The sequence below is a fragment of the Centruroides vittatus genome, unplaced genomic scaffold (genome assembly GCF_030686945.1).
Source record: "Centruroides vittatus isolate TY-2023 unplaced genomic scaffold, ASM3068694v2 contig_3170, whole genome shotgun sequence".
Classification (NCBI taxonomy): Eukaryota; Metazoa; Arthropoda; class Arachnida; order Scorpiones; family Buthidae; genus Centruroides; species Centruroides vittatus.
In genome coordinates, this window is record NW_027122039.1 from 152978 (window position 1) to 225066 (window position 72089).

At 30.7% G+C, this 72089-nt stretch overlaps 3 protein-coding genes and 1 non-coding gene across 6 annotated transcripts in view; 3 read left to right on the forward strand and 1 right to left on the reverse strand.

Annotated features, from left to right (window-relative positions):
• Positions 1-2485, forward strand: part of LOC136973419 (QRFP-like peptide receptor) — a 4252-nt gene extending 1767 nt beyond the window's left edge. Inside the window, exons 2-5 of the mRNA XM_067268136.1 lie at positions 408-568; positions 667-877; positions 1712-2246; positions 2319-2485. Of these exons, the coding sequence (XP_067124237.1) occupies positions 408-568; positions 667-877; positions 1712-2246; positions 2319-2411 (1000 nt within the window). The 3' untranslated portion in view covers positions 2412-2485. The remainder of the gene's footprint in view (positions 1-407; positions 569-666; positions 878-1711; positions 2247-2318) is intronic.
• Positions 2486-14824: 12339 nt separating this feature from the next.
• LOC136973429 (uncharacterized) lies at positions 14825-23693 on the forward strand. The gene is made up of 19 exons (XM_067268153.1): positions 14825-14947; positions 15896-16101; positions 16460-16537; positions 16615-16709; positions 16982-17053; positions 17131-17254; positions 17335-17402; positions 17754-17829; positions 17909-18014; positions 18422-18503; positions 18590-18734; positions 18817-18879; positions 19148-19324; positions 19413-19478; positions 19552-19629; positions 19751-19825; positions 19901-19954; positions 20027-20212; positions 23412-23693. Exons 1-19 carry the CDS (start codon positions 14833-14835, stop codon positions 23640-23642), a joined length of 2097 nt encoding a protein of 698 aa, XP_067124254.1. The 5' UTR covers positions 14825-14832; the 3' UTR covers positions 23643-23693.
• A 3182-nt stretch (positions 23694-26875) lies between these two features.
• On the reverse strand, positions 26876-44175 carry LOC136973423 (uncharacterized). 3 transcript variants are annotated; one of them, XM_067268144.1, is made up of 19 exons: positions 43899-44175; positions 35136-35284; positions 33751-33828; positions 33573-33667; positions 33409-33489; positions 31689-31788; positions 31399-31466; positions 31259-31334; positions 31071-31176; positions 30888-30972; positions 30652-30796; positions 30503-30565; positions 30219-30395; positions 30079-30144; positions 29940-30017; positions 29735-29824; positions 29109-29171; positions 28771-28999; positions 26876-27910 (listed from the first exon to the last, which is right to left on the reverse strand). In XM_067268144.1, exons 1-19 carry the CDS (start codon positions 43999-44001, stop codon positions 27678-27680), a joined length of 2085 nt encoding a protein of 694 aa, XP_067124245.1. In that variant the 5' UTR covers positions 44002-44175; the 3' UTR covers positions 26876-27677. The 3 variants fall into 3 exon arrangements, with proteins under 3 accessions (XP_067124245.1, XP_067124244.1, XP_067124246.1); XM_067268143.1 differs by having other exon boundaries at positions 26876-27908; positions 28766-28999; XM_067268145.1 differs by having other exon boundaries at positions 26876-27901; positions 28762-28999.
• Positions 44176-61697: 17522 nt separating this feature from the next.
• On the forward strand, positions 61698-61769 carry TRNAP-AGG (transfer RNA proline (anticodon AGG)). The gene has a single exon. It is a non-coding gene; the product is annotated as a tRNA-Pro (tRNA).
• The last annotated feature ends 10320 nt before the right edge of the window (positions 61770-72089 follow it).

The window sequence follows — 72089 nt, forward strand, 5'->3', positions numbered from 1 at the left end:
GATGGAAAATTTATCTTTATTAAATGAAATTTCTTCATTTTCTTCTTTTAATAACTGTCTGTGAGGAAATTCTCGAAACATGCGAGAAATTTATAGATTATGTATCACGACATAAAGCTATTACAGTGATCACTTCATTATTTTATAGGAAAAATGGCACAATAGCGGAGGAAAGATGGCACAAAGAAAAAACGTTTTCCTCATACCCAAATTTGCCTCTGTTATCAATGAGGAAAGGAATTATCTTTGACATGATTTTTGCTTTCTTATATGATTTTTCCGCTTAATCTGTAACGATTTGTTCTAAATTATAGCTCTTGCTTGGGATAACGGATGACATCACTAGCTATTAATAACCTGTTAATTTGATTCATTAAACAATTTATTTTTTGAATTTTTTCTTTCAGATATCGACGTATGAGACAATTACCGAATACTTTATTGATCACCTTAGCCATTGCCGATTTATTAGTCGCTTTAGTATGCATGCCAATGGCTATCGGAAACTATACTTATAAACTGTGGATTTTCGGCGAATTGATGTGTAAATTATCTAATTATCTCCAAGGTAATGCGTACTTTTTTTAGAGATTTTATGCAGATTTTTTTATATAATAAAATATCAAAAACATTTTATGTGATAGTCTTATGTATCTATACCTAAAGCTGTAGCAGTTACTTCTAGTATATTCACAATGACTGTGATGAGTTTGGATAGATACGTCGTTATATGTCATCCTATAACGTGTAGAAGAATATTTGGACGTCGTCACGTGAGAATGGCAGTTGTTATAGTTTGGTTTCTAGCAGCACTCCTCTTCATCCCCATCCTCGTAGTCAGAACTACGCCTGGAGTGACTTTCTACGATCCTGCTAGGTAAAAATTGTTTAATTGGGACACTTAGATCCAGATCGAGTGTAAATATATTCCATTAAGTTTAAGTAAAAAACATTTCCCCCATTTTTTCTAACCTATATACAACGCTAAACTATAATTATTTCTCAAATTAACCAATGATAGAAATTATAACAAATATATACTTCGGAGTGTAACGCGTCGAGAATGTTAATAATAATTTCATGATAATTGCGTTATCATTTATTTTCTATCTCTCGATAATATCATGATTGATCACCTCGGGGATCACCTGTCTATTATCAGAAATTTGCCATTTAAGCATAGGATGTATGTGTATATACACGCATACAAACACACAAAAAACAAGTTAAAAATATATCAAATATGAACTCGATTTGGGTGGGTCTTTTGTAAATATAGACGTTAGTTTTTATAAGATTTTCCTCCTTTTTTTTAATATATAATTATTAATTATTATGTATTAATGAATGGTTGTAGATGCCAGCCTTTTTATATACAAAATTTCGCTTATCTGGAGGATAAATTCCCCATTTAGGTTCGGTGTATAGGGGGAAAAAACGATGATATGATTTGTTAATATCGTTTGATATAGACCTGTTTTAGCAATTAGTACTCAGTCAAGTTTGATGTCGGTTAGCTTTTGATCCATCAACGTCCCATTAATCTAATCATTAGTCTATAACTCATGATACAATCAATGAAACAAATTTGTAAATATCTACAGAGTTTAACCAATCAAAAGCTAATTTATCTTTCGTTAGAAAAGTATAGAAAAGAATATATTAAAATTTCAAAATAAATTTATTTATACTTCATTTATTTTATTTACAGTTCAGGAACTTACGTCGTATTTTGTGTAGAATATTGGCAATCTCTTGGAAAGAAAAGAGCATTTGGCATCACGGTTTTCGTCATTGTTTTTTTTATTCCCGGTTTAATAATGGGTTTTGCCTATTTTCGGATAGGCATAAGACTTTGTGAGAAACAGAAAATATCGTCCATTCGATCAGTTTCTGGAGAAATGAGCTCGAATAAGAGTGATGTTTCCGTTAGACTTCAAAGTATCTTACAGAAAAGACGTCAAGTAGCCAAAAGATTCGTTATCCTAACGACTGTTTTCGCAGCTTGTTGGGTCCCATACAATTTTATCACATTCCTGTTAGACTGCCAGATGAATACTCAAATGGACGAAGCCCTTTTGGATTTTTTACCATTTGGATTATTACTAGGACATACCAACAGTGCCATCAATCCTATACTCTACTGCTGGCTAAATCGAAGATTTAGGTGGTGTCTGATAGATCAACTAAAGTGCAATAGCTGTAAAAATCCTCCATACAGAAGAGCGGAGTGCTATAGAAACGAAGTAAGAACATCTGTAAAATTTATTACTTCGATTTATTTAAGAATCTAATGTATATTTTCATTATATTTTCAGGAACTTCTCACACAGAGAACGAGCTTCACGCCGTCTTCGCAAGGGAAACAGAAAGCCAATCACATGGAAATTGTGTGTTCCACATCACTTTGATCATTTGCTTAATTTCTAATTCGATGAAAAGCATAATCAGAATTTAAAAAATGGCAAAAATAAAAACAAAATTTATCTTGTTTTTATTCAAAACTCAATTATTGTATCGTTGTTAATTAACATCATTCATTCAACATAAAAGAAGTAAGCATTAAACAACAAAGAACGTAAAGTATAAAATGGCGTAGATATAATTTAGATAAAATAGAAATTATTGGAGAAATATTTAATATTTTTAGTTAAATATCTCTATAAATAATGCGAATAAATACACCTCATTCAAAGAACAGATAGAGCAAGTTATCGTAAGGTACATAAATCATTGTGACGTGAAATGATCACCCTTCAGACAATAATTCATCGGGCGTGGGTTGAACTCTATCACTTCACCCCCCTTTTTTTTATGAGTTAACTCTTACAATTTATTTATTCTTAGAAGTATCTTACACTTTTTTTAATTAGCGAAAAGTGTTTTTACATGTATTAAAGTTAAAATATTCGCTTGATTTATCATATTTAATGAAGAAGAATTTAAAGTTAAATGATGTTTATAAAAACCGTATCTTTTTCTAATTACATTCTTGAGTAATTAATCGCTAAACGTTCATTCAAACGGTTAATTCTTGATAATATTATATTAAAGAGTCGTATAATTTCAATATTTTAATAAGAAATTAAATGTAAAACGTTTGATTATTTATAAAACTTTTCAATTTTATAGAATGTTTTCCATTTTCTTTGTTTTTTTTATATAAATTTATTATTTTTTTTAAATAATATCAAATTTTACCACTAGATGTCGATATACGAAAAAACGTACTTTTTTATTTCTATTGTTAGTTAACGATTCATATTGTTTTAAGAATTCGAATTGACAAATCAGAAAGAACTTTTTAAATTCAAAAAATTCGTAATCTTTTCGTAGTAGATGTTTATTAACGTACGTACGCGAAGGAAAATAGTCCCGTATTCATTATGAAGTACAGTAGAATATAATAGACTTATATGGATGGCCGAGCGGTTAAGGTGTAAGCTACCGCTCTAGAGGACCCGGGATAGAATCTGGATGGGTCGAAAAATTCCCATAATTTTTCGGGTTTGTCCGTACTTCATCGCTTGGCCAAACCCTCAGTGGGTCCTCTTAGAAATTTGCGGTATTTTTACAAAATTATAACAAGAGGAGGGCACATGATGTCGCGGTGTTGGTTCACCTTGACCGAGGTAAAGTATGAAAGCTGGTCATATGGTTTCCAAACGTTGGAAAGACAATGCATCTTTGATAAGTATTGATGCATTTCTTCGTGAGGTTGTCAACTGGATTAAAAAATCCGCTTAATCCGTATCCAAGCAGACAACGAAAATGAATTTGTGGATGTAATTCTCCCATTTTTTGCATCAAATAGCAATTGTGATTATCATCTCGAAATTAACGGTTCCTGCTTCGAAGAATGGTTCGAAACATTTATTATTTGGTTTTTGCTATTGTTGTGGATAATACGGGATATCATGGAGAGTCTGCCCACAAATTCGCGACTGATTAACCGAGAAAGGAGTATCATGACAGCCAGAACAATTGAAGCAGGAACTATTGGAGATTGCGAAAATAGAGAAGCTGAAGCATTTGAGTTGTAGCATCGTCGACGTGGATAACAGGTCACACTATATTACATCTATCACATCACGCAGAACTTACCTCGATTTACTTAGCCTGTAGTCAGGTCAAAGGTTACATTGCACATCACAATATAAAGCTTTCAAGTTAGATAATGTCAGAAGTTTATTCGAAAATGATATAAAGGAAGCTTCATTTGTCAAGCCAATTGAGAAAAAGAAATAATTTTGGAAATTGAAATTTTCTTCTGAAGATATCGTTAATATGGACACATCAGACTCTGAATAGAACCGAACAGAGTTGGAATCGGTATTTAATCGCTGATGACAAGAAAAATCCTATATTTATTAGTGTTGTCAAGTAGTTAAAACCTTGTTAACAACAATTATAAAATACTGGTAATTATAAAAATAACAACAGTCTAACACTTGTTTTCCTATAATTATAATACAATATAATTACAATTACACTTCTTGTTTAGCTACGGTGGCGGAGTGATATACATTCAAGCTAAAGAGCATTGGCTTCATTATTACCCTGAGAAATACTGCAGTAAGCATTTTAAATGCATTTATTAATATCAATATATTTTTTTATAACTGATAAATAATTTAAATTTATTTAATAATTTATTATTTAATTTAAAATATTTGTTTTATATTAATATATTAGAATATATTTTTTAAATTTAAATAATTTTAAAGATAAAATATTTGTGTACTATCGAGTGATAGGGAATTCGCAAATAGCCTAAGGAATATAATAAAATTGTTAAATATTTGTCATTAAAAAATCATTTAATACATTTATAAACATTTACATTTACAAAATATTCACATAAAAATATAAATATTTTAAAATTAAAATAGCTAATAGCATTCACACTTCAATAACACTAAATTTAAATTGTTTTTTTAGTAAGAAAGCAACAATACTTATTGTTAACGTAAGCAATTGAAATTTTTGCAACAGTCTCAATAGACTTCTCGGTGAATATTTCAGTATCGCTTATACAGCGATGTCAGCAAAACATGTTTGTTAATGATGAACAATTTGAAAACTTAAAATGATGTCATGTACAGTACAACGAAGCCAAAGAGTAGCCTGGATAGGCACACTATACACTATATGTACAGTACTGTACACCATCCATTAAGTCAAAAACAAAAAAGTCTGTGGTGGTTTACTACAGATGAATACTCATTTGTTCTGAAGCCAGAAAAGCTCTGTTTCATTCAAATTTTGTATCTTAATGTTCCCTTCTATGATGATAGGAGAAAAAGAACAGGGAGAAAACTGTTTGTTTAAAGTAGGGTATCTCTACGGAGAGATTATTTTAGGTGAAAAAATATATTGATAATTACACCATCCAGAACTGTAAGTAAACACTATTAGAAGAAAGATAAAGAACATACACTTATATAACAAATAAGTATAAAGCATATTAGTCTGGAGGCATTTAAGAATAGGCCTTTATTTACTAAAAAACAAGTCCTTCGGAAACCGATTTATAAGGTGAGGTTATAAACAGGGATTATAGTTTATGATCTGGACTAGAACCATCCATTATTAAGCTCTAATCAATAAAATTTCGGATGTATGACCTTTATGAAACTTTCTTATGTGTTTAAATTATATAATATAGTAAAAAACATAGAGTACTGATATTTTTTATATGAAAAATAAAAATGTGCATAATACATCGATTATTAAAGTGTGTACACGTTTAGAGGCACCTTGTATTAAAAGAAATATATATATAAAAACAACAATAAATTTTAAATATAAAAAATTATACTTTCAAATATAAATAGAAATATTTATATCGATTTTTTTATTTAATAATTTACGAAAATATCACAAAAAAACAGTTTTTTTTCCGGTAAGAATAATACGCTATTAACAACAACGTGAAACAAACGAAAATTGCTATTAAGTCTTCTTAACTTCCGTCAGATTATTATTGATTACTTTCTTCAATAAATGATGAAAATATCGAACCGTAAATATGAATTACACAAAAGAAGGTATCAGAAGCGGTGTTGAAAACTCTCTTTAATCCATTTAGTTCTGCTTTCTGCTCCAATTCGGAATCACTGAAGCGTAGAACCGAACTCTTTCTGGCCGTGTTCTTTTTAATGTCTGGTTAGATTTAAGAAATTTCTTTAACTTTTTATATTGCTCCTTTCCTAAACATAAAAACTGACACGAAAATAAGAACTTATTTACACTATTATTATAGTAGATTCCACTTTACGATCCCTCTATTAACCCTCGTTTTACGACTAGCTCTATAATTATTATAATAATTTTATTATTATGTAAAATCCAGTATTTATAAATGTGGAATTTCATATACTTCACGATTCAAAGTTTATTTTTAAGAACAAAATCTCAATTTATTACACAAATCATAAGGGAAATTAGGTTTCGATTTACGACAGCTCGCTTATATGATATAACAGATACGATATCGTGTTATGTTTTATATTGTCCCGAAAATAATTAGCCTTTAAACAATTGTAAACAATATTTAAAAAATCAAGAGTATATTAATAATAAATTATAAATAACATCAATAAAAAATAGGCAGATGACACTTAAAATTCAACGCTGAATGCGATGGCGCGGGATGACGCTCGCGAACCTACGCGCTCAAGGTCGCGAGTTATTTGACGGGAAAAATTGTGCTATTTCATTATATTGTTATTCACACGTTTATGGAATGTGAATATTTATTAGCCTAAATTTATTAAAGTCAAAAAGGGAAAAATAGACGTGATATTAAAATGAAAAACGTCACAATTGATAACGGAAAATGTTAGTAACTTTCATTTCACAATAAGGTTATTCCGAAAATTAATAAAAATCATTGAGAGGAAACGACTTTTCTAATAATACAGCACTAAAATAGTTTTTGTTAGTCATAAGTGAAACTGATAATGAATATTTACATTATAAATATGTACGAATATTCATATATAAGTGTATTTTATAAATATGTATCGGGTGATCGTAATTAAACGATGTCTAGAGAGATATTCAGCAATTCAAATGCAACCAATTGTATGGAGATTTCAGGACATGCAGAAGACATTTCTGTAAAACAGAAAAGTACAAAAACGCACTGCTATGGTAATTTTGGCGATGAACTTATTTGTAAAAGATACACTTACTATACATAGTGAAACAGCGATTATGCTCAATGCTGTTTTCGTCTTGAAGATACAAAAACCTGTGATGACAGAGTGTTTATAGGGCGATCATAATTGATATTCTGCAATGTGATAATGTCTTTATGCCTTTCAAAGGCTGCAAAATTTGCAATATGTCTTCGATAATCTACACAAATGAAACTGCTCTTTCTTTACTTACATCATCAAATATACCACAGTAAAGAGTTTCGGTACTAATATCTATTTTTCTGCATGTCCTGAAATGTTACCATACCGAATTTGGTTCCATTTGGACAGCTAAAGATATCTCTAGACGACGTTGAATAGGGGGTATTTCATTTACGATCGCCTGGTATATTACATTAGATAAAATCGAAATTACCTCAGAATTAACCAGGAACGTAATGTTAATTTATAACACTGGGCCTATGTGAAATTACGGTTCGATTTACGACGGTTCAATTTTTATGATAATTAAAATAGGTTTCTACTGTATGAAAATAATACAGAATTTTCTTACCTTTTTATTCTTATATTCTCAACTGTATTAATAATAATTAATTATGTTTTAGATTCTTCATGAAAAGATTATTGCTGTTTTTATCGATTAAAATTCCATTTATTCTTACTTGTTAGTAAATAAAATACAACATATGAGTGTTTTATAATTATTCACAATGATACTTGAAATTTTTGATCAAGGGCTATAGTGAAGCAATATCGTAGGGAAATATTTTATATTCACTATTATGATTCTGCAATTAAAATTTTATACATCATATACTACACAATGTTGCACCCGATACTGTGAAAATTATAAAATACCAAAGTAATTACAATAGTGAATTTATTGTATTCTAATTAAACAATGTATGTGCTTTCTGTGTATTATTGAGTTAAGATTATTCTAAAACTATGCTAATTTTTACCAAGTTAATTATGATTACAGTAGATACTCGCTTTTATTTCCTTCGAGTATCGTCGTAAAGCGAGTCACCTTACTTATCGTAATCAAATAAGTAAATTCAGATTAATTCCTAAAAATTTAGTGCAGAAGTTTCTACACCTTCTCTGAAAATTGTAATATTATACAAAAATTGCTAATATAAGTATGGTATTTTGTAATTAATTATAGAAAATTTACACTAGTTATAAAAAGAGAAGTCGTAAAGCGAGGGTTTACCATAAAATTTGAATTATTATTATTATTTTTTTTTTAATCGCATTTTAAAATAGAAAAAGAATATTTTAATTTAAATTATAAAATTAGAAATGAATTGTTTATATTAAATAATTTCATATATAAATAAATATAACTTTCATATGAAGTTTTTCATATGTACTTTAAAAAATAAAGGGTAATTTTTGATAAAAATCCCAGAAAGGTGTTTTCAATATGTAATAATAATTCTCCTTTATAACAAATTATCATATCATTAATTATGATGACAAGAAATTTTTTACGCATTCTTTAAATAGTTATTTCTTCATATAAGAATTCGTATATAACAACATATGGATTTTCTTCCCAACAATTAAAAAAAGATGCTAAAAATAATAAATTTTAATTAAATATCTATTTAATATTTTTTCTGTTAATTAGTATAGAAAATTCATAAAGTTCTATTTTCGATTAATTCTTCTGTTGGTATATTTTAATTTTTAAAAAATCACGTGATTTCCGGTCCGAAGCGCGCATTTAGTTAATCTGACATACTGCCCCCTAAGATTTCCATATTTGGTTATATATTTTCATCTATGTACGCCATAGAATATAATTAAACAGAGATCAAACTCTCCACGTCAATAGAAATTTCACGTCATCTGTCGATTGCAGCGCCGCGAAACTAGGTTATAGGCCTATACATTGGTTTTATTCGATTAAGGCAACGTGATCTGCCGAGGGGGAAATGCCTCCCGGATGGTCTTTTATGGTAAACTGGCTCCTATTTAGGCGTTGCCGACGTGAAGAAAATCCACGTGGCCAGCCTGTTGGCCAAGCGCAAACACACGAACAGGGTTCAGTGGTTTTATCCGTTCGGGCACTGGTGAGCAGATTATATACGTAATATTACATTAGATTTTCAGTAAATTAATTTACTCTCAATTACATTAATTGCATTGCAGTGTTTATTGTTCATGAAACTTTAAATGCACAATGCTTGATATACCCAAAACACAGAAACGAACAAGATTATGTGAAAGACCTCCGGTTCCATCAAGTTTGGATAATCGAGTTTCCAATGTATAAGACCACTTTATCTCCTTTAAGATCATAATCTTAACCATTGTAACAAATAAATTGCTTTATTCAAATACTCCATTGCTTCGAGTTATATTCGCAAGTGTACTTCAATAGCACAGTGAACCATCTTTGTATAGCTATAAATATATTATATTTATGTACTTTAATGAAGTTTAAACAGATTATAATTATTTTGTAAGTACTAATTTATTTAAAGTTTATCATTTGATTAAGTATTTGTTTTAAAATTCGTGTTTATCGATAATGAAATGAATCATATTTTCAAATTTAATTTTGATATTAAATCAATATTAATTTTGAATATTTAAGAAAATAAAGTAACAGATAATACAGAAATTTAGTTTATTGTATATATAAAATATAGTGAAACCTGTGTAAACCGGAATCTCATTGTTCATCGTAATCGAACCGTTTTTCAGTTTCGGCAGGTTTCCATTTTATTCAGATTCCGTTTTAGACAGGTTATACTGTATTTGAAACTATAAACTATACGTTTTGATAACATTATACTAATAGAACCTGGAGATTATTTAACTAATAATTTAATTAGTTATACGCCATAGAATATGCGTATAACTAATTAAATTATAAGTAAATTATTAAGTAATAGAAAAAAACTTTCTTATACTTTAGATTTAGATCAAATTATTAATATTTGATTGTCAACTATGAACGTCGGATTTATTAGACTTTAACAATACCCTGTACATGAACAGAACAGATTTAATCAAGAATATAACCCCCGTATAGAAGAATTTCTATTTCTTTATTTCTCTTCCTCTGTAGAGGAATTCCTATAACTTTCTTGCTATCTTATCATCAAGTTTTGGATTATTTTCTTAAGTAAATCGGCAGTCTTTGAATACAGTTTTATTCGGAAATTACAATTTCTTGGAGGTTTTGGTTTCCAAAGAGTTCGTAAGGTCTCACTGTTGGAGCGTTGGAGGAGTGATTTTCCAAGCTGGTATCTCCAGATCGAAAGTTTGTAAACCATCAACAACATTTTCATTAACGTTATTGATGTTCCATGAAGCTTGAACTACATTCGACCCTTTACGAAACTCAAAAAGCATTAATTGACTGATGTGTATTTCCTCAAAATAACTCTGGACTTTGGATTAAAGAAAAGAGGACTATCCGTACTTAGCAGCCTCAAAATAACTGAAGACCTTGGGGCAAGAACATGTTATATCAGTTTCTTCGTTGAACATCGTTGAATTTCTACAAACATGGTAAGATGTAATGTCCAGATCCATAACTTGTCATAGACTGGCTTATCAATCTCTGATATCAGATTGTAAGGTCGATATTTAGACATTTCGGCTTTTTTTTCTAGAAACGACTAGAAAAAATATTCTAGAACGTGCGATTACTTATGGTATGTAAGTAGAGTAACTAAAGGTCATTTTATCTCATATTTTACTGAAAATGGCGCATCAACAATGTCCGACGACACGAAACTTTCGAAAGGACACACTCGCCTATAACTTTAAAAGTGGCCACAACGCAACGAAAGGTTACGAACTCACCAGCAAAGGGTTTGTTAAGGCGTTCATGGGTGAACAAAGGTCAACCAGCTGTTGCAAAATGTCGAAGGGCCTATAGTGCAGAAAAAGGCGATAATCTGCGTTTGTTTGACGTCATCATGACGGAGCTGCTTCCAACCAATACCAGTCACAAAAAAACTTTATTGTGAACAACTGGATCGTTTGAACACCAAGATCAAAGTCCGATATCTCCATTATAACGCGTCAGCACATGAAACAAAGATGCAGGCCAGTTTGAGCTGGGTGGTTCTGCCTTATCTACTTACAGCCCAGATTTGACACTAACTAATACCTATTTCGCTCCCTGTAGAACCATACAGTTTAATGACAATACCCATTTGAGAACGACGATCGAGATTTTCTTCAAAGAATAAACCTCAGTCATTCTATACTCACGGCATTAAAAGTTTGCAGCAAAAGTGGAGAACTTTTGCTGCAACTTTTATGAAAACTCGTAGATACAATAAATAAATAGATACATATTTATCTATTTATTTATTGTATCTACGAGTTTTCTTATTTATTATATACATATTTACTTATTTACAGTTCTTGATACACAGATGTATCGCATTTTTTGTTAAAAAAAAAACTACCTTGAAAAATGGTCGCCGTTTAGAGGTGACCGTTATTGGAAGTTCGACTGTATTATATTTTAAGTGTTTATTTTAAAAATAAATTTTTATTTAAATATTCAATGCTGTGATGAAGGGGATAGACAAGTAGTAGTGGTTTGACACATACTAATCACAGAATTAATTTTTAAAATAAGAAAAAATGTTTAGATTCCATTACCTTAGATTCCGGTGCTTCATACTCAAGCTATGAATATTAAATAATAAACATGGTTTTCTTTGTATATATCGATATTTAATTGATATTAATATAAATTAGATTTTGAATCTCATATTTTGTACTGGAATTGATACTGATGTTTGTAATGGGTTTTGTTGTAATATGCTCGTACACACAGGGTTTCTTTCCCTTGTACTATCAAATAAAATAAAATAAATAAATATAACACCGACGTAAACACTGCATTTAATTACAGTTTTTACATAATCAATCATGGGTAGTTATATAATCAGGATATATATAGGGAGAGAAAGAGAGAGAGAGAAGAATAGAAGGTGAATAGAAGAATAGGTGTGGTAGAATAGTCCCGAAATTTTCTTTATCTTTAAATAATATTTTAATTAATGCTGGAGTAATTGATTGTGACTTCCAAGGAAATATCGGAGTATTGATGTATAATTTCGGACTAGAAAAGTTTACTATTAGAGCTGGGAAAGCAATTGCTCAAATAATTTTTGAGAAAAATATGCATTCAACTCTTATAGAAACAACTTCATTAGACTTCACTGACAGAGATTTTTTCGAAAAAACCTTTGGAGAATGTACCGAAACTGTGTCCATTTAATATATGTACTCAATTTTAAATTTGTAGTCAATTCGAATGAACAATATCTTCCTAATATGAAAGAATTTTTTGTTTTTTTATAAACAATACTCAGCCACTCTTCGACGGGGGAACTTTCTCGCCATTAAAAGAACGTATTATTCGTCATTTTAAAAATTATGCTGACTGGGATATCGTCAGTCACCGAAGCGATTTGTCTCACACATTCATTTCGGAATTTGCAGATAAATTAACTTGGGAATTCATATGGAAAAATTATATATTCCTTTATTCATTTATTATACAACATATTGATTACGTAAAATGGGATTTAATTCGCCAATATCAGAAATTACCCGAACACATTTCTTAAAGAAGTTTTTACATCATCTTGATTGGAATAAAATTGAGGAATTTCAAACTCTTTCAGATGATTTTATTATCTGTAATCGTGAAAATTTATTCCTGCACTTACTGGCAGAAATATCTTTCTTTAGATAAACTGAAGGAAAAAGTGGAATCACTTACATAAAAACCTTTTCGAAATAATTTCGGTGTTATATTATTTCAAATTACCACTCACTTTGAGAAAATTAATTCAAATATAATAACACTTCGGTTAATGTTACCTATGGTTCCAAAATGGCGGCTCGTCTCTGATTCAAGGGAACAGAAGAAAGAAAACAATGGGGACGCACGTTCTAACCTAACCTAACCTATTCTAATAAATTACCAACCAATAATTTGGTTGGTAATTTATTAGAATAGGTTAGGTTAGGTTAGAACGTTATTAAAAATGGCAGAGACGAGCTGCCATTTTGGAACCATAGGTAACATTAACAAAAACTTCTTATTGACAAATTTTTATTATTTGTAATCTTAATTTTACTTACTCTTATTTTAAAAATTAATTTTGTGATTAGTATGTGTCAAACCACTACTACTTAAACACCACAGACATTGTAAATTTAAAAAAAAAAACTACTTACGGAGAGTAAATTGACACATTTCATGAATTTTTGAAGAGTAATTATAGATATTGTTTAGCTAATTTAGCTAAAAACTATCTGTGTAAACTGCGCGACTATTTTTTATACTTGGCTAAATACTTTATAATGTTTATTCAGTCCATCTATTATTTTTAATATAAATTAGTGCTTCTTGTAGCTGGTTAAAACACACTGTAATTACTTGACCAATACATAAATAACATATTCAAAATAACCTTTAATATTTAAATACTAAAATAAATTTTTCTTTTAAAATATTCTTTAAAAAATAGATTAATTTCTGAAGATTTACTATCGAAAACTACTTGGACGAGGTCTTAAATAATTGATCTTAACACTGTATAATTATTTTGATGACGTATCAGTTTACGTATGAATAATTAATAAGTTTTTTTTTTTTACATGAAAAATAATTCTTTATATCAATTGACAATAAATTAATGTCGAGTGAACTCTTCTTTCATTATATTAAAACACGTAGATACGTACAGTACAGTACAATGAATGATGCATTGTATTAAATGCTGTATAATAGAGAAAACTGCGGAAATGACCTAATTACTTTTTGCAAATGTAAAATTTAAGTACGTGTTGTTATTAATTAATTTTATTATTATCAATACAGCTCTATATAATTTATTATTATTATTTTTTAAAGAAATCTAATAGAATAAATTTCTTAAAATTAAAATTTTAAAAAGTTCATTAATTATCTTTCTTAATTTCTTAATATATTTAACAAACGTTAATTAACCTAAATCTATTAAACGAAATACCACCTATAGACAAATGTTTCTGAAATCCTCTGTTTATAACTTTACATGGAAAATTTAATTGGAGGAATTGCTACAATGAGATGTGGGCCTGGGTCAGTCACAAATATGGCGCCTCACCCCTGACCAAAAGCCAGAAAAACGTACGAATAACCTCATTAAAATTGCCTATTTAATTATTTTTCTAAAATATAATTAATATAGAGGGCTTCAAAAGTTTAAAATTAAACCCTTCTCTATTATCCTATTTAAGACTTAATTTTAGGACCTTCCAGGCCGAGACCCGAAACCAAATGGTTCTTATATTGTATTGTATGAATTTTCTGTAAATAAAATATTTAATTTTAATATCATTTATTTATTTTACTGCTTAAAATTTGATTTAAAAAATTAATAATAATAATAAACACGCCTATTCTACACACTCACATATAAACTAATCCTGCATACATGTGCGTGTATGTATAAGTATATATATATATATATATATATATATATATATATGATAAAAATTTGAAATATTTATTTCTTTACGTCACGTAAAATTTAACCAATTAAATTCCACAAAGCCACGTGGTTTATTAGATATAGTACAGTACATAATCATATGGGACAGCTGTATTTACCATCAGTTCAAAATGTCTGGTGGATTTTGGTTCACGATTTCCATCCCGTCAGAGGAATATGAAAGAAATTTAAATAATATCAAACTAGAGAAAGATTTTAAAGACATTGAAGACAATTTAATATCAGGTAAATATATTTTTCTATAGAAAAATAAGCATGAATATGAATCTTAAAATAGGCCAATATGTATATACATTATATAAAAACCTATATGCCTTTTGCATCGAACAAATTACAAAGGTTTATTTAATATATGACGAATTACAATTATTATATTTAATACTTGTTTTTTCCATGTTTAAAGAAAGTACAGAAACAGCCTTCACGCTTAAGTGAACCGTAATAATTTGTCTAATACAATACAGAGAAATGTGCAATATATCAATGCTGTACAATAACATGAGAGGAATATAGAAGCTATAGCATAAGTTTATACTATTTAAAATTAAATTATTGTTTATAAAATAAATACGTGTTTATTCTGTAATTAAATTCTCCAAGTTATTTTAGATAATTCTATTTTTATATATTTTAAATTCTTTCCGCTCTGCGGACACTAAGAAGGCTTTCTTTCATGCCTATCGTGGGTTCAGCCAAGCTCGTAATAGGGACTGTCATATTATTTTACATAGGGCCATTTAATCCGGCCCCATACATTTACGAGGCCTCAAAAATTATTTATTCCATACAATTTCTTGTGTATTATGAATAATTCTTCGAACCTCTATCGACTTCTATAAATAAGAGTTTATATTATATATGAGGGCCAAATGAATTAATTAAATTAATAAAATAAGAATTTTATATAATTATTTTAAAAAATAGCTGAAATTTTTATAATAAAATTTAATTAGGCAAGTGTTAAAAAGCATTGAATTAATATATAATTATATTAATTCAATGCTTTTATATCATACAAAAGCATCGATGTAATTATTTAGAAATAAGTAAATTAAATTAAATTAACATTTAAAATAATTCAAATTTAATTATAAAAGTGATAAAACTATTAAATTATTAAATTATTTAAAAAATAATTATAAAAAAGAAATAATAATTTAAAACATTATGAAGATGGAATCGAAGATAAAAAGGAGGGAGATGAAGAAGAAGATGAAGAAGAGAAGAAAGATGACGGAAATATTTCTTCATCTGTAGAAGATTTAAAGAAACAGAAACCGAGAAAATCGACTGTTATGTTTATGGACAATGCTTCTGAATATTCGGAAGAAAGAGAATCATTTCACGAAATAGATTTAAACGGAGAAACATTGGTTAAGGTTAGATCAATTCTTGTGTAATCGTTAGATAAATTAATTAAATTTTATCGCATTTATCTCTTGCGAAAATTTCTGGAATTATTGATTTGACGTAATACATTATCGTAAGTAATAAGTGTAATTTAATTGTTCGAATTACGATATTTTCACTCGTTGGTTCACCTCATTAAATCGCACTGTTCATTGTTTCTACCTTAATTATCTTTTGCAAAATTATTATTTCGTTTAATATTAAGTAACAGATAAAAAAATTATAATAATATATTTATATATTTGACATTATTCTAATTAAATTTATCTATTCTAATAGAATTTCAATTAAAGTATAAGTTCGTTTAATAAATAATATTATATTTAGCGATTAAGAGATGCTCTGGAAATTTTGGGAATCGATGATGCTATATGGATCGCGAGTGAGGATAAAAATTATTATCACGTAAGTAAATTCCCATTTAAAAATCTCATTTAATCTATAATATTTATATTATTTTTACGTTTTTAAATACTTTTTAGGTTTATTTTCCTTGCGAACCTGGAGTAAGATGCGATTATGTTTTGGATACTCTTGCAGAAAGAGAGATCGGAATGAAGGCAAAATCTAGTTTAGGGTATAAATTATCGAGTAAATTATTGACTTAATTACTACTAATTCTTTTATACCGCTTATAAGAGGTATAAATGAAGAAATTATAATGTTTAATAATTAATAAAAGGTCATTATTTTGCACCGTGTTGATGCGAAATCATTTCTAGAGAAATTATCGATTTATTAATAATTAAATGCCATTAATTTGTTCATTTAATGTTTATAAAAAGAAAAGATAAATAAAAAAAAACTTATGACGTTTAATATTTAATAATAAAAGAAAATATTATTCAGAATCATACCTTGTGCTGTATTTTATCGTGACGTGGAAACTGAAGTAAAAACACCGATATATGAAGACGAGGAGTAAGTTTATTAATTCGTTAATGAAGATTTAAATTATACCCTAATTAAAATTATTAATATTAATTAATTATTATTAGAGATAGCGAAGATGCTGGAGGAACGAAAGCAAAATCTGACATTAAAAAATCTTTGAAAGAAGGTATTCGAAATATGCAAAGGCAATTTTTAAAATCTGTAACTGCTCGTTTAACTGTAGCACAGGTTAGTTAAATATCACATTTAGCATTAATTTTTTTAGAATAAATAGAACTCGTATACAAATATAAGTTCTCTTTTATCAGGTAGTTGAAGGTGTTCGTGCAAATGCCATGCTAACTTTCGACTTTATGATGTTTACCGTCTTGGCAAGGTGAGATTTTTTTAATGCAAATAAAATTTAAATTTAAACCAAAAATTGAAAAATTAATATAGATATTCAATATTTCCATACTTAACTAGGGTCTAACACTCTTAATCCATTACTAAAGTTTGTACAATTAAAAGTACTGTGTGATACGTGTATTACATTATATAGGGCGTAAACTTATATAAAAAAAGAGCCTAGCAAATCTATTTTTTACAGCTTAAAACCTCCACTGAATTACATAAATAATACTAAAAGAAATAACTAATCTAAGATAAATTATAATAGTTTTTCCATGAAGAAAATTTTTAATTAACTTGAAAAACTAAATTTTAATTATATCGTTGTACTTATTAGTATGATTGCAGCTTTGGGCTTGATGGAAAATAGTTCGGTTGTTTTGGTTGCTAGTATGCTTATTTCACCTTTAATGGTAAGGAGATTTAAATAAAAATTTAAATATTAAGGTGTAAAATTATAATACGAATTTTTTTTATTTATTTTTAAAATAGGGTCCAATTTTGGCAGGAACCTTTGGAGCTGTTATACAAGATAAATCTCTTAGAAATCTTGGAATAAAAACTGAAATCGTTGGTCTTGTTTTATGCCTTCTGTTTGGTAAAATTATATTTAATAATCTTTGTTTTATCTTCAATCAATTAATAAAATAAAAGGTTAGATTTACCTATGGTATACAAAATGGCGGCTCGTCTCTAATTCCAGCAAACAGAAGAAGGGAAACAGTGGGGACGCACGTTCTAACCTAACCTAACCTAACCTATTCTAATAAATGACCATAATTATTACGTCAAATTATTAGAATAGGTTAGGTTAGAACGTGCGTCCCCGCTGTTTCCCTTCTTCTGTTTGCTGGAATTAGAGACGAGCCGCCATTTTGTATACCATAGGTAAATCTAACCAAATAGAATTACAAACCTATTCTACGAGTTTATAATTTTAGAAACAATCCTTTTTTAACAGATTAAACACTGAATTTTAAAATTCAAATGTTTTTTTTTATATAGGTTTTGTATTTGGATTAATTTGTGCAAACTTCAGCAGTAAATGGGGACAAGGTGATTGGCCCACAACCGAAATGGCGTCGAGGTATTATAAAAGAAATAAACTGTATAAGAATATTTATCTGAAATAATAGATAAATAATATTTTTTCTCACCCCCTGTAAATTTCAGAGGACAAGGAAGATCTTTATGGGTAGGAGCTCTCATAGCTTTACCATCGGGAGCAGGAGTGGCCCTCTCTGTATTAGGAGGTAATGCTGGATCATTGGTAGGTGTGGCAATATCTGCATCGTTGTTACCACCAGCCGTAAATGCCGTAAGTTACTTTCTTAGGTTCATTATTTCCAGCAAAATCATTCATTTGTAAAGAAAGTATCTTTGTTCTCGATCTATTATAGGGATTACTTTGGGCCGTGTCTGCCGTGAAGGTTCAAAGGTCAATGACAGAATTTCCTATTCTTGTAAGAATAATCTTCTTATATCAATTTAAAACAATGAATTATTTAATATTTTTATATAAGAATTGCATCGTATATTATATTTTCCCCACTCTAAAGTGGTTTAATACATTAAGTAAATGGAAATAATCTTAACATACACTAAACTGGTTTTCACGCTATGTAAAATAAGAAACGAGAAGTTATTTAATGCAAAACAAATCGAATAGATTTTATTTATATTTGAATTATTAAATTTATTTTAAAATATATTTTTAATTTAAATAATTAGTTTAAAAAGGACAACGTTTCGAGAATGATAAAGCCATCGTTAATCCCCCCAGAAGGATATCACGTGGAATACTTTAATACAATGGAGAAAGAATGCGCCGTTTTAGGCGTTGTTAGCCTACTACTTACTTTAGTAAATATATTATGCATTTTCTTGATGGCTGTCTTAGTTTTAAAGGTATTATTTGTAAAAAATAACACAAAATTTAATAATATATTTAATTAGTATATCTAATTATAATTAGATATAATCAATAAACCTGTAGATAAAAGAAGTCGCACCCAAAACAGCCGCTCCTCAAACGTCAAGATTTTGGAAAGAGGATCTAAAAGTATGTCTCTAATACTAAAATATACTTTAATTTATATATAATTTATAAAGTTTTATCGTGATTTTTATTATAGATAGCGCGTGATTATAATAAAACTATATCAAAGTCAGAAGGGAGAGAATTAGGAAAGGAGTTTTTGGACGAATGGGCGGTGAGTTTAAAAGCATTTTAAATATATTCACAGCTTATTATTTATTTAAAATTTTAAAATAATACGCTTTAAAACAATGTTAATATTTAAAGAGTAACATCATCATTTTCTTCATCTCCAGAATTTAAGTGGATTCGATTCAACCGATCTCAGACCAAGAATATCACAATATAACGCTCTTAGAAATATTGTTAACGTAAGAAAACCATTAAATAATGATATATAAATATTCTACCGTGCATATATATTAAATAATATGGTTATATTTTAGGATGTGGAACTTGATCCCGTGTATCAAACGGTTATGAGAAGCATGCCTTCTAGGGTAAGTATCATTTTGAATGGAAATAAAAAGCAATTATAGTGACAAATTAAGATGAAATGCTATTTATTTTAGCCATTGTCTCAACGGTTGAGCACCATTCCAGAAAGAGATAAAAGAAGTACTTGGGACCCAGAAATGGGAGCTGATCCGACTTATGCTATGACAGTGGCTGCCTCTAATCTACGCCGTCATACGTATTTATCGTTCGAAAATGAAGAAAAACCAAAATTTAAACCGATTAAATTAGAAAATGGACTGGTATGTATACAATATATACATTGATTTTAAATAATATATAATTACGTTAACAGAAAAATGAAAAAAAAAATCATGCGAAACAAAAAACAAAAGTTTGTGATAGCTTTTAAATTAATTTACGGTTAATTAAAACGAAAAGAAGTCTCGTAAATTGTAATTTTAAGTTAATTGATAGCTATTTTACGATGATTTTCTACTTAATTAACGTATTAATGTACGTTAACTCAATTAAAGTTGGCCGAGTGGATAAAACCATCAAACAAGTGATCGTGGGTTCGCGCCGGATCAACGGGTTGGCCATGTGAAATTTTCCGGGTTTTTTTACGTGTCTAACCTAAATAGAGGGCCAGTTTTCCATCTCATGCGTCTAAAACTAAATAGGAGGCCAGTTTCCCATAGAAATGCAGATTGCCCATGTGTTGCGTTGTCCTATCCCATTAATCCTAATCCTACAATTAAAGTTGGCTTGTATTATTGTCAAGGTTATAGAAACAACAGCCACTGACTAGAATATAAAAACTTACCCGTTGTTTTCGGAGATGGAGGTTGTTATGTATTTCAGAAAGAAATATCTCTGAAAAAATGGCCGCCGTTTTAGAGATTCAACTGTACCTCTAAAAATGCAAAATGCACTGAAAACGATGATTTCGAATGCTAAGTTATGGAAATCAATAGTGTTATTTACGACTAGTAACGCTGTGAACCGTTAAATATCGTAATATATATTGTTCACAATCAGTTACACTAAAACTTATTAGGTTTATTACATGTAATCAATGTCAAGAAGAAAAGGAAATCGTGCATTGAAACACGAGATGTTCTTGATGGCACGCCTTTTCAAGCAGTAACTTTTAAGTAGTTCCAGCTCTTCCTGTTTGGTTTCGATTGACTGATCAGATATACATTAGGCTATTGTGTAAATATGTTTGCACATCAATGTCACCGCAATCACGAACTTGCATTACATTTGAGACATCTGTTATAAGCACTTCGTGACAATCACTATACGATTGAAGTTATACCGATTACACTACACTACACTTCAGATTATTGAAGTGGAGGCGGTATGTATAATGTCCATAAGTGATTTATTTAATGGTATATAATATTATCATAATGCTTTATCTATGAAAGTTCTGTAAAGTTTATACCATTTGATTCATATTCTGAATGTATAACATGTTACACGGCTTTTACTGATAGACTTATGCAAGTTTCCATTTTATATATAGTCTTATATAGAATAATTAGATCCATTATCGTTTTTAAAAAATCAATTTGTCAAAATTAATTTTTGACAATTCGATTTATCATTTTAATTAAAGATTATGATTGCAACAGGATATTTTATAAGGAAAATTTATTATTTCAGAGAAATAAATAAACTAAGTGAAGAAATCAGTCAAATTTCTTCACTTTTAATAAGTATATTTATAGTTTTATACTTAGCCTACATTTAATTAGATAGAATAGAAATCGCATGGTAATGGATTTACAAATTGAAAACGTAATAAATTTGCCTGGCTTGTTAAACTATGGAGTAAATAGTTGGAAGTTATCAATAATAAGCACTTTTATTTTACAGCTACATCTAGTTTTTCCACGTGTTATTCCCGATAATCTTATATAATTACTGTATCACCTAACATATGCGGATATATTAATAACAACCATATATTATACTATCAATACAAATACGAGACAATTTTCAAAACACGCACGTATGTATACATATTTTTTAAGTACACAACCTTGAATTTTAATGAAATTATTTATTTTTTTTAACAGCTGAATCTTTGAATCTATAACGGGGTTAACGGGCCCAAAATGAGTTACTGAGATATACATTGTTGCAAATGGTACATATTAGTAACTACCTGGTCACTGCTTACCCGTGATGGGTTATGTCTGTTGATATCCATTGACTTGCTATGGAAAACTGAGAATTATTTTTGTTAATAGATAATAATTAGTGGATTTTTTAGCTGTTTATGCATTTTTTAAAAGTTTTTCTAGTTCTAAACTTCATATATAATAATTCATAAGAGATAAGAATACATATCACATAATACAAACATTATAAAACAGATGTATTGTTTAAAAATAATGAAAACAGCTGTTGTAATACAATCAATTCTGTAAGCCGTTTCCCCACCAAGAAAAGCGTTTCCATTATGTATAATTTAATATAATCAATCAAAGGAATTTTACCTAATAAAGTGATTTTGAAATTGAAGATAATTCAAAAAAAGAAACAGCCTAAACAAAGGGTCTTTTCTCATTAACTCTTTGTGTTCTGTGAACACCGAGAGAGCCTCTTATGGCAAGTCCATTATGAGTGCGGCCAGACCCCTAATGGAGCGAGGGCTCAACTTATTCAGATGGTCCACCCCAGAAAAATTTCAATGGGTTTTGATCAGTCACGATTCGATCCCGGATCCCCCAAGAACGTCAGACATTACCATTAAACGTTCGGCCATCCCGCCGTCAAAATAAAGGGTCTTCATTGTTTGGGTCTACGTACTGTACCTTTTTACTTCAATTTAACGGGCATTACAATAGAAGGAATGCCCGTTAATGGCAGAAATGATGTGAAAATTACGTAAAAATGTTACTCTCCCCGCTAATCAAACAAATCTAATACTGAGTTTTAATTGTTTTCTGTAAATAGCACTAGTTTATAGACACTAGGTAGTAGTTCGGCTCTTAACGCCATCTGATGACAAAATTTTCCTTAGGAGAACCTGAACGAGTCATTACGTACACACATACGAATAAATTTTAGTGGAGTGCATTTAATTTAGATTATTCGATTAAGGATATTATAATAAAAATAATCATTTCGCGCTATGTAATTGGTCGAATGAAAGCGCAAAGTAAACTTAGCACTTTCATTCGACCAATTAAACATAAAAAATAAATAAATAAATAAATATAATAAGGTATTGGTAAAAGATAATAAGAGAGTACACCTGTGGTGTTAGATAGATGACGGACACGACTCTATTGTTAAAGGAAAAGTATGACGTACAGGGGCAAGCCACTACTCATTTGAGGTGAAGAACATCGGCATTGTGACGATGTTACAATAAATAATTGCTGGTTTATAATTAAATTTTTATTGCGTAGTGTAATACGAAACGTAATGGTTTTATTCCCATTATAATCGTGTTTATAATGTTTTATTATTTATTTACAGTCTAGTAAAACTGTAATTGATGTAGCTACCGATCCAGAATTAAGAGGAATACAGTTAAGACGATCGCAACCTTCAAGGAATAATCGCTTCAGTGAACTGTTAAGACAATCTCTCTGGCCATCCTCCAGTGCTCCCAGATTTCGAGTTACTCCTGTGGAAGAAGGACAATCTCAGGATTCGAGGCAAAGGCCAGGTTCCACAGTAAATATACAGAGGGAATCCAGTTGTTGATTACGTCACAATTATTTATAATATAATGCAATCGAGGGTGAACCACATATTGCCACATATCTTAGTGATTCATGATGCATTTAAAAAATTAATCGTGAATTTTTTTATATCATTGTATATATTACACAAAAATCTTCCAATTAAAGTAATAATTATTTAATTAAAGAAAAATCCTTTGTTTATGTATAATAATTAAATGTCTAATAATGACCTACCTAATAAAAATATTTATGAATTTTTAAAATAGTATCTGAATTTATTAATTATTATCTGAAGTTTACTGTAGCATACTTCACCATCTACCAGTGATTACTGGGGGTGGTATGTACAGTACAGTGTACTACTGTAAATCACTGTACACTGGTCACAGATCAAACGTCACCAACATCTGGCCACGTGAAATTTTCCGGATTTTCTTCACGTGTCTAACATCTAAATAGCGATGATTTTCCTACTTAAGAGTCTTGGGTGGCATTCCCCTGGTAGATCGTCCACGTGTTGCGTTGTCATCGGTCAAAAAATGACCTCTCCCCCCCGATATTTTTACATTTTTAGACTGGGAGGACTTTTTGAAAACCTCGAGAAATGCAGAAAAATTTGGGGGATTTTTTTTCTGTTTCGATGTTAGTGTGTAGGGGGGTTTCACGATTTTGTTCACTCAATTTAAAGCTTAACTCCTGTGTCATTCGTAGACTGATACTATTGAATTTTGATGGTTAAAGATAAAGGAGGGTCACGTGTATTATCTCGAGTAAGGTAAAACTTAATGAAGATTTTACTTGTTATTAGTATTTACATTTTTTTTGTAAAACTCATCGCTACCCTCAAAATTAACCTTTTAACCATTTTATAAAAATTAATAATATAAAAAGTATTTTTAATAAAATCTCGTAACAGATGGCGCCTCCAAAATTTTAAATATTTTGGAAGCGCCATCTGTTACGCAACTCGTTACTAGTATAAATGAGTTCATTTCAACAACAGAGGGAAATAAACGACATTTTCTACGTGGCGCCATCTGTTTATCTCAATTTTAACTATTGTCATATTACAAACATTTTCTTTATACAGTGTGTCTACCATAAAGTAAGCATTGCTTATGCCTTATAAATAAATCAATTGAATACAATAAATACTTTTTGGGCTGTAATTTGAAAAAATTGTAGACCTACGTCGTCGAGAATGTCCTTCCTTAATCTCGAGAACGGAATTAGATACGTGAAAGACGAAACCAGATATGGAAACCTTAGGGGTAGGAGACTCTGATTAACTATACACGAACTTCCGTCTCAAACCGGAAGTCACGTTACTTTAATTCAAAAATTTCCCTGAAAGGAGTTAGATAGATGACCGACGCCACTCGGGTTGCTAAAGGAAAAGTATGATTTACAGGGGCAAGATACTACTGTATTAATTTGAGGTAGAGAGCATATATTTTAAATTAAATAAATTTTAAAAAATATGATTGAAAATTGCAGCCCGGTACTGTGACGATATCACAATAAATATTTGCTCATTTTTTATTAACCTCCTGTTCGAGTGCCGAGAAAGTCTTTTATTTTATTATATACTAGCAGACCCGGCCACGCGTTGCTGTGGCTCAAAATGTATCTATTATAAATGTATAACGCCTCCCCCGTGGGGGGAATTTCAAAAAATCCCTTCTTAGTGTACATTCTCTTGACGTACCCTATTAAAACGCAATCAAACACGCATCTAAAATAGTATAATAAAAGTCGAGTCCTTCACAGTAAGCCTTAATCCTGTCCCTCTCCCCCGCAGGGAAATATCGAAAAATCTCTTTTTAGTGTATATTCTGTTGACGTAACCTATTAAAACGCAATTAAAAACGCAAAAAACCGCATGCAAAATAGTATAAATAGAAGCCGACTTCTTCACAGTAAGCCTTAATCCTGTCCCTCTCCCCGCAGGGAAATATCGAAAAATCCCTTTTTAGTGTATATTCTGTTGACGTAACCTATTAAAACGCAATTAAAAACGCAAAAAACCGCATGCAAAATAGTATAAATAGAAGCCGACTTCTTCACAGTAAGCCTTAATCCTGTCCCTCTCCCCCGCAGGGAAATATCGAAAAATCCCTTTTTAGTGTATATTCTGTTGACGTAACCTATTAAAACGCAATTAAAAACGCAAAAAAACCGCATGCAAAATAGTATAAATAGAAGCAGAGTTCTTCACGGTAAGCCTTAATCCCGTCCATCTCCCCCAGTAGGGGGAATTTAGAGTGTATATTATATACAAACACTTGCGTATTCGAATGCAACGTTGTGTCAAAATTCAAAAGGAATCGGTAGGAACAAACAAACGTTATATTTTATTTATATAGATAGATAGAAAATGATCTGCTTTAGTCCATTCTAACAGAAAAGCATAATGCCTCACAGAAAAGCCAACTTAGGTCGTCAGAAGTTAGCGCCATCTGTTGGACATGAAAGCCTTAATCCATATGTAAATATATTTTTGAAAGGGGGGAAATAGTGGTCTTCACATATGCCACAAACCTTCGCGGGAGTGTATTAAACAACTTCCCAAAGTTTCATGGCAATCGGATAAATAGTGTGGTAATGCATGAAGGACAGACACAGACACACACACAGACAGACATACATTCGTTTTTATATATATAGATTCTTATAGAAGATTTTTAAAACAAAAAAACAAAATAAGAGGTATAATGATAACTATTATTTATTATGAACTTAAATCTTATTTGTACATGATTTATAAAATACCCGTTTTAATGAATATCATAATTTTATCCTTGGCTATTTTATCCAAAAAAATATTACAATTCTTAATGAATAAATTATGTATATAATTATATAACTATATACACAGTTTTTTTGAATTTCATTTATCAAATATATTTCATAAACTAAGCTAATTTTAATAAATATAACCTATTTAATATATCTGTACACGTCTTTCTGACTTGTATCGCTTATTATATTTAATTACACAAAATATTTTTGCATTATTTATGGCAGTGTTAACACTTTTATTTCGATACTTTTATATTAAACTACACCTATTTTACTGTTAAAGTTTTTAGAATGATTAGTATTTTTACTATTATATGTCTCATTAATGAACCCTACTATAACGAATTTTGGAAACACGGACCAAGACATCAATTAATGGACCTCGTTTAAAGAATTAAAATAGGTTTAACTTGAAAATTTAATTATAATTATAACGATACTTATTAACTAGTGTACTCCAACTTACAATGCAAACAATTTAAACTATTGTATTGCAAGCAAGTAATGACTTAAGCACTGGTTAAGACATAACGATTGTATGTTATCAAGACACAAATTGAAGCTAGTAGAACGAAAATAGGGCTTTAAAAAGAACCTATTTACTCAAAGACATTAATAATGATAACCGAATTATGATTACAATAAGCGAAGTCCACTGTGTTTGAGAATTATACGATTGTTAATACGTGGAGTGCCCGTTAAGGAGCATACTGGTGGCTGTTGTTTACTACTGTGTTTCTAAGTGTGATGCTGATTTCCTTCGTATTTATCATAACGAATTTCATTATATTTCCTGTAAAATTCGTTACGTAGTTGATCAGGACATTTCATACAATGAACAATCGGCATTAACGAACCACCGCTCTCTCCAATTAGTTCATTATATCCAGGGTCAACAGTACTGTTAAGTTATTATATAACGTTACTAATTGTATTATGAGAAGAATGAATATTTTAATGGTTAAAATAACTTTTTTATGATAATGATACAGAATCCAAAATAAATATGATTTTATAAATGATTATTTTAAAAGCATTACTTATGAAGAATATTGAAATAGGTCAAACGTTTGCTATTAAAATATAAGCAATTTTTAACTAAATGTGAGAAGATATTATTATTTTCAACTAATGATTATAAGATTGTTGTAAATATTCCTTGATTAAAAGGTTTTTTTTTAATATAAGTCAGTAATGCGTAAACTCAAAATAAATGCCGCCGTAGTGAAGTATGTCAACTGTACACGTGTAATTAGAATTTTGTAGTTTGGTCTCTACTCGGGCATCTACTGCGACGCCTCATTCTTGCTATATCTTCAACTGGGATGACTTCGAAACGTGGAGCCAATGATTTTCTACGGTTTTGAGATGGCCAAAGAGTGAAAGGGCTATCCGAATATTGTAGAGAGCGTCTTAACATGCGATTTCTTTCTGTTACCGATGGTAAACCGGGCACATTCTCTGATTCACCTCGTTCTTCTTCCTGTAATATTGATAAGAGAAATTTTTATATCATCTGTTTAAAATATTTTAATTAGTTCAAAGAAAATGTTCTCAAGAGTAATGAATAAATTAATTAATTAAAAGACAAATCCTTTTCATCAGCTCAAGATGAAAGACGTTTATCTTGACGAAGACACTTTACACAAATAAACAAAATTGTAATAAAAATAATACTAAAACCCAGAGGAAAAGAAGAAGAAGAAAAAAAAATACTGGTAAAATATTCTCAACTGTTTACTTGTAACATAAACGGTAACTAAAAACTATATATACTGAATCACTCCCAAGATTATTACATCTACGGTATATAGCCTACCAGTTTCCACCGCGATTCCAAGTATTTATGAAAAACCCATAACGCTGGGGAATGAAAACAGAGTAAACAGGTACTATACGTAGATTACATGATAGGGGATCTACCAATTAAGTTAAAAAAAACCAATACAATGTCGAAAAAGAAAAGCAAACGACTGCTTTAGCCACATACTTAATGGTCGACAATAACATTCCACACTTTTAAGGTAGCTAAGTTCCTAAAATTGTTATGAACATACTTGCTAAAACTGACTATGTGCTTCTCAGATGTAGTGTACAATCAGATGCTTGGATCGATTATTGTCATACACCGCAACAATCTTTATTAACTACTTCAAATCCCTAATTTAAAGTAGTTAATGAAGATTTTTGTGTGTGATTAGTTCGTATGTAGGCTAATGATTACAAAAGTCGATTTTTTAATAAGTAAACAGTATAAATATATATAGACGAACAAAAAGCACAAGAAAGAATCATAAGTATATATTTGTAAAAGCTTATTTTCATTCTCGTTTGACTTACCATAGGATCAGATTTAAAGCTTGGAACTTTGCTACATTTTCTTCTTTTTGGTGGTTCGGCTTTTGGATCTCCAGAAGGAAATATTGTTTGCATCAAGCTTTTTCTTCTTGGTTTGTTTTTGTCTGAAGATGGATCTGGTACAAAGTTTACGTCCCAAACAGCTGGAATTTGAGCTTCGTTAGGAAATGATCCCGAACGTTGCAAAGTTGCAAGATCCAATGGATTTGTTCCCGGCTATAAATAAAAAAATGACTGATTAAATGAAGTAATAGTTGCTCTACTTGAAAAAAAAACAATACAGAAATTATATTCATTTTAATATCTTTTAAAATTAGAAACTTACTTCGGCTGAAGTTGAAGGCATGCATCTCATGACTGACTGATATACGTCATCGGCTTCTACATCCTAAAAAATTAAATATAAAAAAAGTATTAAATGTATGAAAACGTAAATGTGACATATTTTATTTAGCAAATAAATTTATAATCATAAATATATTCTCTAAATTAGAATTTAGAGAATATATGTATGATCATTCATTGGATTAGAGAAAAAGTAACAGATGATGCCATCTCAGCATACACTCCAATAAATAACAGGATATATTCTAAGAGGATCTATCATATGTGAATGTCTCTCCTGAGCACATGACAGCTCTTTGTTCAAATATTTCATGCATCGAATAATTTTTAATTTTATTTCTTTCTGTTTTTACTTGAAACTCATAATTAACTACTAGAATTGGGTCTTAGCAAACGAAAAAAACATTTGTGTTCATCTCAATATAAATAAATAGATTTACATGATATTTTTAAATATTTGTATTAAGAAAAAGTACAATTCTCAATCTCTACAATACAGTTTGAAAGAGGAGATATTAAAAACATATCTGCATAAAGTTATAGTTATATCCTGGAATAATAATTATACATAAATAATACTATAAGATAATTAAATTTAACATATACCTCTATGATATCTCTTAATGTTTGTAGCTGTTTTAATCGAGCTTCTTGGGTATCGCTTAATATTTCTTTCGGATCTACACCTGTAAGACTCTGAGAAAATATTTAAAAAAAAAAAAAATTTAATACTAAATAAATTCCATGACATATAAAACATATTTAATATTGGATAAAATTTAGAAATTTACTGAAGAATATATAAACTTACAGCCCATTCTTGAAGGAATTGTTTTCCCATTTCTTCTCCTTCGTTATTTCCAAACGTTCTATTATAATCTCTAGCCACCTGCAAAATTGTTAATTTAATTCAACAGAATTTTATTATCAATTTTAATCAACACAATTACCTTAATATCGTGTTTCCAAAATCTTGACGTTTTCGGTATGCTCGTGTGAGGTGCGACTTCTTTAATCTATATTCATTTAAAAATATTTTTGTAAAAATGAAATATTAATTAAAATATTTTTTTATCAATGAATTTTTTACCTTTAAAACCACATACGCTGATACAAGAATGCAAGCGATGTTGACTACAGTTAACATGAAACTAAGGATTCCTAATACAACGCATTCTTTATTCATTACGTTATAATATGTGGGAATGTAGTTGATCGGAGGGACTAAAGATGGCTGCGTTGTAATATTGAAACCGTTTGCAAAGAACTAAAATTAAATTCGAAAAAAACTATCAAAAGTTATATACCGTTTCGTATAAATTATATACGACGTTATCTATTTTATCAATAGATATTTGTAAATATTAAACTCACTGTAATAGTTTCTTCCCTCAGCGATTTCATAGTTTTAATGAAACTCAAACCCCACAATAATCCCTAAAAAATAATATATATATATATTTTCTTTAATTTAAAAAACAATAGTTTGGGGAGTCTTATAAGTACACAATTAAAGTTCTTACGCAATTAACAGTAGGAGGAAGTAAAGAAGCAGAAATAGCGACACCGACGAGAGACGACGAATTTCCTCCTAAGACAGATAATGCAACTCCAGCCCCCGAAGGGAGGGCTACTAAGACACCAATCCAAAGACTTCTCGTCATACCTCTGTAGGAAATAATTGAAATTATTAATATATTAATGCTATACTTATTAAATATGATAAGAGAACAAGAAAAGAAACACAATTGTACGCAACCTGCCAGCCATTTCTGATGTCGGCCATGGACCTGGAGAACCCCAGTTATCAGCAAAATTACCGAATATTAATCCGAAAGTAAATCCTGAAATATGTAAATTGTATTAAAGTTTATTAAATTATATAAAAAGCTTTAATTAATAATATAAATTTTAGATAATTCGAACTAAGATTTCAACGTACCACTGCATAAACAAAGAGATAAACCGAGCAATTCTGTTTTGATTCCTGTCACCACTAAAGATTTATCTCTAATGACAGCGCCGAAAGTTATGGCCATTATAGGACCCTAAATATTGAAATTTTCTGAAATTATTCATTTAAAATTCAATTTTATAGTTATTATTTAGTTTTATTGCGTTGTTTCTTACCATAATGGGAGAAATTAGCATACTGGCTACGATATTGACTGAACTGTTTTCCATTAACCCAAGAGCTGCTACCATACTACGTGCAAAATGATAAAATAAGTGATAAAATTATAAACTAATTATGAAACTAGTTAACTTACCTAGCCACACAAGCAAATAGAAGAAAATCAAAATTAAGTGTTCCTCCCGCTTTTACCCCGGCGACAACCTATAATTGTTTCATTAAGTAATTATATTATTGGCCCATTAATTAACAAAAATAACGGGTTAATCAAATGAAATACAGGCTGCGATATAATCAACATTTTAACTTGCTTATATATAAGAAATTTTATTAAAAAACCTCAGAAAGTGTGCTTTAAGTGAAAGCTCGATTTATTTGCTAGATAATACAATATAAATTATTTATTTTTAACTATTATGTCGTTACCTGAGCAACAGTAAGTCTGGCAGTTACTGATTTTAAAAACTCTTTTTGCATAGCCTTAAATCCGTGCATTGCCTTGCGATCAGTTTTAACTGGATCGGGTCTAGGAATAAAATAAATTAATTAATATTATTTAATACTATAATATTTAACTTCTGTCCAGTGGTGGCTTTGTTATCTGAAGCCGTAGGTAAGCCTGGACTGTCAAGGCGTCTTTTATATAAGTTCACACAGGCTAACGTGTGTAACACACGTATTTATTCTGAAATTTTTGCTGGTGTATAGGAAATAAACTTTCATAAAACTGTATAATATTATCGTCTATCTTGCACATTTAATTTATGTAAAATATAAATGTACAAACTGAAATTCATATAGTAAAATCTCTTATCATTCTATTTTAAAATTTATACTTATATAACGCATACTTTCTTTGAAATTAATCAAAAATAGAAAATAATTCTAACTTAATCTCGAAAGAAATTTATCGAACTTCATAAATAACAGAACAATTAAGAGTTTAAATTATTACAATATTAATATAATAGATAAGAAAAAAATAAAAACAATTACATCATATATACAAGGCTCAATGGTGAATATAAAGAATAATGTTGCTGACAAAGGAAAAGTTTGAAGTGTGTGAAAATAGTACAACCTGAAGAATACTTATTAAAAACAGTGGTCCTATATAAAATTAAGATAAGATGATGGAAGAAGAAAGTACGTAAGATAAGACGTAAATTGATTTTAATATTGTTGTGTTTGTCTCCTTATAAGAAGATTTATATTACAATGAAAGTACTCCATTAACGTATCATTTCATTTATTTCAATAGTTTCTATTATACTCTAGGAACAAGCTTAATTATACCGGATATTTGGCAAAAAAAAACAATATAGAGGAGTTTGTCACGAAGCAAGAAAGCCACAAGAAATAAGGATTTTCTGCTGTGTTTTCGATAAGTGGAAAAGTTTTTACTGATGGGTATTAATGCTTTAGCGATCCACCGAGGAGCCGAGGCCGAGGAAGTCAATCCACATATTTCTAAGACATCTGCCATATTACAAAACAGGAACAATTCCTAATAGAAAAAGATTCCCGAGGCATTAATGCTCAACAGTCGGAACTTTTCCACATAATATCTAAAACATGACGAAAAAAATCTGTATTTTATGCTATGCTGAGTGGCATTCTCGCTTCATCGGGCGCTCCTACGATACGTTATCCTTTTATATAATATTTATGCATGCATTTCATAAAATCTAATAAATTTTAAAAATTTAAGGCCATATTTTACGTATTCAGAATATATAATTCAGTAAATTATTCAGTTTTTAAAATATATTTTTATATTTGATATTTTGAATCCTCCTAAGATATATTATTATATATATTTTTTTACAAAAGTACCGGCAAAATTTACAGTTTTTTTATTTCATAAGCTTAATTTATTATGCCAAGGTTTTGTTGTTGTTAACGTAAAAAAGAATCGTGTTTATGATTTCTAAATTACACAAAGATATATGATATAAAATGTAGGTTATATTCATAAATTTGTAGATGATATATAACTCAAATAAATAATAAAGATCTTTTAGCTTATACAATAAATTAAATACGATGATTTTATTTATAGAAATAAGTATCAGTATGTATTTCTTTAATTAAGATAATGTCGAATAAATTAATTGTATTAAGTATAATATAATAAGTTAATTACGTTTCTGGTTCTTCATCCGAAGAAATGGCTTCATCTGAATCTAAATCTTCGTCTCGATAGAAGACTGCGCAAGGAACAACTCTGAAAAAGATTAAATCATCATTTACATATTTAAATTTCATTTATTTTTAAATATTAACTTAACATTTACTTTATATACCAACCCAATTGTAGATCCAGATCGTACACCAATTCCTTTTTCCATTAATGTTCTTAGCACAAAATCTGATCTTAACCCGGGGCCGCAAGGAAAATAAATCTGCCAGAATAAAGAAAAAAATAGATTATTTCGTAGTCCTGTTTTTAATATGTAAATTAGAAGCTTAGAATATAATTCAAAACCTGGTGATAAGTGTTTTCTTTGTTGGTACTCCATACTGCGTCTTGAATTTCAAGTTTGTTCAGACATTGTTTTAATAACTAACACACAAAAAAAATTAATATTGTTATAATTTTTTTAATGTAATTTATTACTTTAACGTTACATTAATTTAATTTTTTTTTAAATAATAAACACGATTAAAATACAATAATCATACACGTTGATTAGGCGAAGGCTCATTAAATCCTATCTTGTTTTTTAAATCTGGTTTTGATATTTTATCTAACTTTGTCAATATTTTGTTGCTATGTTATTGGTTTGCTTATAAAACTATATTAAAATCGCTTTTGAATTGTTTAATATTAAGATAAATCCGGCCAGTGGAGCCGTTTTAAGCCCTTTTCAGTCCCGGCGCAATTTCCAAATATTAATGATGAGGTCCCTGAGAAGGCAAGGTGCCATGCCACAGCCTAGTACGTCCATACGTTGATGCGGCCATGCTGGCCAGTTTTGGAATAAAGAATTTGAATAAATCTCTGTTATCTGGTGTATCAAGTGCGAAAGTATTTCAGGCAAATGATATTTGAATAGATGTCATATTTACAAGTTACTCGTATTTTATTAGTAAATGCGACATTGACTCAAATTGCAACAAAGAAACATGCCTCGGAGTCTAGCAGATAGTAAATAATTGATCGAAACCTAATTATTATGCTAATATTAATATTTAAAATACAATTTTTATTGTGTTAAAACGTGTCGTGGAGCATCGAGAAATGGCATCAAACACCCTTAATCTAACAAAATAAAAATTGAGATAGGTGCATTTTAGCATTATTAATTATGGTAATTTAATATTTAAATGAAGCTTTTATTGAAAGGATCGTTTATTTTAATTAAATTTATGAAAAAATATAGCGTTGAAAGAATAGTATTTCAATTGAGTATTCGTTATGTCAAGTCTAATGAAGAAATGGCTTACTTTTTGTTTTATATTTCTAGCTTAAAACTCTTTAATGAACTCTCGGCGTATAGTATTTAATCCGTGGTTATGTAAACATTAGACTATATCGTAATAATCCGATGTGTGCCACATATAAATTGAACATTTTCGTATTGTAACATAGTTTTTAGATCAATTTACGATGGATTTATCTTGAGGAAAAGTGTCCTTAAATTGTACTCATATGATAAATGTGCTTAACAAAAGTTAAGCAGCAGATTTAAATACAGTTTGTTATTTTATTTTTAAAAGATACGAATTACTTAAGATCTTAATCTATAATTATTTAATATTTACAATCTTGAATCTTTTGCATGAATTACTCATAGTTTTTTCTCTTTTAATGCAATAACAGATATACTAAAATAATCGTTTTCTATTTGTATTATCGCTTAATTTTACCTGTGCTAAAGGAGCATCTTCATCATCCTCATCCAAAGGAACTTTCTTTAGATCATCCTTTTTACCTTCGTTTAACTGAATAACACACGAGTCCTGAGAAATTTTATTGTTATTATTCAGTATATTTCCATTTTGGTATCCTTTGTTTTCTATATAAATGATATAAATTATAAGTTTATTTTTAAAATAAAATATAATTTATTCTAAAATTAGTCTACTAACTTCTGAAAACATTAGAATAATTTAAACATGATTTCTCTATATTTTGAATACTGTAATATAAATATAATCAAAGAAATCTAATTAAAAATTGTGAGTATAATTTTATTTTATGAGAAATTAATTATTCTGACCGAGGAAATATTATAAAACATAGCAGAAAAACTGCTTGATTTATAAAGATGGCGGCCAGAGGAGGATCAGAACTCAAGGGGGGGGGGAATAATTCAAAAATTAAGACATTTGGATTAATAATAAGTACCTTTGCGTAATAACACGTGAAAGACTATTGTATATTGCGAATGGGCCGATAAACCATACTTTTAAAAATGAAGTTTGAACGAATAAATTTTAATGTCAGTGGGAAAGCATCTGACGTCCCCGAGCCCCTCTTGGTCCCGTCTCTGGGTGGCCTGATTAAAGACCGAAAATGTTTCCCGAATTAAGCAATTTTGTCTTTATCATACGAGATATGCAATTATTATGAATAAAAATTTATCATTTTCACATTCTTGAGATAAATGTGTAATCATTTCTCTTCTATGCAAGAGAGTTCTTTGTTTTTGCATTGATAATTCTACATCGCTTTCACTGTCTGGGAAAGAGTGATAAATAATAACACCCTGGACCTTTTATAAATAACTTGTAATAAAATTTAAAACGATACATTTCTAATTAATAAAATAACATTAATTAGTACTTTCATTAATTAAAATAAATAAAAATTCTATAATGTATTATACAGATATCAAGTCCTAAATTATCATTTAAAAGTTAATAATTTTTATTTTTATTTATTCTATTGCATGCTTAAGTAATAGAAAAACTTTGATTATTCATATTATTCTATATTTAAAAAATTATACAATAGAAACAACTGAAATGATCGTACATTGTTGTAAGTATAGTTCAATCACATTTAAAAATTACGATAAAATTTTGCAGTCCTTACAAGTCGAGTTTTCAGTAAATATAAATAAACCTGCTCGTGTTTTACATTTATCACGTAGTTTTATTAGTATATTTGTATAATTATCCTTAGATGCCCAAGATGGTCTGTCTACTTTCCTATTTTTGCAATGAGAAAGGGTGCTTGAACTTTACTAAAAGACAGCAAATAGTTAAAATATTATCAAAGAAAATTTAATATTAAAACGCTAAAACGATCGCCGATTTTTTCATCTAACATACACAATAGTGTGTAGGTATTGTATATACTGTGCATAAAAATAATGTGTTATATACTCTCTATATATAGATAATACACAAATAATAATACATATGATGCATTATTGTATGTATATACCGTACAACACAACACTATTGTGACTTGTGTACGTTGCATTGTTGCATTGTTATACAACGTATGAGAACTTTTCACGTAGAAAATCAATCCCTTTCATTATGCGTGTCCAATTAAAATTGACTTATTAGGAAACGAAACTGTAATAAGTTTTGAAATATTCTTATCGGAGAATTTTCAATGGAAAAACTCTCCAGCAGAGTTATTTCTCGTTTTTGATAACACTATTGAAATTATCGGCATATTTTTACGATTTAATGGTTTTATGGAAGATTCGTACGAAGGTCGTCGTCTATCGTCTTTTTAATGCTTGTTTGGCAACTCGTAAATTTTATCGTAGGAAATTATTCGTCTCATTTACAGTATTTTTATCTTTATGTAAGATTCATTTAATGCTAAATTGTTTTAATTAACGTTATATAGAGTTTAAATTATATTTAAGAGAGTTTTCAGATAAGAGAATTAAAGGAACTTGCCCAATAAGTGCATAAGCGTAACGCTCTTATATAAATTTATATTGATAATTTATTTGATGTGCAATTAGAATTTAATTTAGTCGAATATCTAAAGGAGATAATATAAATTAAATTATTATTTATGAGAGCATATTTAACATGACAGATCGGAAGAAATGTCAAGTGGAATCTAAATAAGTTTCTTAACTGTTTACATAATAGGAAATTGATTGAACATTATCAGTACCCGTAAAACAGGTTAAATGTGATTATACTGAATAATTGACCTATTTTTATATTGTTTTAATCTGTATAAAATCGTCTTGTGTCCTTGATGACTGGATAGACATTATATACAGGATCGTTTCCCGGGAACTAGGCCCCGGAAAACGGGGGTCCACGGCCCGGAAAGATGTAAAAAGGACTACAAAGAATACTATTATACAAAATCTACAAAAATAAAGCTAACTATTGCTGTCCATACCAGATAATAGATCGCACTATAGGCTGTTCAGGCTGTCATTAAAGTGGAGTGACATATTGAAATGTGAGAAGGGCTAAAAATACCTAAAGTCCGGCTATAGGAGCCCGGCTATGGATGAATACGGTCCTGGTGATTATATATACATGCACTTCAAAACTTGTATTATTACTCATTATTTTTTAATGGTAGAAAAACACTTTATTGATGAATAAAAGCATTATTGTAATCGAAATATTTACTACGAACATTGCGCGACTTTGTCGTATCACGATAGAATTGAAGAGGAGTCGGAAAGAAAGAAGGCGATTCTTGTATTTGTTGAACACGGAAGAGGCAATCCTTGCATTGGCCAGGCGTGGATAAATAATCCTTGCACTTGCAAGAATAGCAGCCAATAGAAGAGGCTGTATTCTTTCATCTCCCAGCCACGAGGAGGAGATCTTTGTATTTGCCGACTATGGAGGAGATGATCCTCACACGTGCCGGCCACAGTAGAAGTAGAAGCGATCCTGATACTGTCTAACACGGAAAGGTGAACCAATAACAAAGCGATCGGTATCGATATTTTTGTTGTCGTGTATTGTTCGTTTTTCGCGCCCGTTAGGCATGCTCAATTGCTTCAGGGAGCATGGACATTGTCACATTGACCCCACTGTATCTCAGAAACAAAATCGTAGACTCACATTTTTATTAAATTTTTGGATTTCTCGTCTCAATTAATAAAAAATGGCAAAGTTTTATCAAAATCGATCAATCAAATTTTGAGAACGAACGAAATTATGTAAGCCACATACAAGAGGCTTCGCTAACGGTCGGTCTCAAATACTCTTTTCTAATTAGGCTATAAATTACTACTAAATTTTAAAAAAGTTTAGAAAGAATCGATGAATAACGAGAAGATATCGGAAATCATTAATTATCTGAAGGGAAAAATTTTTTCAATATGACATAAATCCCCTTTATTGTAGAATTTATAGAATAATAATAATAGAAGAAGAAGAAGAAGAAACTTGCACAACATACCAACTATGCCCTGTGCTGAAATAAACATACATGATTTCCAATACACTGTTAACAGAACACACAACTGGAAGACACCTGGTGTAGACAACATTCACAATTTCTGGTACAAAAAGTTTACATCACTGCACCAAGAACTAGCTAAACACCTAACACACATCATCATCAATCCACAAGATATGCCAAATTTTCTTATACAGGGCATCACCTACATGAAACCTAAAAACAACAATACCACAGACCCCACACAATACAGACCAATTACATGTCTTCCAACACTCTACAAATTATTGACATCCTGTATTGCAAACAAAATATACAAACATGTTGAAGAACACGACATTCTTACGGAACAACAAAAAGGTTGCCGTAGAAATCACAGGGGATGCAAAGAACAGTTACTCATAGATTCAGTCATTCTACGGCAAGCACACAAACAACAGAAACATACACATGGCATATATAGACTACAGAAAAGCAATCGACAGTGTTCCACACAGTTAGCTGCTACATATCCTACACATGTACTGTACAAAATACATCCATCACTCATTGCATTCTTTCAAAACACTATGCAGCACTGGAGAACAACACTACATCTCAGGGTTAGTAACACTTCCATACAAACAAACAAAATTTTTATTAGGCGAGGAATTTTTCAAAGAGATTCCTTGAGTCCTCTCTGGTTCTGCCTAAACCCATTATCCAACACGTTAAACAACACGCAATATTGTTACAATATCAGACATGAAAAAACAACACAGTATACACTGTCACATCTCATGTACATGGACGACATAAAACTTTATGCATCCACACAAAAACAACTTCATTAACTCCTGCAAATCACACATTCATACACCAAGGACATACAAATGGAATTTGGCCTAGATAAATGCAAAACACTTCACATAGAAAAAATAATCCTGAAAAAAGAAGATTTTGCACTTGGAAATGGAGACGTTATTGAATCCATGGAAGAGGGCGAGTTCTACAAGTATTTAGGATTCCAACAGGCCAAACTAACAGAACATACACAAATAAAGCAAAGATTAATTAAAGAATACCAAAGTAGGTTAAATGCTATTCTCAGAACACAGTTAAATGCAAAACACACAGTCAAAGCAATAAACACATATGTCATTCCAATACATACATATTCTTTTGGAGTTATACATTGGACTCACACAGATCTTGAGCAACTCCAAAGGAAAACAAGAACTACACTTACTAAGCATAAACAACATCATCCTAAATCTGCCACAGAAAGATTAACCCTTCCACGTAAAGATGGCGGACGTGGCCTGATTGACATATGTTGATTTTTGTGAAACCGTGTTGTATTATTCTTCGAAGTATCAAACACAAATCCGTGTTAATAACAACCACTTGGCTTTTTTTCACCTTTATTTAGTTGATACGGTACACGTTTCGGGCTAAACTAAATAAAGGTGGAAAAAAGCCAAGTGGTTGTTATTAACACGGATTTGTGTTTGATACTTCTGATTGACATAGTTAACCTTCACTACAAACAAATACAGTCACTGCGAGAGTTTTTCTACAAAAAGCAAGAAACATCACAGTTACTTAAAGCAGTAACTCTAGCAGACTCAAATAACACACCATCAAACTTACACTCACATCATATGGACACAACACAACATATAAAAAGCATAGACACCATTAAGCAATCGTGGGCTCGAAAGGCACTCCATGGCAGGCATCCTTATGATCTGGCCCAGGATTTTGTTGACAAAACTGCGTCAAACAGCTGGTTAGCTCGGAGATGCCTCTTTGGGGAGACGGAAGGATTCATGATTGCCATACAGGATCAGGTCATAAATACTAAAAACTACAGAAAACACATACTCAAAGATGCAACACTCACAAATGACACATGCATAAAATGTCACATCATGCCAGAAACTATACAACACATCACCTCTGGTTACAAGCTCTTGGCACAAACAAATTGTTTACACAGACATAATCAAGTAGCAAATATAATACACCAAGAGCTTGCAAACAAACACAAATTAGTAGACATCCACGAACCATACTGCAAATACATTCCACAGACAGTATTGGAAAACAACACACACAAAATGTACTACGACAGAGCCATAATCACAGATAAAACAATATACCACAACAGACCAGACATCATACTCATTGACAGACACAATAAAATCACATACATAATAGACATATCCATTCCAAACACTCACAATATACAAAACGCATGCACTGAAAAAATTAGCAAGTACACAGAACTCGCCCAGGAAATAAGGCATCTGTAGAGGATGGATAGGGTGCTTATTGTACCTGTCGTTCTCTCCTCTACAGGTGTCATACCCCACACTCTACATAAAAGCCTGGGCACATTACAATTGAGTAGAAACACATACATCACACTACAGAAGGCCACTATATTGAATACATGTCATATTGTGAGAAAATTCCTGAATACAGACACACACACTGATACACTTCTTTAATTTCTGTTTTGGTTACTATGCCTTGACTTTGGTCCGGCATAGTACACAGCCACCGGTGTTAACCGAGTATATCTCACTTAACCCATCATAATAATAATAACAGTTGTACAGAATAATAATGCTGTATAGTTTCATTAGAGTTTACATTCCTGAATGAAGATATATTAAAAAGATACAGACAATTTTTTTAAAAATGACATGAAACGGACAAACATGGCGGTTTAACAATTAGGCTGAATAGGCTTAAACTTAAGGGCCAGAGAGAGGGGGGACAAGGAAACAAATATTTTAATTGATATATTATTGAACTTAAATCACTTTATTTCTGTTCACCAGAAGTTGGACAACGGGCAAGTCAGGAAGCCTTACTGACGTTCAATCTAGGTGCCCGGGTAGTAGTTTAATCCACCATTGATTAGGATTATCATATTTAGTATTTATTGTACCCCGTGCCACATCTTACCACAGAAGCAACGAAGCTATGTTGACTCTATTTAAGATTATTTAACAATTATCGTGTCTTTAATTTGTAATATTGATATGCAAATATAAATATTATAAATATACTCTTGTATGAGAAATAACTGAAAGTATAATAAAATCTCGAAAGATTCTTATTTTAATGCTTTTACAAATTAATATTTAATAATTGAAGTTTCTTAAAATGTTATAATAAAATTTAAAAAATATATATGTGCATATATTATTATATATATATATATCAAAATTTGACATTGATTTCGTCTCAATAAAAATTGATAAAAGAGTTATAATGATAACAAATGTAAACTTCATTATGTAGTTTAAGATGAAGATAAAATAGATTTGGATTAGTAATAAACGTTATCAGAACTATTCTAACTCTGTTCAAGTGCTTATAATTTATGGAAATTTTTAAATTCAGATATAATAACACTAGAATAAACTTATGAATCGAATACAGGCAAGAGGACTCGAACCACAAAATAAATAGATAAATAAATTTTGATTAACCCGACCTAAAGACTTTCCTTTTTAGAATAACATTTATTCCAGTTGTGGAATGAAAATAATTCTAAAATAAATTATGATTTTTTTAAAAAGTTAATTAGAATCGTTTCTAGAAAACATGAGAATGAAAGAATTAAATAATACTTAGAAACGTTATGAAACTTCGAAAGGATCTTTTATTGACGTTCTCGAATATGCTGATTGTGCAGAAAACTAAGGAGCGGTAAGTCTTTTTATTCGAAAATAAAACTAGGAAATCCAAATCTAATTAAAATAAATTGATTTATAATTAACCGAGTATCGTTACTAACAAGCACATAAATATTTTGAAATTAATGCATCTATTTATGTAAATATCCAATTATTCACGAGTTGTCTCCTCTAAGCTTAAGCTGATTTCTTTATTTCGTGAGTAAGCTTACACTGAATATTTATCTTGTATAATGTAAAGAGAATTTAATTTAGGCCGCTCTTCCTTTCCTATTGCAGGAGTTTATACCGAACGAACCGAATTAATTATTAGTATAGTCGTTAGAATATATATAAAATTATATAATTTTTACAATCTAGAATTAGCTTAATCATATAATTTTATATAGGTTAAAGATTATCGTATGAAATATGTATATATAATCTAATTTAAGCTTAAGATGATTTGCATATAAGCCTGAATAATAGAAATGCAATTAATGTTTCGTTTATGTAATACTATCTTCTCACTTTAAATATAACCCCATTAAGTAATAATCTCTTATTAATACTCATTTTACACTAACTTGCACATTTATACCATAATAGGCAATGAAAGAATAATTAATCTGAATATATGTTTATAAATAAGGATGGTAAAAACGTAAATTAGTCTGAAGGATCGAATTTTATAAAAATTATAAATGTTTGTATCCAATCGAAAGCACGTTTAGCTATTAAAAGATGATGATTAGAGATGACCCATTTCATAATCGCAAGTGATATAGCAATAAATAAGCGTACAGCGGGAGCAATTGCACGAAAAATTGCAGATAAGTTACCGATTGCCAAATTACATTTCAACACAGTAGCTATATTTGAGGACATGCCATAAAAATCGACAGGGTGCAAGCATTTGTAATTCATCAATGGCATATCTTACGAGTTTAGTGTTAAATAGTTGCAGCTTCATCACAGTTTAGAAAACATTCTCCCGTTAATTTAATTCATAAAATTTTTCAAGAAGAATTACAAATAACTGCACAATACTCTGTAGTTATTTATAGTTCTATTGCAACGTAAGTTTTCCTACATAGGATTTTTTAAAATCGAGTTTAAATGATACTGTTGAAATAATTCCTTGTTTATTAGTATCAAAAATAATTCAAAGTAAAAAAAAAAAGGCATTGACGTAATTGACTTATCGGAAAACGGCGATTACTTTACAATTACCTGTTCATTATCTACCGCAATACACAAGTGGGGGCAAGCTTTTGATACCAAAGTCTATTAGGATAAGATTGAGTTTAAACGGCAAATTCAATCTCAACTTTATCCATGTTTTCTTAAAGTAAACAAAAAATTTTTGCAGTAAACTTTTCCAAATTCAAAATTTTCCATCAAATAGGCTATAAACAACAATTGAATATTGTGAGAACACAATTACGCTTTACTCGATAGCTAATAAAAAAAAGATGTATAAGCATTTGATATCATGTTTTTATACACTAGGACTATTGTTAATATAATTTAAGCATTAAATTAACTGTTCTGTAGCTGTACAGTACATGTAAAAAAAATAATAATAATAATAAAAGTAATTACCTTGATTTTCGTGCTTATTCTTCTCTTCGGGAGTATCAAAAGAATATAATTTTCGTTCGTGGATCTCAGTTGGGATGCAAACGCAGTACCAGACCCCAGACATGGTTAAATGCGAATAATATTATGAATCTCCTTCAAGATGTTTGTTTCATTATATTTAATACATTCGTCGTCATATACACTATCTTCGCTGATAGGATGATTCGGAAAAATTCTTCCTCCAATCACGTTGAAGATGATACGAAGTTTTCCTAATTTATCTTTTCTCTTTCATAATCTATTTAAAAATATTAAATCGATGAATTTAAAACAATTATAAAAATTTTAATATTGATTATTTATCGCATACTCAGGGAAGGTAACAAATTATTATCATTTTCTTATATCTAGTTTGAAAAAAAACTACATACAGATTAATATTTTAAAGTAAGTTATAATAAATACTACTATAAATAATAAAATACTATGTCATTTTTCTATTCTCTCTAAATAAACAGTAATTTATTTACTATATTATTTATATTTATTATATTCTTTATCATCCTTTAAAGGTCAATACGTAATGTAGTGTTTGTAGTGTTTCCTGTTTACCAGTGAAGGTTTTAGCCATAAGTAATCTTGGGTTTTGTTTAAGGTTGGGCCTTAAGGTACTTTCGTACGCAACTACAAGTTACATACTTGTAGTTATATACTTGCTTCCTAGAACAGTAAGGTTACAGTATGATATTGGCTTCAGATTAAACAAATTAAAATAGATAAGATGTTTTTCATTTTATATAATGATTTACATAATGTTATTTATTATAAATCCAACTAAATAGAAAATATGTATGAATTTATATATAAAATATAAACGTAAGTAATATTTTTAGTGTTTGTTTGCGTTGTCATTGCAACTTCATGTACGGTGTTTTTGAAGTCGAATATAATGTGAAATTACGATTCAAATCATATAACACTGCTTTTCCTCTCTAGTGGATTAGAAAAATTTATGAAATTATATGTGGAATTTCAATAGAATTTTATTTATTTATACATTATTACTTTGTTTATTTACTTAGATGCCTTTCAGGTTACTTTGGGCCATTATAAAGATGATATTATGTCATGACATTTGTGATTTATAGATAAAAAATTTAAGCAAGACAGATGGACAAATCTTAACTAATTTATTTAATTCTATGTAATGAGAGTACATAATGAAAGCACTTAATATGTATATGCTATATGTTATATTATATTTTATATTTTTATTTGAGGCTGTGACCTCAGTAAATTATGTGAAAGACTGGTTATTTGATAAATAACTTTCCAATTACCATTGGATAAATAACTCTAATGAACTTTAATGTCCTGGATTATTATTTTAAATATAATTTATTTATTATCTAATCATCAGTGGACATTTTGTCTTTTACATAAGTTACTGAGGTCGTAGCCTCAAATAAAAATTTGAACTTTAGTGTGTAGAATTTTGTAAAAATTTCCTGTTTGTAAACAGTAAGTCAGGTTTTATTCATATCAATTACCAATTCGATCAGGCCTACAATAGGTAAGCAGGTGGATAGTGAAGAACGGGCCGACATAACAGATTAATAAGAAAATTTCTGAATGTCCGACCCTCCAGAACGGCAGAATACTAAGGCCTATACTGTTTCAGATGGCCGAGAGACTAGGGTTATATTCAAGGATAAATTATGTATCGAGTACTGATCTAAAAATTTCCTTAGGCTATATGAATTACAGATGATTAGTAATTTTCTACAGATAGCTAACAATCTATAGTGTTTTTTTTATGAATGCGTAAAATGAGACAGCCATAAAACGATTTGATAGTCATGTTAATATTCTATTAGCGTTAGCAAATGATGTTAAAATTAATGCATATAAGTGTTAATTAAAACAAATACTATGTGTCCGAAAAGTTTCTGTGCAGTGAGAAATTTATAATAACATTAAAGGTATGGTATTGCATACGAGACCTGTAAGCTGTACGCAATACCGTACTTAACTACCGAATAGATAACATACAGGTTCGTATGAAACATACATACGGTAAGTTGTCCATTGGGTATCAGTTGACGAGTTACAAGCACAGTATAAATCATTAAAAACACTGTATTTTCTTTTATTTTTAATCATATTGATCAATTAACCAGATTTTCCATCATTGTTGTGTTCACCAGTGGTCGAGTGGATAAAACCACTGAACACCGGTCGTGAGTTTTCGCTTGGCCAACGGGCTACGTGGAATTTTTCGGGATTTCATCACGTTAGTAACACCTAAATAGGGATGTGTTCCTATAAGAGACCTATCGAGAGGCATTTTAAATATCGATATAATGATTTTTGATTTGCTGTAAAACCGTGTTGTATTGTCTTAGAAGTGTTGAACACAAGATCGTGTTAATAACAATCACATGGCTTTTTCCACTTTTATTTAGTTATCAACTAAATAAAGGTGGAAAAAGCCATGTGATTGTTATTAACACGATCTTGTGTTCAACACTTCTATCGATATAATGTATAAAAGTAATAAAATCTGAATCTATATCGCTTATAATACCTCCGCTAACCTGATCAAATGATTTATTAAATAATTAATTGCGTAGAATCATTGATAAATGACGTCAATCGTTATCTTCACAACTTTACTGGGCATTAATAGTTTTATGCTCCGCCCTTATACAACGATTTTATGCATTTATAGTCAGTAATTAGTCAGTTGCATGCGTATCTTTACAACATATTACAAATGAATCTACTTAAGATAGTTTCTAAGCACTTAAAAATTGATTTGCTTTATATGTTAAACAGTTAAATAATTTATATAATTAAAATGCAAGAATGAGAATAATGTCAAAATGATATAATTCTTTTCGTAATAAGCCAGTGAAACGACAAATAAATATTTCTTGCATAAAATACTTTAATATAGTTATTTTTTAATATAACAGCAATAATAATTTCATACATATTCCTAAAAGTCGACGTTTAGTTCTAAAATGTTTTTGATTTATGCTAAACTATGAACTTAAAATTAAATTAATTTATATTAAAGACATAATATAATTATATATGTAATTTAATGTCTGTATTTTAATGGTTAAAACCAGTATAGAACTATACTGTACACATAAAGGCCAAAAAATGTTATATTAAATTAACATATTAAAATATACGAGCCTTCTTGATTGCGCTTACATATATACGATACAGTCTCGATAATCCAAATCCAACATACACTGTATATGAGTCGGATTAAGAAGTTTTTCCGGATTATTGGAAGTAAGGTGAATTCAATGGCACATAAACGAATTTAACGAATTTAATAAGCGTGGCGTCAAATGTTAATGATGCAGCAAAACACAACTTGGGCTACTGATCAATAAGGTAATCAGTTTTGTCAAGTTAATAGATTTACACTAAATTTAGTGAGAAACTGAAGTGATCGTGGAAAATTTAGTGAGAAACTGAAGTGATCGTGAGAAATTTAGTGAGAAACTGAAGTGATCGTGGAAAATTTAGTGAGAAACTGAAGTGATCGTGAGAAATTTAGTGAGAAACTGAAGTGATCGTGGAAAATTTAGTGAGAAACTGAAGTGATCGTGAGAAATTTAGTGAGAAACTGAAGTGATCGTGGATAATTTAGTGAGAAACTGAAGTGATCGTGAGAAATTTAGTGAGAAACTGAAGTGATCGTGGAAAATTTAGTGAGAAACTGAAGTGATCGTGAGAAATTTAGTGAGAAACTGAAGTGATCGTGGAAAATTTAGTGAGAAACTGAAGTGATCGTGAGAAATTTAGTGAGAAACTGAAGTGATCGTGGAAAATTTAGTGAGAAACTGAAGTGATCGTGAGAAATTTAGTGAGAAACTGAAGTGATCGTGGAAAATTTAGTGAGAAACTGAAGTGATCGTGAGAAATTTAGTGAGAAACTGAAGTGATCGTGGAAAATTTAGTGAGAAACTGAAGTGATCGTGAGAAATTTAGTGAGAAACTGAAGTGATCGTGGAAAATTTAGTGAGAAACTGAAGTGATCGTGAGAAATTTAGTGAGAAACTGAAGTGATCGTGGAAAATTTAGTGAGAAACTGAAGTGATCGTGAGAAATTTAGTGAGAAACTGAAGTGATCGTGGAAAATTTAGTGAGAAACTGAAGTGATCGTGAGAAATTTAGTGAGAAACTGAAGTGATCGTGGAAAATTTAGTGAGAAACTGAAGTGATCGTGAGAAATTTAGTGAGAAACTGAAGTGATCGTGGAAAATTTAGTGAGAAACTGAAGTGATCGTGAGAAATTTAGTGAGAAACTGAAGTGATCGTGGAAAATTTAGTGAGAAACTGAAGTGATCGTGAGAAATTTAGTGGACTGATTTTTACATTTATATAGTATTGTGCTATAAGTTACTTCATCTTTTTTTGAGAACGAGCCTAATAATCTTTAATATCATGCCGAAGCTCGAGTGTTCAAGCTTCGATATCATGCCAAGTTTAGTGAGAAAGTTCAAATTTATGGGAACTGGAGTTTTAACTGTGGGAATCATGACTACGACTAGGTAACAGTGCCGGTGATATCGGATTTCTAGACGTGTCGAACTAGTGAACGACCGGATAACCGAGATTGTACGGTACTAGATATAGGATATAGTATATATTTAAGTATATCCGATGTTCAAGATTACAGTGAAATTAGTTATGATATTTACTGCATAAGTAGTATCTTTTTGCGCATATTTTCCGAATTTTTGCATGTCAGTTTAATTAAATTGCATAAATCTACTTTGGTTAAATCTCATATTTTCAATAGGTAAGCAGATTTTTGTTTTATTGTTTTTTAAATATCCTTTCTTTATCTCCGTAATTGATCCTTAAGGCACGCTGATAATAAATCCTTTCGATAATGAGTATCAATAAGTAAATTGTTTTATCACTTAATTAACTTATCCGAATGATAGAACATCATTAGAGTTGTTTTCCGCCCAATAAAATTCTAGATAATATACATAAGAGGGTTGATTGATTTCGGGTGGAAAAATACAGTATTCAAGTATTTAAACTGGTATTTAAATAGATATTTTGCATTATATCTATAAATAAGAATTATCAAATCTTTTTTTTTAAGATAAAATTCGAGATTTCAAAAGATACTTCAATCTATCTTGATATTAGCAGTTAAAATATGGCATAAATTTAATAAGAAATACTTAACGACGTTGTTTACCTATTTGATATTTTTTGCAGATGATGTGCTCCGTTAAGCGGATCAGTAAATGACTCTGTCGAACGTATCTTTGACGTAATAAAGAAAACATTTCGTGGAAGAATTGCATACTTTGTGGTTACATGGCAGAATTGAAATACAAACTGACCTAAAGTAAACCGAGCGGATCTAATGTATTTAGTATATTGGGAACAACGTGACATATCTTGAAATTGGTTACAGTTCTCATCCGTGCGGTTGCAAGCGAGAGAAAAGTGCTAAAGACGACACAAGTGACGAAGCAATATACGAATTGCATCATCTGTCCTGTAAGTCACTTTATGATGTGTCAGACTCTCGTAATAATGTCATTTTAGTAAAAAATTTTTTAAATTTTAATTACACTTTTTGAGTCTGTTCGATGCATACGTGTTGAAAAATTCAAAAAAAGAATTCCTCTTTTTAATTCAGCTTGCATAGATTTTGATGACAACCTGAAAATAAAATTAATATAAATATAATTAATTCTTAAATTCTATGTTAGTTTAAATTTAGTAATTTTAAATCTGAAAAAACACAGATGATATAGGTGAAAAAATCTAGTAAATATGTTTAAATGGAATCATTTGTCAAGCTTTAGGATGCATTTAATAAGAGTCATATATATTAATAACCAATATATATATACTCCCCTAGTGAATGACACAAAACGTCATTCAACGTCACTTTTGCTTTGTAAATATTGACCTGCCAAAATGTCATAAAACGTGATATGCAGAGGATGACAATTGATTCGGTTGCGCTTTCGGATTTCAAACGGTTGTCAAATCGCATTGCAACATTGCATTTTAATCAGGTTTTTTTCTTTTAAGTTGTTATGCACACAACCCGACCGAATTTCATTAAATTGAAAATAATCACGAGATCATTTCCTACTGGATCACATTAGCATTCACATCTGTATAATGCATACTCGTTTAATCTATTCAGAAAATTACATTTGCGCTTACAACGTTGACTTTAATCCACGACGTAATACGACGTAGTTTTATGATATAAAAATAGAACTTATCTTTAGTTAAGAAACGATACATCTACAATATTTATTTAAATTGTACAAGGTAGCAATTATTGCAAAAAATAAGATTCAGTTGAATTTTTACTCGTTAAGCTACGTAAGTGTAAAAAAATTCATTTGCATTATGAAAGCAAATTTTTCTATGCTTTAATGTAAATAATTTCAGTTTAATTATTATATTTTTAATTGAATAAACTGTTATCATTTTTAATATAAATATTGTTTTTAGTCTATACAACGTAAATACAACTTTTGTTATTTCTAAATTTCAAAAATATCTTGTAACAAGCTTATTTATTAATACCTTTAAATAATAATTTAGTAATTTTCTTGGATTCTTTATTAAAACAAAGCTAGAATCAAATGATAAAGTTCTTTTAATTAAATATAATAATTAGACATATATAGATATCTGCAGAGAGACATATACTAATGCTATTGTTTAAATAAAATATAAAAATTTTGTTACTAAAATATACATTATTATGATATTACGGAGATTTGAGATATTATATTGTTTGCCATTAATTATGTACTTGTAATATATACCCGAAAATGTCATGTTTGTGTCATTATATAGGGTAACACTCGGATCCGAAATGAGATGATGATAAAACTATTGCAGTTTCTACAAAACTTTCTATGAAAAAGAGCTCTTTCTGTACTGGAACTGAATGAAACATTAGCGTGTACTTAATGAGGCGATTATAAGTGATTACAATATTATAGCAGAGAAACAATGTTTATGCAACAATGGTACAATTCTGGAAGATTTCCTTTTATCTAAGAGACAAGAAATGGATATATCCTGAATAAGAAACCGACGGTATCACTCGATTTTGGGGGCATACATGCACTGTATGATATTCTGTGAAAGATTTACTAATAAATGTAATTGCCTCTCCAGATCCTCCATACTCGTGAATGGTCCCACAAATGTTTGAAAGAAAATAAATCTGGAGAGCAGGCAGGCCATGAAAGTGTGGCAACGTGATGGAGCCATTCCTGCGAAATCCTAGCTGAGTGCGGCCAAGTGTTGTCTTACTGACACTCTGACATGAAAGGCAACACATAAGCGTGTGGGATTTCCCGAATGCTCGACTGTGTCGCCAATATCCGTCGTACCACTTCTATGGTCATATTAGACGGCTCCCAAATCAACACTCCAACAGCTCAACAGCAAAGGCGAAATTGGAGTAAGCTTGTACGAGCCTTTTTATAGGATACTGGGTGCGATTTTGAGACACTCTGGTGTCACTGCCCGAGGCGCAATTGAATCACAACTATAATCATTTACATATTTGTCCGAGACGTAGCTGAATGTCCAGGTTTGCAAGAGACTAAAAGCCTATTTTATTTTAGTAATTTTTAAAAATAAATCTGAATTGATCTGTAAATTTTCTAAGCCTTACAATTTGCTATTGTTAATACTCAGAAAAGCAAAGCATAAGTCTCACATATTAAGATGTTGAAAAAGCTGCTATTTATTGATGTGGTTTTATATTTAAAACTATATTTTTCTACGTAGAATATATAAAAAAAAGATTTATAAACTGATTATATGATAATTTTTTCTTCTCTTCTTTTTCTGATTCTCTTTTGTTCAAGTTTTCAAGCTGCTTTAGCATAAAAACTTGAATTGCTACAACATTGATTGATAAAGATGAAACTTTTAAAGCTATATTTATCAATAGATTTTTCTATTTAAAACTCTGTTTAGACGAGTTTCTTTTTAACATAGAAAATCGCTCCGTTTAGGCATGTTTCCGTCTTATTCAGGTTCCGTTTTGGAGAGGTTTTACTGTATATACTGTATTTAGATTTATTTTACGCAATGAAGATTATAAAATATCAGAATTACTCTTTTCATAATATTAACAAGGAAAAATATATGTCAAAATGCAAAATGTTAATATATATTTTAATAATTTCAAAACTATAATATAGCCAACTAATAGTTATATAATATAATATACATTTCATAATTTCAGTAATAAAATATGTCTTGCGACTGTCACAAACTTAAAAAGTATGTCATTAGAGAATATTACAGAAGACTTTTAAATATGGAAAAATCTTAACCGACTTTAATGTTAAATAAATAAAACAATTACATAATAACAATGGAGTGAATGGGAATTTCCTAGTGAGTATGAGAACAATCAACTGCAGTGAAGGCAGAAGAACATTCATCTACATACATTATACGAATTTTAAAATTGTTTTAGCTATTGGACATAACTATGATAAGAAAATTAACGGATAGACAGGGATATGTCATATTATTATGTCAAAAATAATATTTTGGTAGGCCTTATAGGTCTTTGTTAGTATTTGTATTTGTAAAAGAGGGTGAGAGAGCTGTCAGTCGCTTAGCTGACTGACTTAGCCCGTTTAGATAGGTATGGAAAGAAGGTGCGAAGGTAAAGTGATAAGCAGCAAGAGGAAGTTAGATAGATAGGCGAGAGGAAGGAAGTGACCATGGATTCCATGGGTGCCCGCAACACCGCAACATACAAAATAAGACAAAATACAGTTACATGATACAATAATAGCATAAACAATTACGGAGATACATATAAACTAAATGGCGCGACAATATATACAGTATACAGGATTAAGGTTTACAATTTATATAAGATAATATCGAGCAATTAATGTAAAGCAGGGGAAAGTTATATGTACAAAGCATATTCGTTCAGGAACCGTCCTTGCTATCTTCATCTGTTTCGCTTTCCGATGTTTGGTGGATTGGACTATTATCATTCGGTGTCTGTTGCTGTTTTTTTTTTTTTTGAGATAGTCCGGTTTTAGTTCTTTTGTTTTCTTGACGAAAGTTTGTAGGCTGCACCATAGCCGTTTGGTGGCAAAGATGTCTGCCAGCTGTGGTGGCCATGTCAGTCCACTTGTGATGGTGTCTCTAAAAAATTCTGCTCTGTGATGATGGAATTTAGGGCAGTGAAACATAAAATGTTCGGCGTCTCCTTCACTTTTAAGTTCACAATCACATTTATTGTCCGTGCGTTTTTTAAAGAGGTAAAAGTAACACTGAAATTTTCCATGACCCGTTAGGCATTGGGTCATGTCTGGATCGGGTTCAAAGTGATGGGCTTTTTTCCTTGCCGTTAGAGTTGGTATGAATCTATGGCAGAGTCTTCCCGTCGTGGAGTTGTCCCATTGTCTGCCATAGGGTGTTTGTAATTGAGTTTATTTTTTCCCAGATCATCGTCATCGGTATGCTGAGTAGGTGTGGGGGGAGTGGAGTGTGCAAGCCTTTTTGGTCAGCAGGTCTATTGTTTCGTTCCCTCCGTAACCTTTGTGGGCTGGAATCCAGTTGAAGTTGATGGTTCTATGCATCGCAAGAGAGTTTGCGGTGTTTATTAGTTCTCTTCCCAGTCGTGCGGGTCTCCTTTTGTTCTCAAGTGTGTGTAGCACTGCCCTGCTGCCAGTGTAGATATTTACTGTCCCTTATAATAATTGATGTTGGTCGCAATGTATGTTAGGGCCTTGTGCATTGCTCAAAAGTTCAACTTGCATAACATTCCAGTAAGGTGCCACCTTGAGGTGTACCTGGAAGGTCTTTCGGCCATCTCGTGCAAATATGGCCACCCCCGCACCTACTCCTTTTCCTGCTTAGACCCGTCTGTGTAGACAGCCCAATCACTTGGTGTGTTTTCTATACCCTCAAACTGCACACGAGTCGAGTGAGCGATACCTTCATTGATCCGTCGGGCAGGCAGCATTGGATGACGGCATCAAACCCTAGGCTTGACACATCGACTGCGACAATGATATCGAGCGTCGGATCATAGTGCGTGAGAAGTAAATCCGACTTGAGAATGTCCTTGATGCGCTGGAAGGCCCGTTGGCATTTGTTCGACCACTGACACTTTCAGTCTTTCTGGAGTAGTTGGTCTAGTGGTTGGCCAATTTGACGCATGTTGTGGACGAAGGTTTGGTAGTAATTTACCATACCGAGAAATGAGCGAAGTGTGGATAGGTCTATCGGCAGCGGCATATTGATGATAGCGTCGATCTTAGAAGGGTTCGGGCGGCGTCCGTCCTTATCGACGATGTAGTCTAAATATTTGATGAAATCCTCGAAGAATGCGCACTTCTCCGGTCGGATTCGGAGACTATAGTTGTGGATGCGACGGAACACCTCGTGGAGATGCCGGTGATGGTCGTCCACGTTGCCACTAACGATGACTATATCGTCTAGATATGCAAAGGCGAACGATAGTCCCGAGATCGTGGAGTCCATGATCGATTGGAAGATGCCTGGAGCCGATTTCACTCCGAATGGAAGACGTTGGAATTCGTAGAATCCGTGGTGTGTTGCAATATTGCAGGGTTTCTTGGAAGTTTCCTCGACTTCCACTTGCAAATAGGCGTCAGAAAAATCTGTGAGAATATTCAACCACCGTTGAATGTGGAGAAGATGTCTTCCGGAAGTGGTAATGAATGCTGATTGAGCTGGAGAGCGTCGTTGAGACCTTCACAGTCCTGATGATCCGTTAGGTTTCATAATTACTATGATAGGAGCAGCCCATTCGACATAGTCGACAGGTTTGATGACTGCTATGTTCAGCAGGCGATCGAGTTCTTCTTCCACGTTCGGTCGTGAGGTGTATGGAACCGATGTGGCCTTGCGTTCGACAGGTGTGACGTCTGGCTTCAACATTAACGAAGCTTTCGTTACCTTGCAGAGTCTCAGTCCTTCCTCGAAAACTTCTGGAAAGTTGCGCTGCAACGATTCGATGACTCGAAGCTCATGGTTTGGCTTCTGACAGGTGCTGACATTATAGACGTTAGCAGCGAAAAATTGGAAGTGGTGCATAGCGTCGATCCCGAGGAGGTTGAGTGCTCCTTTCTTGGCTACATAGAACGGTTCTTCTTTGCGGACGTCATTGTGACAGAAGGAGGTGCGTCCCTTTCCTAAGAATGATGGCAAAACAGTACTTCCATCATAAGATCTGGCTCGTTCCGTACAAGGCTGGAGTGTGGGTACTCCGATGGCATTGTAAGTCGTTTCGTCGATAATGTTAATTTCAGATCCACTGTCGAGATAGAAGTCGACTGAGTGTCCATTAACTTCAATCTTCGTTTTTAGTAGTCGGCAGGCGTTTACAAAATTTTGGATAGTTCTTACCCTGGCGGAGTACACTTGCTTTTTCTATTGTGGTCGTCGACATAATTTTTCTAGATGTCCTACACGATTGCACTTTTGGCATTTGTGCCTTATATGTAGACAGTCTTTGTACCAATGCCACTCGCCACATGGCTTACACGTATCGGTGGACGATTTGCCTTCTTGGTCTTTTCTTCTTTAGGTGGGGTCTTGGCGCGGACATTATTAACAAGACGTTCTGTTTCTTCGTACAACTTATTTTCGGAATGCATCTCTATAAACTCTTCACAATCGTTCATCACGTCGTCGAATGTAACGTTTTCTCCATCCGAGTTAAGCTTCTGGAGAATTCGAGCGCGTAATGACTCGCGGGCTTTCGATTGAAGTCCAGTGAGAACGACCAGACAAAAGAACTGTTCTTCCGTCTGAGCACGAAAGTTATATCGTCGTCGGGCCGCTCTCACTCGGTTTGTGAAATGGCGGAGGTCTACACCATCGTCAATTGCAATGCGTAGACAGTCATAGCGGTCCGCGAAGATCGAACGTTTCTTGCTAAAAAGTTGGCTAAGTCGCGAAGTGGTTTCCTCGTAGTCGAAGTCCGTAATACACTTCGGCATACAGTACTTATTGTACTCGCTGAAGGCAGACGCAGAAAGTTTAGTCATAAGAAACTTGACTTTCTCCTAATCGGCCAAAGCGAACTCAAAATGACTTACCCACTCGTCGAATTTTGAGCCGTCTTCTTCATCAGGTTGGAATTCCGGTAACTGAGGGGATGTTCCTGAGGACGACGTTGACGATGAAGGTGATGAGGATGGTGTGTGTGTAGACTAACAAATGTCTTTGATAAGTTCGTATAAAGCCTCCTCTCGACGTCGTGAGGTCTCCTGTTATTCTGCGAGTAATGATTTCACGAGTGATTTCACTGATTCCGGATCCATCGCCGTATTCTTAATCCTTAATCCTCGTCGCCATTGTTAGGATCTTGGGTGTAAGATCCCTAATCGTAAATCGCTGTTTTATATTTAACAAAGAATAGGTTATAACGGTCGGACCAGACACCGGTCACGTCCTGCTCGTCTAACTGACCTGAACAAAAGACGTCCCCGAATCTCGCGCCCACACGTAAGTGTAACCTGATCAGTTCCAGATTGGACCTCGGTCATTAGGTTTTCACACGTGCAAAACAGCCGACCCAACAATTAATAATATAAAAGATATTTTTAAAATAATATTTCGTAACAAATAGCCTCATATACGACGTTATAACGTTGAGCCACTTCATAGTACTTTTTTTTTAAGTTAAATATATTTTATAATGGAAATTTTTATCAAGATTCAACAAAACTATTACTTTGTAAAATAGGGCTGGCGGAAATACAGTATTAATCTTTTGTTACTGTTTATGTCGTAGTATAATTAAAAATTATCGGACTTGTTCTTGTTCTTGTTCGTGGGTTTATGTTGGAAGGTATGGGATTATCGGACTTCCTAAGGGTCCTAATAACCTCCTGTTCGAATGCCAGGAAAGTCGAGCAAGAACCTTTGCCAGCTTTCTTTTATATTAAAATTATCATATGATAACGACCAGACAAAAGGTCAATACCCCTTATGTATATAAGTTATACAAGTTATTATCATGCCAAATTTCGTTTATTAATCTTTACTCCATCTTGAGATATGAAACCAAATAGACACCAACACACACACACGCTACATACATGATATTTTTTAAATATTTTATTTAATATACAACATAACATTTTATATATTTTCTATGAATAAGCGAGAAGATTATACAGTACAGTACATGTCATGCTTATTGCTGATGATGATATTGCTTACAGTATATCATCATTTTTGCTTATTCACGAAATACGAGATTGTTTATGTTTTCTCTGTTATATTGCTTAAAAAATTTTTTTTAATTTAAATTACATTTTACATTTTAAATGTTTACATTTTTCGTATGATTTTCTTAAGAAAAATATTTTGTATTAATATCATATACGCGAGATGTTCTCCACCTTTAAAATAGCATCCCTATTAAAACAAATAAATTAATATTAGTATAATAATATATAAAACAATATAAAATGTTATAAATACACTTAAAAATGAAATTTAATAATACAAATTTTGCTTTTCTAAAGGGGGATATAGGGAAATATCTTACCTGATACATATAAACTCTATGATTTTTGATTTATTTTTCAGTGAGAAGATTACAATTAGTAAAATACTGTATTTCTAAACCGCTCAGTAAAATATAATCTTTATATTTATAACCATATGGTTTGTAAATTTAGGTTTTTATCTATATATTGATGAAGCGTGAAGACACGTGTAGTTAATTTTAGTAATGTAAAAGTTTTAAACTGTCAGTCATTCAACACTTCGTACATAACAAAAATGTGCTGAATGTAAATACACAAATTTATTTGTTTGTAGTAAGGTAGTTTGCCCTAACAAGGCCTGGCTCTTAATAATACGGTTTAGATGACGTGTTAACACGTATGCTGCTGCTAGCCAGTAAAACATACTGTAGTATCTTCGATCTTCACGGATGGGTTGCTGTATGGAAAAATTCTTCGAGTAACAGGCGATTGTCTACATTTATTTTGATATTTAAATACTTATTTGGGCAACGTACTTTATAGATTAGCACTAAAGAAAAAGCGTTATTATAGGTCAACATGATTTAAGAAAGAAGAGTACAAGCAATTTTAAGTATTTTGTGTACAAATAAACCATCTTAAATTTAGTAATTGCATATCAGATGGCAAAGAAACGACCTTATGTATAATATACAAGGCCCATGAGGTTAAAGTCTATGTACTGTACAGTACAGGTTGTTTAAGAATCGCGTCACTACGTGTTTTGTTGTTGTTATTGTTATGCATTGTTAAAAAACAGTGACGCGATTTTGACGTGGCTCCATCTGTTTTTCTCAATTCTAACTATTGTCGTATTACAAACATTTCCTCTCTAATTCAAATACACGATCTGCCCTCATACATACGGATCAACACAAATAGCATTCGAAAAAAAAAATTAATAAAAATAAAAAATACCGACCCAAATCGATCCAACGGCAATCGAAACACGTTAATGATGTTTTTGTTAATGGCCGCGTACAATTGACTTGATTAATAAACTCGATTTGCATTGTGGCCGGCGTTAATGCGCCTCTCGTCCGATCGTTATTTGTTTGCACCTCTTAGAGTTCGTACAGACGAGCACGAAGCGAATAACATATGGTGAGACCGTATGAAAACGAAAGTGTGGACGTCGGTGCGAGGCGTAGCATAATGTGCTACGATTGTTCTCCGCATGTCCTCGGAGCGATCCATCAAAGGAAATTCGTACACGTTGTGGATGAGTTCGCTTAGCTTTATTCGTATATGACAACGCGACACATGGGCGATGCCTCCCGGAAGGTCTTTTATAAGAGACTGACCCATATTTAGGTGTTACTAACGTGAAGAAAACCCGGAAAACTCCACGTGGCCAGCCCGTTGGTGTGACGCAACCCACGATAAACTATCAGTGTTTGGTGGTTTTATCCACTCAGCCACTGTTGGACATGAATAAAGAAACAGTTTTGTGGAATCAGACACATGTTTATTATTTTAATAAATGAAAAAGGAAGATGCCCGGTCCGAGCTCGCGGTAAAAGTGGGAAGGAATATTGAAGAAATAAAAAAAAATTGAAAGCTTAAAGGTTATTACAGAAGAGAGAAGACACGAATTAAGAAAAGTTAGGAAACTAGAAAAGGTGAGATACTGTAAATAAAACCAGTTATTTTTAACTAATGCAAATTTATTTGCAGAAGGAGATTCTATTCATCAATGCAAATGCTTATCAATGCCTATGTAATGTTACAAGGATGAACCTCGGAAGAGCCTAAGTATATAAAGTTTTGAACAAAAAAAGTGTTTTAAGGAGATAATTTTCAATTGAACTACGATATAAAATTTAAGTAATAACAAAAACTCGAAAAGAGTGATTTTTCTAAATTATGATTAAAAACAAATCTCCATTTAAAAAAATATTTAAGTTTAAAAACACTATGACACTAGCTTTAAAATTGTATATGGCTCTATCTGTTACGAAATGTTATTAAAAAGTAACTTTTATATTATTAATTTTATTTTAAAAAAAAAAACGGCAAAAGGGCTTAATTTTGAAGGCAAATATGAGCTTTTAAAAATACTGAAATGCTAATAAGGAATAAAATGTTTGTCTTACTCCTCTCGAGATATGATTTCCCCTGTATCTTCTCACCCCTTTGACCTTTAATCGCCCAAATTTAATAGCATCAATACCCCTTATGTATATAAGTTATACAAGTTATCATGCTAAATTTCGTTTATTAATCTTTACTCCATCTTGAGATATGAAACCAAATAGACACCAACACACACACACACGCTACATACATGATAATTTTTTTTTATATTTTATTTAATATGCAACATAACATTTTATATATTTTCTATGAATAAGCGAGAAGATTATACAGTACATGTCGTGCTTATTGAAAATAACACGAACACAATCACGAAACTAAAAGTTGTTTGTATCTAATGACTGAGAGAAATCATTTTTTAACGATTCGCTGTATATTAAATTGTATTTAAAATAACATAAATATCATCACCATTATAGGAACATTAAAAGTTTTCTTAATTGGCGTAAAAAGTATTAAATACAGAAATTCACAAATGTTACATATTTTTTTCATTGGATGTAATTTAAATAGAGTATTTTCGAGTAAAAAATTCTTATATGCATTCAAATATACGTCTACTTGATTATATTCTTTCAAAACACTTTTGGATTTCGTAATGTATTATTTGTTAATTTACATTTTATTTAAATATAATTTTATTGCTAACATAACTGGGGTTGTAGGTTATAACAATTCCTGGGATTTTTCGACCCTGCCGGATTTTATTCCAGATCCCCAGGGCGGCGGGTGCCACCACCTTAGTTATTTTATTCTGCATTTATCACTCTTTGTTTTACTATAAAAAATTTCATTTTAAATCAAAATACTTGATATGATTCTAAATATTATAATTAAACAAGTGGTTATAGAATAAAGTACTGCATCGTTACAAAAAGACAAAGCGTAGGATGTAAGGTTGTATATCCCAATTACTTTTACGATTATAATTTGTGGAATTTTTACTCTATCCCAGAGAGGGGCAAGTGGTCCATTTGCTCTCTGCGGATGTATGTACTGTACATTTCTTACTTAGTTCAAATGGTGTATTAAGTACAGTAAAGAATGTAAGACTGTAAGACAGATCTGACTTTAATATTAATTAATTAACCGATGTATCACAATAATAACTATATTTCTTGGCATAGAATATTCATTTAACTAAATATTTACACTCCACAGCTTTAAACCTTCTATATTTATTAAGAAAATAACGTGTCATGATAGCATCTTGTTTAACGTCATTTATTTGAATTACTATTGCATCACACGAGATCCGAGAGTACTTGACGACAATGATGCATTATTTACGATGATTCGAGATAATGTCGTCGTGTGATAGTACCATGCAGAATAACAAACTCCATGTTATTCTGAAGATTCACAGGCTCATAGTTATGATACTCGGAATTTCACGTACAGTACTCTTTGTACAGTTCCGAGACGTTACAAAGGGGATTGAAGAGTTCGTCTATGGAACGTATGCCGAACATTTAAAAACCTTTTTATTTGTGTTTTATGAAAGATAAAATGCTTTTGCTTCACTGAAACTCTTTTGTGAGTTATTTCTTGAGTTAAACATTATAATATTTAATTGAACAATTATTTTTTTTATATATCTATCCTGTGACTATTAAGGGTGCCTTTTTAACAAGTTCATTATGATTTCAGCCAAGCCAATAATGTGTAGACCAGTGAGGGATGGGCCAGACATATCCTGACAGAGCACTGTAAAAAATTCCTGGCTAACTTGGAAAATTTTCATTACCAAATATCATGACCTAGTCCAATACTATCGAAGACTCGGCTACGATACACACCTCGACGCCATTATTGTGGGCTCACTCGGAGGCTATGACCATCAGAACACCGCAGTTATACAACGTCTTGGCATCTCCAAATCCTACGCCACCATAATGGCCAAGCTAATGATAAGCGACGTCGTCCACCACAGTCGGGAGATATACAACAACTACCTATCACAATAAAAATCTTACTCGCATCGTGGATGTTTCTCTGGCCAGATGGCTTATGTCACCATGCGGTCCTGGCCACCTTTTATTGTTAAAAAATTAATAAATATATAATTCATAATACTTGAACGAAGTATTCTCTTAGATGTATACTTTATAAGCATAATAAGAGAATTTCAAAGTGTGGCTCGTTGGTCTAGGGGTATGATTCTCGCTTAGGGTGCGAGAGGTCCCGGGTTCAAATCCCGGACGAGCCCTCAGTTGTTATTTTTTTTTCTTAATTTTATTTTTGAAATTTATTCAGTATTTATTTATCTCTTTTAAAATTTTATTCTTTCTTATAATAATACTTTAGTATTTAATACGAAAGATTAAACAGCTGTTTTAATAATAATTATTATTATGAATAAAAGATGGCGCCACATGACAAATACGATAAGATCTTGATAAATACCGTGTTATTTATAATGTGTATATTAAATTGAACTGTATTAGAACTAAATAATTAATAATGAATTACAGATTGTAGTTTAACATGATAAGTCGCGGCATCATGAAAATGGTCACTTATAATGTGTTGTATTAAATAATACATCGAATAAAATTTTATTTTACAGAAAAATAATAAACAAAGGAAGAGAATGTGTATAAAAAAAATAAGAAAAATACGAAGAAGCGTATTAAAGAAAAGCAAAAATATTTTTATAGGTGATTCTACAGATCTATATTTAGTTTGAGGATATAACCAACAGATGGCACTAGTATATAAAACTTTCAGTCTCGAGTTTCGCACGAGATGAACTTTGATTGGATAAAATTCATCATTTTATTAACGCAAACCTTCAATTAGTTCTTTCTATTGTATTAAATTCTTAACTGTTGTTTACGACGAATAAAAATTTTCGTTTAATAAATTTTGAAAAAAAAAAATTCTCTTGTGCCATAATTATGCAAATTAGATTTGAATAGCGTGCATTTCCTGTTTCAGAAATAATTTTAAAAATCTAAGCAAAAACATAATTAGAAATTAATTATTTGATCTCGTGTTATAATATGTAAAAATAATTTTTCTCGGCAGAAAAATAATATATTTAATTATTGTAATTAGTTAGAACCTAAAAAAAATTAATAATAATAAAAAAACAATGAAAATCACAAGACTATCTTTATAAAATATTTTATTTAATTCTATACATTTTTAATGCATTTTAACTAATACCCATCCATAAATCTTCATAGATTCACTAGAAATAGATTCCTGGAGGACTTTTATGGGAAATTGGCCCGTATTTAAACGGAGAAAACTCGGAAGACCCAAAATGGCATCCCGTTGTTTAACTATCAGTGTTTAGAGGTTTTATCCACTCGACCTCTGATGAGCGAGGATATAATTGAAGAACTGAAAGCCAAAAGGATCTATCTAAGTGCCAAAAATTCAAAAGTGTGTGTTGTGTGTTGTGTGTGTAGTTAGCGCGTGTGTACGTCAGTATATTGTTGTAAAATGCGATTTTTTTTTTTTTTTTGACCTTCTGACTTTCAACTCTTCAATTTTGGTGAATCAATTTGTTGTTAATTGTACATATTTGCTCTCTGAGGTGAAATTGTAAGAATGACCTTGCCTCCGACGTTACTATATACAGTAGAAATTAGTATAGGTAAAGTATAAAGATCTGAAGCTTGTTACTAAACATAAATGTGTGACAATTTTGTTTTCTTTTAAATAATTTATATTAATGGTAAATATTTCATCTTTATAAAGACGATTTCATGATATAATTTAGTAGGATACGCGTATATCGAAATATCTTTATACTAATGCGATAAAAATTGCTTTGGTAATTGCCTCTGACATCAAACTGTTTACAAGTTTTTCATGTTGAGAGATTATTCTATGTGATTATGTTAGTTTTCAGGTTTAATATTCACGGTTTTTTCTCTTGTTGTAGTTCAATTAACTCTTAAATTTATTGCTTATCTGTTTTAACTAATAAATTAATTTAAATTGTCCAAAAGAAAGACAAAATGGCAATCGATCGTACAAAGTACAATAAATCGTCAGGTAATTTTTTTGGATTAATTCTCGAAAGATAGGAAACAAACTATAACCTGTGATTTGAACTCTGTTATCGAACTATATAAAAAAATCTCATGAAAAAGCAAATCTTGCACGAAAATCATTGATTCAGGACCGTGTTCAGGAACCAACTCATAAATTATTTCACTTTTGTAATGATATGATACTGTAGAAGTAGATTACTTATTTTTTAAATTTCGTGCGGGTACCGGATTCCTTTCCTACATCATTGTAAATATTTATATATAATCCATAATTCTTTATATAAATGTAATAAATAATGTTAACAGCATGGACATGAACAGCTGATAAACTGCCTTATACCCTTTATTTTCAATATTAAAGATTTTCACGTACGAAATGCATTTCGAGAACAAAAATATCCTCCTATGGTGCCACCAGTAATTGAGTGAATAAAACCATAGTTGGTCGCAGGTCATTAGTAGTTGCCTCACTAACGAACTGGTACGTAAAGTTTTCCTGGTTTTCTTCATGTGTCTAACACCTAAATAGAGATCAGTTTCCCACAGAATCTTTCTGGGTGGTACCGTCCGCTGGACAGATCGCCCACATGTTGTGTTGCCATATTCCAACAAACTAGACCTTCTAGGTGTACAGTACTGTACAAATACAATTAACATTAACAATAAAATAAAGCGGTATTTTAACGAATGGTAATAAAGTGGCTTTTCCAGTTGTCCTCTGCCTATAAAACGGTGCATGTTCATTGTAAACATCATGGAATCCACAATTCTGATCGGGAAGAACTGCAGATCTGAATGAGACAGTTGGGTTCTTACTAGATCTGTTGACAATACCCACAGGAGTAAAAAAAAAAAAGTCAAAGGAACATGTGACTCTATGCAAAACAAACTCCCCGAAATCGGCCAGATAAGCCGATTTCGGGGAGTTTTTGCGTATGGTTTCTTTTACGTGAAAATATAAAATTTTAAACTAAAGCCAGAACAATATTCAGTTTTAAATCAAAGTCACAATAATCTCGAAATGAGATTTCTTTTAAAAAATTTAAATATTATAAAGTCGATTTGATGTAACACGAGTCTTTCATGTGAAACGGATTATGCCATTGTTGTTTGCCAGTTAAAATCCCTAAATATATATATATTCGAATCTTAATAATTCTATTCTGAATATTTTCTTCAATAGAATTTACTGTATATTTATTGATTATGGGATGAATGCCACGTCAAGAAAGGCGCCACATAAATTATATTTTTAAAACTTTCCATTATAATGCAGTTGTTTTTCATAGAAGCGGTTCGACCTTGGCGTGTTGAATGGCAGTTTTTTGGCCTTTTTTCAGAGTTGTATTTAATGTACCAGGAATTATTCATTAAGGAATTTATACTATTTGATATAGATTGCTTGCGTAGATGTTTTACTCTAATTACTTTGTGCTGAATTATTAATACATAGTCTATATTAAGTGTGACGGGATGATATGCGACATCTTTAATTTTAAGTGAGATTGAATGGCAATTTCATTTAAATAACTGTTAATTTATAACTATAAATTATCCTTAAAAATACTGTAGTAATAACACATTTAAGATAATTTATTTTTTAAATTCATGCTGTGGTCAAGGAATCGAAACGAATGTCATATTTGCAAACTGATGCTTACTTGTTTTCAAAGCTCCCTCCTTAAATACTGTATTAAAGAAGGGAAATTTACATGAAAGACTTCAAAAAATGTTAACACTTGTATGGAGAGGTGTGCTGTACAGTTACTGACTGTGCAGAGATAGAAGGGCCATAGAGAAGTCCAGAATTTAGTCGTGACTTCTTGCACACGTATGGGCAGTCTCATTACGGGGAATTGCAATATAGTAAATAATACCATATACTCCTTAAACATTTTTAAGGATTGTCGATTATCTTATCTTCCTTCGATATAACATTCTTATGTTATAAATAAAAAATTCCTTCATGTTTGTTAAGTGTATTTAGCTACTCATCCGTAGCCAAAATTTAATTTATATAAAGGTGTAAATGACACACCCTAAAGAAAATGTACCCTTGCAACTAGGGTAAAATGAACGATACACCTGATTCAGATTTTGCATAAATCGCTATAAAATAGTTTTTTCTCTTGGTGAGGCCTGCACATTTGTGTACAAAATGAACATTTCTTACATTTAAGCCATGTTTCTTCAAGTTCCGAACGACTGTATTTCGTCCCATGGCTCTTCCTCATGTATTTCCCCAGCATAATCTAATGTATAAGTAATCTAAATTATTACATCAACGAATAGTCACAATTGTTCAGTATCATTACGTAAAATATTATCCTGTAACTTGAATATTCAGTCAAGCAGCTGATATTTCATTTTACCCTCAATGTATAATAATAATAAGTAATAATATAACATAACCCATAGAGATAAGAGATAGTTTGTTGCCATTTATAAAGAAGTTTACTTATATTTGAAAGTATTACATTTTAATTATTTATTAATTAAGTCTCGATGATAAAAACTTGAAGAGAAGAATTTTCCTGATTTTTTTTTTTTTCAACAAATATAAGACTTTGTGATGAAACTTTGTAATGATCGCTGCTGCTAACATCTGAACAGCATAGAATGGTAAATTCAAATGTATTGATATTTCGTAGGGTTTTTCAAATATAACCAATGTGTCATTTTAGACGTCAGGTATGTTCTCCTATTAGAAAACTGAAATAATTGTTCGTGTGCAATAACCTTATGAATCTACCCTCCGAATGTATTATTGAAAAGCATAACAAATGCTTAAGATTATTCTTTTTTTAAGCAAGAAAATTTCCATGCAGAGTTCATCTGCAAGGAAATTCACCTTAGTTCATAATATGTAAACATTTATTAATTATGTGTTTAATTTACAAATTTAGGTAACGAAGACCTATAACAGAAGGTCGACTTCTTCAATACGTAATCTCGTTCTTGCGGTAAGGAAAACAATTTTAGACACCAAAAAAGTTGTTTTCGTTTAATTATAAAATTAAATACATGAAATAGAATTTGAATGAAATTTATTTATTTTAACACATATACATTCAAACTCGATATAGGCTATCTTCCTAATTAGTGCCACCCCCGTAAACCGCCAACGAATACTCTTGAAAAGATTTCCCCTATAAATATTAACTAGAAGACCCTCCAGTACTAATTACTCTATAAATTACCAAATGTACTATTTTATGTGTAGTGCTCCCTGGTATATGTAATTCTTATCGTTTTAAGTGCTTCAGGTTAGCGCCAGAGTCTATTTAGTACCAATTTGAAAGGCGAAAAAACGCATCAGAAGTGCAACATTGGCACTTCTATTGCATTAGAACTAGATATTCCTGCGCTATTTTCGTTATTTTGATAGCTTTTGTTAAAGTATAATTAGTAATATTTCCTATAATAATAAGTTAAAAAACGATTTCACTTTTTATAAAAGTTCAATTAGAAATACTTGAATATGAATTCGTAGTTGGCTGTTCACGTAGATCCTTCGTACTTTCTGACGTTGATTCCGAGATAATCACGCTTACGTTAATGATAATTAATATTCACATAATTAATTTTAATATATACATTCATATTTTTTATTTTTAAACAATTAAAAATTGATTGTAGTTGTTTAATTTATTAGCATCACGAGTTACATTTTACATTACACGTATCGTAGCTTATATAATTGATATAACTAGATTAAAATCTAGAAAAAATAATCGTAAATTGTTACGATTATTTTACTCTTTCAATCATTTTGTAAGAATAGATTCTCGTTCAAGTTTAGGTGAAAAATCAGCTTAGAAAATAATCTATATTCTGAGCTGCTTTATCTCGAATTATGAATGAAAGTCATCAATCAAAGTAATATGTAATCTACTTTATAGCCGAAACAGCCATAAAAATTTCATTTATTGCCATCAATTTTTTAACTTTACGAATAGTCTGACATCATTAAACTTTGAATAATGTCCTATAATATATAGTTTTCAGCAGATTGATTAATGGATAAATTAAATTGATAGATAATTTAAGTTACTCAAAGAAAACTTAAATTACCTCTGACAACTAATTTTACAAGAAGACATTTTTTTTAAAAATAATTTAAATTTTGAAACAATAGAATCGGATAGGCAACGACATCAACTTTAATATATATATATATATTTCTGTCCCTGCTGTTATACAGAGGGAAACCCCCCTCTACCGTGTGTGGGGGGGCAGGATTTTGTTCACCCTATTTGAAGCTTAATAACTCCTTGCTTTTTGTCGAATTTTTCTGAAATTTTGCACGAAGGTTTGTTTATTAGGGGGATTGACGCTATTAAATTTTGGTGATTAAAGGTCGAGGAGGTGGAGAGATAATGGGAATCGTGTGTATCTACATAGGGTTGGACTTAATGACGATTTTACTCGTTATTAGCATTTACAATTTTTTTATAAAACGCATCCCTATCTTTAAAATTAATCTTTTTGCCGTTTTATAATAGTTAAAAATGTAAAAAGTTTTAAAATAAAATATGATAACAGATGGCGCCACCAAAATTTTAAATGTTGCCAGGAAAGTTGAGCAACTCGTTGCTGGCTTTTTAAAAACAAATTGATGAAAAAATATTGTTCAATATTTCGTAATTATACGTGTATTTGTTGTGGAATGAAATGTTTATTATTAGAGAGAATGTTAACACGATCAAATAAGATCAGATCTTGTAACGAAGTTATGAAGTTCAGAAAACTTTTCAGGATCATCAAGAAGACCTTGAAGATTAATTCGAAGGATAATTATTGTTGAGGATCTTCTTGATGATTCTAATTCGAAGGATAATTATTGTTGAGGATCTTCAATAAGATCTTCTTGATGATTCTAATTCGAAGGATAATTATTGTTGAGGATCTTCAATAAGATATTCTTGATTCTAATTCGAAGGATAATTATTGTTGAGGATCTTCAATAAGATATTCTTGAAGATTAATTCGAAGGATAATGCTATGTCTGGTTACCATTGAGGATCTTCAAGAAGGTTTTCGTGAATATCCTCAATGGTAACCAGACATATCATTATCCTTCGAATTAGTATATTTTAACCATGTTAACAACTAAAAAGGTGTGTTTATAAGAAGAATGGACACGTGGCATGATTTTTTTCTTGTTATCCGAAGCTTGCACTTAGATCTAAACTGGTTTGCTTCCTTGTGGCGATAGTAAGCGAAGGTCGTTTTTGCGTAACTAAAAAGAGGTGACCTTCGCGTCACTACTAGTAACAGTTAATTTTATGAAAACTAAATATTTAATTACTTAACCTACGCCCTGATATTGATCTTTACCTTTTGTATTTCGAATACTAATTTCGAATTAGATCAAAGCTATTGTTTCTGTACTTTTTGTATTATGACCATTGTTCGACTGTCTTGAAGTTCATTGATATTCAGCATTAAGATGCGGTCAATTTAAATAATTTTTTGTGAATAATGCTAGGTTACTTTCATATGTTTCTGCTTTTATTCCGTAAGCGCTAATTTATATGTGAAATGTTTGAATATAGTACATTATTAAAAATAAACAAATAAAGTGTATAATTTTGAAATTATAAAAGTTTAAACCTCTATTCAAGTAAAAGAAATTAATTCTAAAAAATTAAAATAATAATAAACTGGCTCCAAAAGGGAAAGAATTTATCATTCGAGTTGAAAAATGCTGTTAAAATTACAATAAAAATGTAAACGAATCCGGAGGAGGAGGTGCAAGGAGGATCATTTAACCAGAGTCTTTGACATAAAGAGACTCCCAAAATGTAATATTTTATGTAATAAAAAATTATATAAATTAAATATTTGTTTAATAAGCGATGAAAAAATCTGTTTTGTTGATTTTCTTCGTATATTTTATTGCTTTAGAAAAGGGTGGAGCCCCACATTTGTGACCGGCTCGGTCTCATCTCTGTTCTCTCGTGTCCCGTTTATAAGCAATGCAAATATATAAAATAAAAATCTTTCCTCTCTTAAATATATAATCTTTAAGCTTCTGTTTTTAATATTTTATTGATTTTAAGCCAATAAAATTATATAAAATTAATATGTATTTTGTCTTTTCATCCTGTGATACCAATGAAAAATCACACTCATTTCTATTCAGATTTGAAAAAATTATACACATAATCGAAAATTTTAATGAATAGCCTTAGTTTAAACTGAGTTTGGTCAAATGATTGCAAACTACAATATAATAATAATAATTTACGTAATTATAGGTTGCATTCGTCTACAATTGATGGATAAAAATAGAGAATAATTTGAAAAAAAAAAAACAATTATTTCACAAAAATAGGAAATTACTATATAATAAAATTTAATATAATTTTTAAGATATTGAAAGTTAAAGGTGCAGGTTATTCGTGAAAGGAGGAGAGAAATATATAATTAAATCACGAATATAGAAAGATCGGATGATACGGAGAATTTAATATTCCCTCAAAGAATTCTTGCGTGTAATTGCAAATGTTATACATTAGATATTTGAAAAGATTGAGAAGATTATTGTTATTTACTATATTTTTAATGTTTAGAATCTTCTTTTTTTCCCGTAATTTATCTGAGAGATTTATATTTGAAACAATTGAATATGTACTTGATAATTGTCTTCTTTTAAATTATATGCTTTACAGAATGATTGGAGATGTAAGATTAGCGTGGATAGAAATTATCAAACTCGTATTTTTATACTTTGGTAAATTATAAATGAAAGAAACAGGCCTAGATAAAGAGAATTCGGGTAGAGCCATTTGGTTTTGAACCCCGGATACATAAGGGGTCAGAAATTTAGTCTTTTTTATAAGGTATACGATAGTTTAATCGACTCTCTACAGCCAAATTCAGAATAGCTAGCGTAATTCCAGCAATTTAATTAATTTTTTAAAACCTGGTTAAGACCAATAACAAAAACTTATAAAGATTTCGTATTATCAGCCCTACGTAGAGCTGTTAGCACGAAAAGAAAGAGCTATAAAGCCCTATTTACATAAATATAATAAAAATAAATGAATTTCGATTAATTAAGCGAAGTTTTTATAAATTATTATGTACGTTTTGGAATTTGCTAATTTTGATAACATTATCCGTGATTATAATAAACGGACTCTACTATATTATTTGGAGTAAACGTAAGGTCAACATACTGCTTTATACAAACTTAAAATTATGTGGTGTTCGTGTATAAATATGTAGTTTTTAATTTTAGAATCCTTCAAAATAAACCTCCATTGTATATCTACATAATCACTAAGCTGTCCTTGATCTTAGTATTTAAAATAAAGTCCTTGATTTCTAAAGAAAGACAAAGAAAAATATTTAAAATGTTCTCAATAATGGTCCTGTTACGAATGAAATTTTCATTTGGAGTCAGTGGCACGTTATAGCTTCTTGAAGCCCGGGAAAATTTGAATTAGGGGACCCCCATGTTCAGTGTTGACTTCAGACATTTTTCTTCGAAGGAATTCTTTTAAGAGGAATAATTTTTATAAAAGATTGGTTTGGGTTCCCATTGATGGAGCCCCAGGCAATTGTCCTTTTCTCCCATGCGATAACGCAATGGAGTGACCAATTACTAATACTGACTTCGCCAACGACAAATACGAATCTTTCCTAATGATGCCAGTAAACTGTATTTGAAAAGTAGTAAAATAGATGTAAAACTTATTTTGGAAGATGAGAATGACTTCTTAAAGTCCTTTTTATAACTTAGAATTTACATTTATTCCTCTAAAGATCTGCGGAAATCGATAATTAGCATTCTTTATCATCATCTCAATTATTGATTCGTTTACTAGATGGTTTATGCATGTTCCATATAATTATATGATTCGTTCACTTTATGTTCTGACCATTAATCTGTTCACTTTATTTTCAAATTTTGGCTTTATCTTTCTATCGATGCTGGAGCAGATTAACCTAATAGATTCTTGTTTTTATTAGGCTCCCGTTCCTAAAACAATAATTAGATTAGGATCTTTCATCTATACAATTCATGAAATACAAAAACAATAAAATTTCCAACAGAAATTTAATTTATTTTTTTAACGTAATAACTATAAATAGTAGCAATGACATACCGCTTATACGAGAAGATAAGCGATCGATTTTAATCCTGTATATTTATCTAAGGAAATGTATATTTGTTGCAATTATAATATCTTCTGTTGAAAATTACTGATCTTATCTAACATACACGCAAACAATATACAATTTAAGTGTTTTCCATTAAAAAAAAAATCAAATGAATATTTATTATATGCAGTTGACGTTATCAAACATTATTCTTATTAATAATGTAAAAGATAAATTAATTCATATTTAGAATATTTATTTAAAAAAAAAGAAATTATTACTAAATCTAAGAAAAAATTATTTAATGGATGAAGGTAATTATCAAATAGTTTTTCATTAATAAGCTACTACACTGATGGAGATAAGATCATTGATGAATTTCATTCACATAAAAATGAAACTAA

What these genes read in the sequence shown, in the direction of transcription:
- LOC136973429 (XM_067268153.1), top strand. Translation starts at nt 14,833, where the DNA reads ATGTCTGGTGGATTTTGGTTCACGATTTCCATCCCGTCAGAGGAATAT. An exon ending in TACCACCAGCCGTAAATGCC is followed by an intron (nt 18,735 to 18,816) that starts GTAAGTTACTTT and finishes GATCTATTATAG; the next exon opens with GGATTACTTTGGGCCGTGTC. An exon ending in AGTTTTTGGACGAATGGGCG is followed by an intron (nt 19,630 to 19,750) that starts GTGAGTTTAAAA and finishes CTTCATCTCCAG; the next exon opens with AATTTAAGTGGATTCGATTC.
- LOC136973423 (XM_067268143.1), bottom strand. Translation starts at nt 44,001, where the DNA reads ATGTCTGGGGTCTGGTACTGCGTTTGCATCCCAACTGAGATCCACGAA. An exon ending in GAATAAGCACGAAAATCAAG is followed by an intron (nt 35,285 to 43,898) that starts GTAATTACTTTT and finishes TCATTTATATAG; the next exon opens with AAAACAAAGGATACCAAAAT. An exon ending in AAGATGCTCCTTTAGCACAG is followed by an intron (nt 33,829 to 35,135) that starts GTAAAATTAAGC and finishes TTTGTGTGTTAG; the next exon opens with TTATTAAAACAATGTCTGAA.